Here is a 61,013-nt window from a genome sequence, read left to right on the forward strand (position 1 = left end):
TGCTGCACAGAGATTAGAGCGTCTCCTCCTGCAGGCAGGATGTCTGTGAGCGCTGCAAGGCAGCGACCTCCAAACCCCGGTCTTCCTCAGAACCATCTGGTTCATATGATAAAAATACTGATGCCTGCACCCCAAGCCCAGATACCTTGCTTCAGTTGGTTTAGGGTGGGAACTGAAACCAGCCTCATCAATCAGATGATTCTGTCTGGTTTTCTTGCATATAAGAGGTGACATCAGGTTTGAAAACTTGGTCCCCATCTGATCCAGTAAAAGCCAGTGCTTTGAACACACAGTTAATATATGTATCTGTCATCCAGAGGATAAAACATGGTGTTCTACAGTTGGTGAGTATAAAATATTTTAGTTATCAGAATAGGGAACATTGCATAGAAATGACAATGAGGAAAGGTCTTTTGTTTTTCTTGCCTGCAAAACAGGTACTAAATCGTGATGGCAAGCTCATTTGCAAAACAGCTCTCAGAGGATTTGTCAACAGATACAAAAAAACAATAGTTTTAAATGCTGATTTAAAAAATGTGTTCACATACCTTTTCTAAACAGGACTTTTTTCAGGCTTATATTCATATACTGTGATGACTCTGTGAGCCTCCCAAGTGGCTCAGTGGTAAAGAATCTGCCTGCCAATGCAGAAGATGCAGATTTAATCTCTGAATCAAGAAGATCCGCGCCCTGGAAAAGGATATGGCAACCCACAGCATTCTTACCTGGGAGATCCAATGGAAAGAGGAGTCTGATAGGCTACAGTCCGTGGAGTTGCTAAGTCTGATGTGACTTAGCAACTAAATGACACTGTGATGACTCTATAGGCCAAGATTTCTCAACCTCAGCATTATTGACAGTTGGGGTTGGGATGTTCTTTGAGGATCCATCCTGTGCACTGTCAGATGCTTATCACCATCCCTGGCCTCTACCCCTAGAGTAAGACTCCTATAGTAGTGACATTCAAAAATGTCTCTAGACATTGCCGGAAGCTTCCTTGGGAGATGAAATCACTCCCCTCTGAGAAGAATTGCTCTAGGAAAATCATGTTAAGCTTAGAAGATTCAGGATTTTGTGATATAAGCTGAAAGAGTAAAGGTGGCTTTCATAGTAGTGGAATCAGAAAAGACTATATGATCGTTGATACTGGTTAAATTAAATAGCTATTTAGAAAGAAAAAATAATACACATTAAATACCTACTTATACTGAAAAATAAATTTCAAATGGTTCAGAGTTCTAAGAAAAAAATATTGAAAAGCATATGAAGTGTATTTGTATAACCTCAGTAAAGAAAAACTGTCTTAAGATTCAGAAAATCCAGAAACCCAAGGTGAAAACCTCAAGAGACTTAACTCGTAATATCTTAGCACTTCTGCATGATGAATTAATAACTAAAGAAAGGCACTGCAATTGAAAAATTTTAAAGAGAAAATATATGTAATATATATAGCAAACTGATGACAAATATCCATAGAAAATTAAAAGCCCAGACAAATTGAAAAACACAGAGAAAACAAGCTAATAATTCGCAAAAGCAATTCATAAAAGAAAATCAAATAGCCAAAACATTTTAAAAGTCTCATTTTCATGGAAGATTGGAATTGATATATATATATATACATACTACTGCTGCTGCTAAGTCACTTCAGTCGTGTCCGACTCTGTGTGACCCCATAGATGGCAGCCCACCAGGCTCCCCCGTCCCTGGGATTCTCCAGGCAAGAATACTGGAGTGGGTTGCCATTTCCTTCTCCAATGCATGAAAGTGAAAAGTCAAAGTGAAGTCGCTCAGTCGTGTCTGACTCTTAGCGACCTCATGGACTGCAGCCCACCAGGCTCCTCCGTCCATGGGATTTTCCAGGCAAGAGTACTGGAGTGGGGTGCCATTGCCTTCTCTGATATATACATACTACTATATATAAAATAGATAACAAGTAATAGCACAGAGAACTCTACTCAATATGCTGTAATAGCCTATATGGAAAAAGAATATAAAAAAAAAAAGAATGGCTATTTGTATATGTGTAACTGATTCATGTTGCTGTACACCTGAAACTAACATAACACTGTAAGTCAACTATACTCCAATAAAAAACTTTTTAATTTATACACATGATACTGTATTACGGACAAAAAAGATAGCATTTATTATTTTCACCCAAAAAAAGAACAAGTATATTAATTGTGTTCAAAAATTTTATATCCATACTAAATTTTCTCTCCTTAATTATAGATGCATTAACTCTACCATGATGATAGGAAAAAAAAGGTCTCAATTTCATTATAACTTAAGCCAATGGAGGAATTCCCTGGTGGTGGCCCAGTGATTAGGACTCGGTTCTTTCAGTGCAAAGGGTCTGGGCTCAATCCCTGGTCAGGGAACCAAGATCCCATAAACTGTGTAATGTTGCCCAAAAAAAGAAAGAAAGAAAAAATTGCAAACTAAAATTACAATGAGATGTCTTGATCCCATCATACTGGCAAAATTTAAAAGATTTACAAAGTGCAGAATGAATGAAGGAAGATGTGAAGAAACAAGCATGTTCATGCCCTGTTAGGAGAACTTACATTAATTTGGTCTCTTGAAGGCAACTAAACAGTAGCTGTGGAAATGTAGATGGTATACTCTGACCCAGTATTTACATCTATAAATCTTTTCTATAAAAATACTCTCATATGTGCTCACTATAGATATATATATACACATACATATAACAAGGGTAATTGCATGGTACTATTTATAATAACAAAACTTTACAAACAAGCTGTAAGCCATCAACAAGAAATATTTGGCACAACACTCTATCTTGATACATACAGTGTCAGTCAGATCAGTCGCTCGGTCATGTCCACCTCTTTGCGACCCCATTGACTGCAGCATGCCAGGCGTCCCTGTCCATCACCAATTTCCGGAGCTTGCTCAAATTCATGTCCATCTAGTTGGCGATGCCATCCAACCATACACTGTAGCTTTATGCAATGTTTACATTGAATGAGATAATTTAAAATGTTGAAGTGAAAAAACCTTTTATATGACAGAGACTCCCAGAGCTGTATATAAACATGTAAATATACACATGTATGTAAATAAATTTATTTATTCATGTAAATAATGTCATGTGTATGTATAATTATCAACATAATTATGCATATAGGTAAACTTATAAAAAGTGTCTTAAAATATACACATCAAACAATCAGTAGGAATTAATTCCAGGAAGAAAAGCAGGATATACATCTCATCCTATGTGTTTCGTAGTGTTTTAGGTTTCACCACAAATATTGTATAATTTTTAAATTAAAGTGATAAGATTGAACTAAATGATTTCAGAAATGTGTAATTTTGGCTCTAACAACCTATGCCTTAATTCTGATTTAGAAATTAATTTGAAAACAAGCCACGAAGCTTGAGTCCATATCACAGAATCCTTCAAGGAAAAGAAAAAGAGAAAGGAAAGACAGTTCTCTAAGCAGACACTTCATGCTTATTCCATTTGCATACATTTCCCCATTTATCCTGCTAGCATCTCACTTCTACTGAGACTCTGAGAGGCTGAGAGGTTTAACAAAAATCACAGGGCCATGTGATTTCCCTGGTGGTTCATTGGTTAAGATTCCCAGCTTTCACTGAAGGAGGTGAAGCTTCAATCCCTGTTCAGGGAACACGTTTGTCCCACATGACAAATGGATGAATGGTGTGGCCGAAAAAATAAAAAATATCACAGGACCAGGACAGGATGGAGTTGGGATTTACACTTGGACCAGTCTGTGGGGAATACAATTGTTGCTTTCTATATCAGATATCTCATAGTTTCACTGGTTGATGAAGAAACTCTGGTTTACCTTACAAATATCAAATCAGAGCACAGAGGGCCACAGCTCCAGGGGAGAAGCACTGTGTGCCCCTGATGGGGCCGGCTCTTGCTGCCTCCCTAGCTCCCAGCTCTACCTGGGTGTCTGCGATCAGTCCCAGCCACGACACAGGCCCCCGCAGCCGATCCCCACAGCCGGCCCCCACAGCCGACTGTGTGCTCAGCCTCACCTCCAGACACCACCGTTGCCTGTCTCGGTCCGTAACGGCTGGCCCTGCAGGCACTCCAGGCACTGGACCTTTTGAGGGCCCCGAAAGCCCCTGTAGTCACAGAGGAGTGCAACACTGCAGCACTCACCAAGGATCACACAGTTGTCAATGCTATGGGTCCTAGCAACCAGAGCCCAAGAGACATCATTCCTCACTGGGACCCAGAGCCGCCACACACTCCTGCGCTTGGTGCCCTACACAACTAGCTCTGAGGTCACGGCACACTTCAGCATGCCACCACTCACAGGTCAAAGTCATCCTTTACCAAAATCAGATCATGAAGTCTGGAAGAGATGACTGTCTCCAAATACAGACACCAATACAAGGCTTTAGGGATCGTGAAGAATGAGGAATACACTAAACCTCCAGTAACTCCCCCAAAGAAATGGAGACCCAGGAATTGCCCAACAAAAATTATAAATAATTGTTCTAAGGATGCTCAGCCAAAGGAGAACACAAATAAATAATTGGATGGTATTGAGAAAACAATATGGGACCTCCCAGATGCTCCAGTGTTTAAGAATCTACCTTCCAATGCAGGGGACTCAGATTTGATCCCTCACCAAGGAACTAAGATCTTGCATGTTGCAAGGCAACTGAGCCCACATCACAGCTAGAGAACCCCTTGCACTGCAGTGAAGACTCAGTACAGCCAAAAAGAGAATAAAGAAAGAGAGAAAACAAGAATAAAATGAGAACTTCAACAAGGAGATAGAAAACATTAAAAAAGCAAACAGAAATTTTGGAGCTGAAACAGAAACCGTGTACACATCACTGGAGTCCTGGAAAAGAAAGAGAAATTCTCAAACCTGGGGACAAATTTGGAGGCATCCAAGTTCATGAAGCTAGTAGGTCAACTCAAAATTTTTATTCAAAATGACCTTCTCGAAGACACTTTATAACAAAACTAACAAGAAAACAATAGAAAAGATTGATAAAGCAATGAATTAATTTTTTGAGTAGGAAATCAAAATTGACCAACTTTTAGCTAGGCTAAAAAAAAAAAGGAGAGATAAATAAATCTAGAAATTTAAAAAGGCAACACTCTAGCTGGTACCACAGAAATACAAAGGATCCAATGAAACCATATGAACAATTACATGTCAACAAATTGGATAACCTAGAAGAAAGGGATAAATTCCAAGAAACATGATGTTAACAGACTAGTACTGTATATTCTCAAATTCTCTGGAACTTCATCAGGTGATAAGTTTAGGGTATGAATATTTATGAACTCACCTAAACAGATTATACCTTCTATAATACGAACAACCTCAATATAGTACCATGGTTATTTTTAAACCTTCTAATTTTCCTTGTGCATAAATATCAATATAAGTACATTCTGCTGTTTAAATAATGTTTAAAATATTTTCCCCAAAATTAAAAAAAAAATTTTTTTTAGATGTTTATTTATTGGTGGTGCCAGGTCTTCGTTGCAGCCCTCAAAATCTTCTACCTTCTTTGAGGCATGTGGGATCTTCATTTATAGCATGCAGGATCTAGTTCCCTGACCAGGGCTCAAACCCAGCCTCCCAGCATTTGGAGTGTGGAGTCAGCCACTGGACCAACAGGGAAGTCCCCCTAAATTTTAAAAAATTAACTACAACTAATTTTAGAGTTTAATAGCTTTATTTTAAGATAAAACCATTCATAAGAAAACAATCATCACATATTGATTAATGCAGCTAAGTGATACTTGGATCTTGTGCATGCTCAGTCATGTCCGACTCTTTATGACCCAGGAACTCCTCTGTCCATGGGATTCTCCAGGCAAGAACACTGGAGTGGGTTGCCATGCCCTTCTCCAGGGGGATCTTCCCAACCCAGGAATCAAACCCTCATCTCTGGTGTCTCCTGCATTGGCAGGTGGATTCTTTACCATTGTGCCACCTGGGATTAATGCAGCTGAGAGACAGTGATTGATCTCAAAATGAGAATTATACATTTTCAGGTATGTCTGACAAATGGGAGGGCAGATAAACCAAAAGAGCATTTGCCAGGTGGCCCAGAGTCTCTTGTGAGGTAACTCACGTTGAGAGAAGGAATAGGGCCTCTGTTTGTACAAGAGCTTTGGTCATTTGATCATAGTGTGATCCTAACAAGAGCACTGACTTGGGCCTTCAGGCACATTTCATGGTATAACCTTCACTGGATGTGGGGTTTTGGATTATAGAACCTGAATGAATTTTTTAATAAAACTCTATTTAACTTTGGGGGAAAGCAGCGCTTGAGAGCCCTTTAAACTGCAACGCAAATAGAAGAAAGACATTCACTCCTGGTGGTGTGTTTTTTACACTCTTATGTTACTGGCATGTGTGTGTGTGTTTGTGGGGTGTAAGGGGATTCTGTTTTGTTTAACTGATAAATGTAACATTTATTTATTTTGCAAAATAAAATTTTGGTGATCCATGGGGTCACTAAGAGTCACAACTGAGCAACTTCACTTTCACTTTTCACTGATCATTTTCATAATTTTTACACATAGAACATCTATAGATAATCACCTTCTATTCGCTTTTTTCTTAGTTTTTCCTTAACCTGTCTCCTATTTGACCTGTTGCTTTTTATATAATTTTGATATTTAATTGATTTATGGGTTGTATACACTAGGGGAGATGTATTTTCTTAGTTTCAAGGTGTCAGGGTACTTCAAATCATCCTTCTTTATGTGTTGAGATTGTACATATATATATATATTTAAAAAGATCAGAGTTCCTTGATAGAAACCTCTAAAGATAAACCTCTCAAAATAAACAGTTCCAAGTGCAAGGTCACACTGGCTCATTTTGTGATGCTGCTGATGCTTTCCATGAGCGGTGGGTTGCTCAGGTGTTAAGGGCATTCTTAAAATTCTGCAGTGGAGAAGAACTATAATTATTTCACATTTGTTCAAGATGTAGCTCTTTGAGCTGGACTTTGCCTGTCACTTTCTTGCTTCCAAAATGACAGTTGTGAGTTCATAACGTCACCCAAGAATTTGATAAGCTGAATTGAACTCTATTTTCTCTACATTGAAGTGAAGTGAGGTGAAGTGAAGTCCCTCAGTCATGTCTGACTCTTTGCAGCCCCGTGGACTGTAGCCTACTGGGCTCCTCCATCCATGGGATTTTCCATGCAAGAGTACCGGAGTGGGTTGCATTTCCTTCTCCAGGGGATCTTCCCGACCCAGGGATCAAAACCAGGTCCCCCTCATTGTAGGCAGACTCTTTACCGTCTAAGCCACAGGGTAAGCCAAAGGGGAGAACAGTTTCTAAAGGCTGAAAAAGAGGTAGTGTTGGGGGAAAGTGGCCCCACTACCAAAAACATAGGGTTTTCTTCCAAAACTAATCAGTTTTTGGTATCAAGTCTTTCATACAGTATTCACATGTAAATTATGTGAGAGTTGATCTTCCCTGAATATACTGGAACAATGGGAGATTGGTCCCAAATTTATAATGAAGTTATTGGGAGTCATTTTGAGTTTTAAATCTAGAGAGAACTTTTAAAGAGACAATTCATAGAGTTTGATATAATTGCTTTTGATAGTAGATGCAATTTTGTCCCAGAGAAAGCAATGGCACCCCACTCCAGTACTCGTGCCTGGAAAATCCCATGGGTGGAGGAGCCTGGTAGGCTGCAGTCCGTGGGGTCGCTAAGAGCCGGACATGACTGAGCGACTTCACTTTCACTTTTCACTTTCACGCCTTGCAGAAGGAAATGGCAACCCACTCCAGTGTTCTTGCCTGGAGAATCCCAGGGACGGGGGAGCCTGGTGGGCTGCTGTCTATGGGGTCACACAGAGTCGGACACGACTGAAGCGACTTAGCAGCAACAGCAGCAACTTTGCCCTTGAATGTGGAACACTGAAATGTTACATTTTCTTCCCATGTATTAATAATCCTCAATGATGAATTAAAACACCTGAATTTTATTTCTGGCCTTGCCACAGTCTAGCTAGGTAATGTTGGGCAAGGCTTTTTAACATATTTTCCCAAATGAAAATGACAGGGCTGAATGAGAGTTTCTTTCCTTCTGACTGTATAACTTTTTGAAAACTAATTTACTGTGTTAGTTTCGAGTGTACAGTAAAGTGGACTGTCCGAATGGACATTCAGCAAAGTGGATTCAGATTTTTCTATTCTTTTCCAGATTCTTTTCCATTATAGATAATTACAAGATAGTGAAGGAGGCATTCTGTGCTAGACAGTAGGTCCTTGTTGTTTTCCTACTTCACATACAGTACTGTGTATATGCAGAAGGCGATGGCACCCCATTCCAGTACTCTTGCCTGGAAAATCCCATGGACAGAGGAGCCTGGTGGGCTGCAGTCCATGGGGTCGCTAAAAGTCAGACAGGACTGAGCGACTTCACTTTCACTTTTCACTTTCACACATTGGAGAAGGAAACAGCAATCCACTCCAGTGTTCTTGCCTGGAGAATCCCAGGGACGTGGGAGCCTGATGGGCTGCCGTCTCTGGGGTCGCACAGAGTCAGACACGACTGCAGCGACTTAGCAGCAGCAGCAGTGTGTATATGGGGCTTCCCCAGTGCCTCAGTAAAAAATCCGCCTGCAATACAGGAGACAAGAGTTCAATCCTTGGGGTGGGGAGATCCCCAGGAGGAGGGCATGGTTACCCACTCCAATATTCTTGCCTGGAGAATCCCATGGACAGAGGAGCCTGGTGAGCTACAGTCCATAGGGTCGCAGAGTCGGATACAACTGAAGCGACTTAGCATGCACACAGTGTGTATAAATCTGTCTGAATGACATTTTAAAATCCTAAAGTGTCGACAGTGGGAACCCAAGTTCTTTTCCAAAATTTTATTTTGCAGAACTTCAGCGTGAGCTGAGTGGGCACCAAGGACTTGGGCTCTGCAGCACTGGGCACCCACTCCTCTTCTCTCTTCAGTTCAGTTCAGTCACTCAGTTGTGTCCGACTCTTTGCAACCCCATGGACCACAGCACGCCAGGCTTCCCTGTCCATTACCAACTCCCGGAGCTCACCCAAACTCATGTCCGTTGAGTCGGTGATGCCATCCAACCATCTCATCCTCTGTCGTCCCCTTCTCCTCCAGGGTTCAGTCTTTCCCAACATCAGGGTCTTTTCAAATGAGTCAGTTCTTCACATCAGGTAGCCAAAGTATTGGAGTTTCAGCTTCAGCATCAAGTCCTTCCAATGAACATTCAGCACTGATCTCCTTTAGGATGGACTGGTTGGATCTCCTTGCAGTCCAAGGGACTCCCAAGAGTCTTCTCCAACACCACAGTTCAAAAGCATCAATTCTTCGGCACTCAGCTTTCTTTATAGTCCAAGTCTCGCATCCATACATGACCACAGGAAAAACCATAGCCTTAACTAGATGGACCTTTGTTGGCAAAGTAATGTCTCTGCTTTTTAATATGCTGTCTAGGTTGGTCATAACTTTCCTTCCAAGGAGTAAGTGTCTTTTAATTTCATGGCTGCAATCACCATCTGCAGTGATTTTGGAACCCCAAAAATAAAGTCTCTCACTGTTTCCACTATTTCCCCATCTATTTGCTCTCTTAAATTAGGTCAAAGCTTACTCTTAGCACACATCAGATCTTTAGTGGCGGAGATGTTGAGACTGGTCCAAATAAGAGCTGCAAGCTCACCTCCTCACGTCTGAGCCAGGCAGCCCAGTGGGTGAGGCTGAAAGTGTGGGTGGGTATTTACTCACAGACTCACCATTCCTGTTTTAGCTTTAGTTCCTTCACCAACCACATTCCAAAAGTCTCTCATTTAGTGTGGCTGCTGGTACCTCAGTTCTGAAGCTTTGATGTAAAAGCAAACGAATATTTTACTTTAAATAGTATTTTTTCTTAAATTCTAACACATTCTTTACTTACAATGACAGTAAGACTATTCTCCTGCTTTGCTTAAATATTAGTTGGTTAAGGCATTGCTCAAACAGTTGGTTGAACTGGGACATTTAGTTCATGAGAATAACTAGGCTGCAACTCACTTTAGTTATTGCAGATGATTTAATTACCAGATATCCGTCAAATTAATCTCTCAGCTACTAACTAGTGATTACAACCCCAAATAAAACTCATCATCTATTTAGCTGAGCTAGTTAGAAATGATCTAAACATGGAGGATTCAGTCTTCCAATCAATGTTTTTACTCATCACTGAAAATAGAAAATATCTTAAAATTTTTTCCACATTTTAAGTAAAAATGCTTATCACTACATTGACCTTCAACCAAAGGACAGTGATCACTAAAGCCCTAGAATGTGACTGTAAAGTTTTCTGCAGACTTCATATCTTTCTACTTAACAAAATAAAGGTAAGATAAGAAATAGGAAAAAGTTCGTTTGTACCTTTGTTTCAGTTTCCACATATAAGTGATATCATACACTTGTCTTATCTATGAAACAGAAATAGACTTACAGATGTAGAAAATAAACCTATGGTTACAAAGGGGTAAAGGGAGAGAAATCGGAATACTGGTATTAACATATACACATTACTATACATAAATATAAAATAGATAATAAGGGCCTGCTGTATAACACAGGGAATTCTACTCAATACTCTGTGATGACTAATATGGGGGAAAAAATCTAAAAAAGAGGGGATATACGTATATGTATAACAGATACACTTTGCTGTACATCTAAAACTAACACACTATAAATCAAGTTTATTCCAATAAAAAAATTTTTTGAAGAACTAGGTAAAAAGAAAATGATGCTTCCTTCCTATGTTCATATTGGGCTTCCCTGATGGCTCAGTGGTAAAGAATCTGCCTGCAATGCAGGAGACCCGGGTTCAGTCCCTGGGTTGGGAAGATCCCCTGGAGGAGGGCATGACAACCCACTCCAGTATTCTTGCCTGGAGAATCCCTATGGACAGAGGAGCTTGGCGGGCTACAGTCCATGGGGTCAAAAAGAGTCAGACACGGCTGAGTGGCTAAGCACAACCAGGTTCATATTACCTGATGGTGAACAGAGATTTTTATGGGTTGTATCAGATGCACTTAATTGCAGGTTGCATCAGAGAAAGTTCTTTCTACACACCAATTCATGTGATGGAATGGGAGGAGCCAGATAGTATTGGGACGCTCTGGATGGTGTTTCCATTCTACTTTATGTTCCTTCATTCCTATCAACCAAGCTTATTTAATATGCTTTGGAATTTGGAGAAGAAATTATAGCTGGCAAACATGTGAAAAAGTTTTTAAACCTAGAGGTTCTTCTGACTTTAGAATCAGTTGTTATATGACCAGGAAGAGATAAATGCAGGTGTTGAAACATGCCAAAAATCTTGTCAAGAGAATGGATTGTTTCATACAGAAACGAGATGTGGCTTCTGATCCTGGTGGCCCATTTGTTCCAGAGAAATGTGAATTCAGGACATATGCGAACTACCACTGTGGACCCAGAAGCATTCATGAATATTGTAAGTCGGGATTTTCCATGTTTGGGGGAAAGGAAGTACCTTACGTGCTTATTGCTTACAACTGTATATTATCTGCACTATGTATCATATTTATATGTGGTGGTGATTTTTGCTAGTAGAGCATAGTTGTAAATTAACATATTGTCCTGAAAAGAACACTAAGCTGGGTGTGAGTGGATATGGGCTCACCTCGAACAGTTTTGGTAAATTCAGGCAAATAATTAAATCCCTTTGAGCTTCAAATGCAATTTAACTTTTTCTTGAATTCTTAGGTTCATCCTATGAACTGTTAAATCATTGCAGTGTCTTGGGTCAAGCTCAGAGCTATGATTATTTCCATATCATCTGTGCTAATTATATTCCTCTTCTACTTTTTCCAATATTAGAAAGATGTTAGACCTCCTTTCTTACTCTCAGGACAGCCCTTTTTAGTAACATTTTGTGCCATTCTAATCTATTTAATCCTAGTTTGAACTGGTAACTCTGTTGACTGGCAATAAAAGGACCCTTATGAATGATAGAGAGGTCTTCCTGTCAGTAAAATTCATGAATGATGTGACCTCTCTAGGCATCCCACAGAATTTTTTTTGGCTTCTGCTCACATTCTTAGCTGAATTTTAATAACATTCATGGTATAGTAATACTTATCCCACAGCAGACATTGTGATGAAAGCTGAAAAGATATTATTTCATCTTCACTGTCCTATGCTATAGATATGACCATCCTCATTTTCGCAATCAAAGAACTGAGATGAAAGAAGTTAAGCAACTCAAATCAGCCCCATCCCTGGTAGGTGGTAGAACTAGAATTCAAATCTAGGCCTGCCTGAACACACAACTCATGATTGTAACCACTCTGCAACAAATCCTCCCAGGGAAGAAGAGGCTGCCTCCAGCTGAGTAAGGTCACTCTCTGTAATGTTCATGCTCCACAGCTTTATCATAGACTTAATATACCTTTATACAGATTTAAGATGCTTTTTACAGAAACTTCCTTGAATGAATTCTAAAACTCTAAATAGGCTATTGAAATATTCTGAATCTACACACATACAAATACTAGGAATGGGTTGCCATTTCCTTCTCCGGGGATCTTCCCCACCTAGGGATCAAACTCTCGATTCCTACATTGCAGGTGGATTCTTTACCACGAGCCATCGGAGAAGCCACATAAATTAGTACTCTGAAGTACTTCTATTCTACTTCATTTAATTTATATGAGAGATTATAAGAATTTTCTATCTTAATTTGCCTCTCCATGTACAATTCTCCATGCCAAGTCCAATTGAATGGATTTTAGTCTTCGGGCTCCTGAAGCCCGAGCGTTGTGTAGGTGCTAGGCACACCCAGTAGGTGAGGCCCAGGGAGATTAGCTATATCTACAACTAAAGAGATTCTCTTCACTCAACAACCCAGAAGAATCTGTATAGGAACTTCTAAGGGCCAGAAGGATGTCTCCTAAAGATCTGGCTCAGTGATAAAGAATATGCCTGCCAATGCAGAAGACACAGTAACACGGGTTCAATTCCTGTATTGGAAAGATCCCCTGGAGAAGGAAATGGCTACCCACTCCAGTATTCTTGCCTGGAAAATGTCGTGGACAGAAGAGCCTGGCAGGCTACAGTTCATGGGGTTGTAAATAATGGGACATGACTAAGTGTCTGAGCATATACACACAACAAATTCATATGGATATAATTTATCCTATATTTTGGTATACAGCTTGCCTCACTCAAGTATTCTTCCAGCTAGTGTTAATTGAGCACCTGTTAGGCCTCAATACTGGGCTAAGCACCAAAGTTAAATCTAAGCATATCAAAGCCCTGAGTTCATGGAGTTAACAATCCAGCAGAGAAGACAGACACTCAATTATTAACCACAAGAGCAGTGACATCAAAAAAGAAAATGTAAAATAGAGAATTTAAGAACGTTTTTCTGAAGAAAGATTTCTTAACCTGAATTCTGAAAGATGAATAGGAGTTACTTGAAGGGGTAGGGGTGATTTTTAATTACAGTAGCAGCTAATGCTCTTTAAGTCCCTACTATGAACCAGTCAATCTTGTTGGTGTCACATGTGAATTATCTTTTTACATTCTTTGCAATAATCCCACAGAATGCAAACTATTGTACGTGCACGTCTGGGTGCTCAGTTGTCTTTGAGATCCCACAGGCTGTAGCCTTCCTCTGTCCATGGGATTGTCCCAGCAAGAAAATGGAGTGGATTGCCATTTCCTCCACTAGGGGATATCTTCCTGACTCAGGGATCAAATCTGCATCTCCTGAATAAACTATTGGTGTAGCTAATTTGTGAACAAATAAACTGAGCAATAGGGGCAGGTTAACTAAATTTCCTAAGATCACACAGTTTATATATTAGTCCAAGAGTCAGGATTTAAAAACTCAAGTGGTGGGACCCCACAGCCTTTCCCTTAACTACTATGCCCTTTTATCCTGTATACTACACTGGCCACTTTGCACCTGGCTTTCTCCTCTCCTGTTCCTTTAAAACCAGCAGCTAATAGGAATAATTCCCTCCTCCTCTAAGTAACGACAATGGGCAGAAACTGAGGATACTTAGGAGATTTGGCAGCTTTATATTCTACAAATGCATTGGAATTACCTGATTCCTAACCTGAAGTGAGTCAGTAATATTTAAGTGCCCTGAACGTTTCTGACACATGCTCAGGTTTTGGAATAAATGTTCTTGTCCAGTGGTTCTCAAATGTTAGAGTGCATCAGAATTTCCTAAGAGACTTGTTAAGACCCAAATTGCTGCACCCTATCCTCAGAGTTTCCAATTCAATAGGTTTGAGTGGAAACTGATCATTTTGTGTTTCTACCAATTGTCTAAGTGATGCTATGCTCTTGGCTCAGGGCTACACTTTAAAAACTATCCTTCTAGTTCAATCTCCACATTAAAGATAAAGAAAATGAGAACTGGAAAAGGTTTACTTTTTTTAAAAAAACAATAATCTAATTAGCTAGTGAGAAGCAAGGAATTTCTTGTCTATTTCTTCCATGCTCAAGAAATCTACTTTTTACTTTATAATCATTGAGAACATAACCATACAGAACTGAACTAAAAAAAATTTTTTTTTGCTTTTTCTGTAGAGTGAAATCATCCAACATAAACGTTATCCTTGTGAGGAGTATGAAGTCTTAACAGAAGATGGATATATCCTTTCTGTTAACAGGATTCCTCAAGGCCTCGTGCAACTTAAGAAGACAGGTATGATTTCCCCTATATTATCCCAACATCGCAGTCTTCCCTACAGTAAAGAATTCCTTGTGATTTGAGTATGTAGAAAGAAACATGGATTTTTGGTACAGACTGGGCCCATTATTCCAGCCAAAAAGTGGCTTCAGCTCCTTCTTAATTCCCATCACCACTGCCCCACTCCCAATTATCTCAAATAAACAGTGAGGTACGGTTTTTTGTGTTTTGTTTTGGCTGTGCTGAGCACACAGGCTTTCTCTACTTGCAGCACACAGGTTTAGTTGCCCCTCAGCATGTGGGATCTTAGTGCCCTGACCAGGGATTGAAACCACATCCCGTGCATTGAAAGGAGAATTCTTAACCACTGGACCACCAGGGAAGTATCTAAACACAGAATTTGCTTTTCAAAAAACACCTTCAAGAAAAGTTTATTTTTTATCCCTTCTAGTAGTTAATTCATTCCCCCCAATCCCTCCTATATAAATATTCTAGAATATCCCCTGATGATCTCTTAAACCAGATCGGATCGGATCAGATCAGTCATTCAGTCGTGTCCGACTCTTTGCGACCCCATGAATCGCAGCACGCCAGGCCCCCCTGTCCATTGCCAACTCCCGGAGTTCACTGAGACTCACGTCCATCGAGTCAGTGATGCCATCCAGCCATCTCATCCTCTATCGTCCCCTTCTCCTGCCCCCAATCCCTCCCAGCATCAGAGTCTTTTCCAATGAGTCAACTCTTCGCATGAGGTGGCCAAAGTACTGGAGTTTCAGCTTTAGCATCATTCCCTCCAAAGAAATCCCAGGGCTGATCTCCTTCAGAATGGACTGGTTGGATCTCCTTGCAATCCAAGGGACTCTCAAGAGTCTTCTCCAACACCACAGTTCAAAAGCATCAATTCTTCGGTGCTCAGCCTTCTTCACAGTCCAACTCTCACATCCATACATGACCACAGGAAAAACCATAGCCTTGACTAGACGGACCTTTGTTGGCAAAGTAATGTCTCTGCTTTTGAATACGCTATCTAGTTGGTCATAACTTTCCTTCCAAGGAGTAAGCATCTTTTAATTTCATGGCTGCAGTCACCATCTGTAGTGATTTTGGAGCCCAGAAAAATAAAGTCTGACACTGTTTCCACTGTTTCCCCATCTACTTCCCATGAAAATAGATCACAGCAAACTTTGCTCACAAAGAATATAAACTCCAACATGGCATCTGATATCCACCCTAGCACACTATATTCCCCATCCAGATAGTCTTATAAATATCCTGTAAATATTTAAGATGTTGCTTAGCTTTTCAGTAAAGTCTTTTAAAGAATTGAGCACTATATGTATATTTTAAGGTTTTGGTACATGTTTCCATTGCTCTTACAATCCCTTTTTTTAAATAATGATTTTCAGCCACTGTTGGCTTTTAAGAAGTTCACCTTCATTACTAATTAAAGTATACCCATCCTTCAGCTACATTTGGCTCTATTCCTTTTAAAAGGCGAGAGCTACGTTTACAGCAGCCACTATGTTATCAGTCATGAGTACAGATAATGTAATTTCTTACTGTCTTCTTTCCATATACCAGGTACAATGCTAAATTCCTTTACATTAATCCCATTTAGCTTTCATAATAATCTGAAGAAACTGCCACTCACAGAGGTTAAATTACCCAGAGAATCTCTGCTAGTACTTGCTAGTATGTTGCAAAACCTGCACTCAAATTAAGATTTCTGTCTTAACTAGGACCAGAAAATGCTGAATGAATGCTATTTGGCTTTGGTATAAAGAAGCTTCAGGGTTCTATTTTACTCTAATTTACATTTGTACGGCTTTTTCAAATAATATATCTTCATTTTATTTTTTTCTTTGGAGTATAATTATTTTATAATGTTGTTACTTTCTGCTGTACAAGGAAGTCAATCAGCTAGATGTATACATACATCCCCACCCTCTCGGACTTCCCTTCCTCCCTACCCCAATCCCACCCCTCCTAGGTCATCAAGGAGCACCAAGCTGAGCTCCCTGTACTATAAAGCAGGTTCCCACTAGCTATCTGTTTTACACATGGTGGGAACCTGGCGAGCTAAGTCCATGGGGTTGCACCGAGTCGAACACGACTGAGCAACTCAGAACAGCACACAGCACAGTGTATATATATCAAGCCTCATCTCAAAATTCACCCCACCCTTTCCTTCCCCCTCCCCCATGTCCACATATCAATTCTCTAGGTCTGTGTCCCTATTCTTGACCTGCAAATAGATATATCTGTACCATCTTTCTAGATTCCACATATATACATTGTGAAGTGAAAATCTCTCAGTCGTGTCTGACTCTTTGTGACCCCATGGACTATACAGTCCATGGAATTCTCCAGGCCAGAATACTGGAGTGGGTAGCCTTTCCCTTCTCCAGGGGATCTTTCCAACACAGAGACTGAACCCAGGTCTCCTATATTGCAGATTCTTTACCAGCTGAGCCACAAGGGAAGCCCACATATATATATTAATATATGATATTTGATTTTCTCTGACTTACTTCACACTGCATGACAGACTCTAGGTCCATCCACATCTCAACAAATGACCCAATTTTGTTTCTTTTTATGATTAATATTCTATTATGTATATATACCACACCATCTCTATCCATTTCTCTCATGATGGACATTTAGGTTGCTTCCACATCCTGGCTATTGTAAATAGTACTTCAATGAACTTTGGGATACACGTGTCTTTTTAAATTATGGTTTTCTACTGGAGAGGGTGTGGAGAAAAGGGCACTCTTTTGCACTGTTGGGGGGAATGTGCAGCTTTCTTTCACACCAGCTAAATAGCTATGCTTTATATATGTCCAGCATGCCCTTATGTCAGTGCTTTTGAACTTACAGTTCTCTCTCTGGAACACAGTTTCATCAGATATCCATGCAGTTTGCTCTGGCCTCTCTTTCAGGTCTTCTGCCATGTTCTTCCCTAACCAGTCTGTTCAAAATAACAAACCCTTCCCAACTATGGATATCTGGCCCTTTATCCTGATTACTTTTCCTTATAGCCCTTAACACCATTGATATGATAGATATTTTCTCGTTTGTTTATTAACTGTCTCTCCCAACCAGGATGTAAACTCAGCAAGAAACTTTATCAGTTTTGTTCAAGGGTATAACCAGTGCCTAAAATAGTGCCAAGCACATGGCAGGTGCCAAAAATATGTGGAATGAATGAATGAATTTTTTATAAATAAATGAATGGCCTGGAGATGGAAAGAACTTTTTCACTAAGCCCCATGAATCCTAGAGGGAAAGCAAGCCACAGTTCTTCCAAGCAGTCAGGAGACTGCGGCCTTTCACAAGCTTAGGGGGTTACCTGCAGCACCTATTCATGGATGGAGTTTGTTTTCTTCAATACTGTTTATTCAGACTGTTTCCTCATTGCCCAGGCAATTGGAGTTCAAGGTGAGTGAAAGTCACTCGGTCATGTCCGACTCTTTGAGACTCCATGGACTATACAGTCCATGGAATTCTCCAGGCCAGAATACTGGGGTAGGCGGCCGTTTCCTTCTCCAGGGGATCTTCCCAACCCAGAGATCGAATCCAGGTCTCCCGCGTTGCAGGCGGATTCCTTACCAACTGAGCTGCCGGGTGCAGAATACTCCCCTCTAGTGGCTGATGTTGTTCCTGCAGCTCCCATTGGCCTCTTCAAGGAAGAAATCCCCCACCAGTGATGGAAAAGGATTTCTCACCGTCTCTTCAAAAAGAGGGCCGATAAAATTCATACTGAAACAACTGAAAGATGTCTATAAGTTTGTGACAAAAGCCTTTTTTAAAATTTATTTTCTCAAGTAATCGTTGTTAGCTTCAAATATTTACATCAAGAGGTGAAATAGGCTGGGCCATCTTCAGAAACGATAGATCTTTAAGCAGCCCTTACACACTCACCTGCTAGCTGTAATTTAAATGAAAGCCCATGACTCAAGGGGAAATCTGAAATGAAATAAATCATTTCTAAGCCAATTCATTCACTAGGTGAACCATAAGTACAAAGCGTACTGCTAAGGAGGACCAAGCTGGCCCCAATTAGGGGAAACGTCCTTAGGGCTCCAAAGAGGAGCACTGATTCGCCTTGATTTGATCACCTCATGTTAAGGTCATCTCCATGAGGGTTAAGAGGATGAACTCAAGGACCAGACATAAAGGAAAACCTAAACTAACTCTGAGTTCCTTTATCCTGGCCTTGCAGTAGCAGCCCTCGAGTTCTCTCTCCAGAAGGACAAAATGAGGCAAACAGCATTCATGAAGATTGCCCAGATGCTGAATGAGTTTGCTATAGAAAGGCCTTTGTCTTATATGGAGGCTCTGAGTATGGACTGAGTATGGACTCAGTTCACTGATAAGAACTGTTTACTGAATGACAAGAGCTACTAACTTTTAAGAGGTCAGGCATTTCCATTTTGGCAATATTTAGCAATGATCACTTTGCTAAGGTGGTGTCTGCTGTTTTTCTACCATAAAGTTCATATTCTTCACTCTGGAATTCATAATTTCTGAGGAGATATTTTCAAGATATGTAAATATCCTATACCTATTCAAACTTTTACCCACTAATTTTAGCATCCATGGATGAATTTAAACACCATCCAAGTTTCCATATTCCCTGGTGGCTCACACAGTAAAGAATCTGCCTGCAATGCGGGAAACCTGGGCTCGATCCCTGGGTCAGGAAGATCCCTGGAGAAAGGAATGGCAACCCACTCCAGTATTCTTGCCTGGAGTATTCCATGGACAGATGAGCCTGGCAGGCTACAGTCCAGAGAGTCACAAAGGTCAGACACAAATGAATGACACTTTCACACAGATGCTGTAACTAAGAGTTTTTTCCTCCCATAATTACTTGTTTATTTTTTTCTTGGTGTCAATATTAACTCATACATTTTTAATTTATTCAATGGGATGTAATTTATATCATCATTATTTATTCTGATGTTAAAACTTTCACATGTTTAACAGTTGGAATTCCTTCAAGCTGGCTTGCCAGTCCTCTTGATTTGAAAGATCTATAATAATTAAGCCATTAAGTATATGGTGTGTGTGTGTATATATATGTGTGTGTGTGTGTGTGTGTAAATATCATATTTATAATTACACAAGTGTATGTTTATATATTATTAATATAGTAAATATATAATATATTAAATATATTTGTATATATTTATATGTGTGTATATTAATAGTATGTCAATAATTATATATACTTTAGAATCCTAATTTTAAATTGTATATTAATTTTATTGCTCAGTCACTAAGTTGTGTCTGACTCTTTACAGCCCATAGTATACATTATTGATATTATGATATTAATATACACATATATTTATATATAATTTTATAATATAGCTTATTAAAATATAATAACATTATTTTCTTATTTGTATATGATAGTTATAATTATATATAATTAAATTAATTCTATACGTTCTTCCTGGGGCACTTCCAGTATCCTCTGACCCCAGACAAGTCTAACGATAATGGTAACTACACAAAAGCAACAATAGAAGGCAAACGTTATTGATTCTTTCTCTGTGCCAGACATTCTGCCATCTGCTTCTTGTGCACTATTTTACTTAATCATAACAAAAATACTATTTTCTTCATGAGGAAATCAAGGCACAGAAAGGTTAAGTAACTGCCCAAGGTAATCAAGTTAGCAAGCAGCTGAATCGAGGTTTGAACACAGGTCTGTCTAACTTTAAACCTTCAAACACATTAAGGGATAAGGCAGGTGCAGAACATTACACGCTGTTGAAATTCACTTTTCTGTAGGTCCCAGACCTGTGGTGTTACTGCAGCATGGCCTGTTGGGAGATGCTAGCAACTGGATTTCCAACCTGCCCAACAACAGCCTGGGCTTCATTCTGGCAGATGCTGGTTTTGACGTGTGGCTGGGAAACAGCAGAGGAAACACTTGGTCTCGGAAGCACAAGACCCTCTCCATAGACCAAGATGAGTTCTGGGCTTTCAGGTATATGTAAATCTTGAGAGTGGAGGTGAACATGGATATCTTTGGGAGAACTGAGTAAAGAATTAGAGCTCTTGGTATTAGGATAATTTACTTTGGTTGGCCCATCAATATCCCAACACTATGTCCCCTAATTGTCATAGTTGACTAGTGATTCTCTGGGGGCAGTAAATTGAGTTCCTCAAGTAGAAGGTTGGTATGGCCGGTGGGATAAGAATGCTGGTTAGTGTCAGGTGATGGAGACTGGAATGGGAGAAATGTAGGTCCATTTCCTTGTAGATGGATATCCTGGGACTGACTCTTCCCTAAGTGAGAACTCCCACCCCCAGAAGATGATGAGGACAGGCAGTGTTAAAGATATACGGGGAATGAATAAGCCTTAGGGGCCATCAACTTGGTTACTATATCTCTCACACTCTTACAAAAGTTTTTTTAATGTTTTTATTTGAATGATCTATTGATATTCAACTTGCTGTTTATCCATTTCACCAGAGAAGGGACCCTGCAGCATCTTTAATACATTTCATATAAAGAATCTGCATAGGAATTCTCTGGCAGTCCAATCATTCAGACTTCATGCTTCCACTGCAGGCAGTATGGGTCTAATCCCTGGTGGGGAACTAAGATCCTGCAGGTCACCTGGCATGGCCTCAAAAACAAACAATCTGGTTGGCCTTGTTCTATTCTGCTAGTCGAATAACAAGGACACCCCCACCAGGAGGTGGAGCTTGTGCTCACTGAATGTTGATTAAGATGGTTATTTCTCTTTGATAATTTCTAGAGAAAACAGCAGTTTGCTAACAGCCCATGCTCCCAGAGGCACCCACGTATCATGGGTTTGAAACAAGTCCATCCTGAGTGTTGTGAGGAACACAGTAACAAGCTGATGGATAGGACTGACAACTCAAGGGTGTTTGTAAACCCTGGGGGGCTGATTTTGTTTGTTTCTGGTTATAATTTTTCATATAACTTTGTCTTTTCCCCTTGTAGCTATGATGAGATGGCTAGGTTTGACCTTCCTGCAGTCATAAACTTTATTTTGCAGAAAACGGGCCAAGAAAAGATTTATTATGTCGGCTATTCACAGGGCACCACCATGGGTAGGTTCCAAAAAAAATCAGGTTTGTATATTCAGGAGAAATGTGAGCGTATATGACCACAGCCAGGCCAGGCATCACACACTTCTCTCAGATCTGGCTTCTTCAGGGCCATGAGATTCTGGTTTCTCCCTGCCCACCCTCCTGCCCCACAACATGCAAATATCAGCTTAGACAGAGAGTATGCAGGTGCTTTTGAAATAGACACATAGTATTTCAAATATAATGGCCATGCCCTGGCTGTCTACAATAGTATTTTCCTCCCAAAGGCTCTAGAAAGATTGTCCCTTTGCAATCTGGGGTATTAGTCTCTAGGAAACTGAGGCACAGACTGACTTTACCAATATCCCATACCTAGTCTATGGGCAGAAATAAGAACTGGAATCCAGTTCACTGGACGACTTTTCTACTAGTGTGTGTGAAAGTTGCTCAGTCGTGTCTGACTCTTTGCAACCCCATGGACTATACAATCCATGGAATTCTCTGGGCCAGAATATTGGAGTGGGTGGCTGTTCCCTTCTCTAGGAGATCCTCCCAACCCAGGGACTGAAACCAGGTCTCCCACATTGCAGGCAGATTCTTTAGCAGCTGAGCCACAGGGAAGCCCAAGAATACTGGAGTGGGTAACCTATCCCTTCTCCAGCAAATCTTCCCAATCCAGGAATCGAACCAGGGTCTCCTGCATTGCAGATGGATTCTTTCCCACCTGAGCTACTGTGTTCCAATTTGGGCTCCAGAAAAGCTGGAGATCCAAGAAAACCAGCAAAACTCTGTTATCTCAATACCCATTATGTTAGAGAACATACTTTTTATCAATAAACAAGAAAATGTCTCTCAGCCTTGATGTCTCTCACTATAAAGATTTATGAAAAATACCTCACAAGCATCTGAGAATTAAGTAAGATCCATGAAACTCTCCTCAAAGTGTCTAACATATAGTTACCTCTCAAAATACATATTTTCTCAAAATCCATATTATTGGATTCAATAATTTAATAATTCACTGAAAACCTAGTAATGGGCAGCAAGTATCCTATACGTCAGAGGAAGCTCAGAGATGCGGTTGCGGCTGTTGTTTTTGCCTGTCAAGGAGCTTATAATTTCTCAAGAGAGTTAGAACACACATAATTACTTAGCTGCTGCTGCTAAGTCGCTTCGGTTGTGTCCGACTCTGTGCGACCCCATAGACAGCAGCCCACCAGGCTCCCCCGTCCCTGGGATTCTCCAGGCAAGAACACTGGAGTGGGTTGCCATTTCCTCCTCCAATGCATGAAAGTGAAAAGTGAAAGTGAAGTCGCTCAGTCGTGTCCGACCCTCAGCGACTCCATGGACTTCAGCCTTCCAGGCTCCTCCATCCGTGGGATTTTCCAGGCAAGAGTACTGAAGTGGGGTGCCATTGCCTTCTCCAATTACTTAGCTACTAAAGAACAAAACAATTACTGAAACATCTTGATAGAAGTAAAATAAGCATTTTATTCGCTCTAGGATATTCAATATCCATGTTGACATATTTCTTTTTTGCAGGCTTTATTGCATTTTCCACCATGCCAGAGCTGGCTCAGAAAATAAAAATGTATTTTGCTTTAGCACCCATAGCTACTATTAAATATGCAAAAAGCCCTGGGACCAAATTTTTGCTGCTGCCAGATATGATGATCAAGGTATGTGATTCCTCAGAAAATTCCTTGCCTATGCACAAGAGTTTTCCAGTCCATTGGCTAGGAAATATGCTTTTACACTAGAGACACTTCTTTTTTACTATAATTACTATTTCATTTCATGTTTTTACAGGGATTGTTTGGCAAAAGAGAATTTCTCTACCAGACCCGATTTCTTAGACAGTTTGTTGTGTACCTTTGCAGCCAGGTGATTATGGATCAGATTTGTAGCAACATCATGTTACTCCTGGGAGGATTTAATCCAAAGAATATGAACATGGTAAGTGGCAGCCTCGTCAATTCTCAGTGTCCCAGAACAAAGCAAACAATTATTAGTCTCTCTCCTTGAGGGTGAGCTAATGCCAGGGAAGATTTAGGGAAGTGATGCTCCAAGAAACTCAGTTTTCTTCAAATCATAATACTGTGCAGAAAATACTTCAGCATGGGCTGAGTCAAGTTTAACATAACAGCATGACTACGCATTAACTCCATAGATTCAAGATTGAAGAGGTCTGAAAACAGCTTTCCTACAGTGAATTAACATCTGCAAAAATATGTGATTAGAACCCATAAGTCAAAAGAGAAAACTGCTGTGCACCATCCATGTCTTCTTTTTACTCAGACCTTTCCAGTTTGTAGTTTAAGTCCTGTGATAGGCTGTCTGGGAGTTTCAGTTTGGCTAAGATAGCTTCCCAGTTCTTCCCAGGTGGTGTTAGTGGTAAAGAACTTGCCTGCCAATGCAGGAGATGTAAGAGACACAGGTTTGGTCCCTGGGTTGGGAAGATCCCCTGGAGGAGGGCATGGCAACCCACTCCAGTATTCATGCTTGGAGAATCCCATAAACAGAGAAGCCTGGCAGTTTATGGCCCATAGGATTGCAAAGAGTCAGACACAACTGAAGCAACTTAGCACACACAAGGCATAGCTTCCATTTGGCAAGCATGACAGTGGGTTCCCCAGGAAGCGTACTCTGAGATAGAGATTCGTGTGCAGAATGATTCAGGCTATGGCCTTGGGATAACACATAGGAAAGGGAAGGCAACAGGACTTGGTAGATCAAAAAAGTCCAGCTGGGATGTAGCCTCAGTGGGAACCTCAGTTGACCCTCTAGGGATCTGTAAAGATGGGATGATCCTTCAGAATTGTCCCAAGTTAGCATGAGAGGGCTGGGTCTTTATAACCCCCACAGACAGCACCAGTCATGGGGAGATGGGCAGTGCAGCTCTCTGCAGAGGGGACAGTTCCCCAAGGACACCAGACAGTGGAGGGCTATATGTCAACAGCTGGAGGAACATGGTTTTAATTCCTGAAGATTTTTTTGCCTTTTTTTAAATCAAAAATATGATGAACAGCTATCATTTGATAAGCATTTCATTGCATGCCAGGCTATTATTCCCTATAACAACCCTATGAAACAGGTATTATCAATATTCCCACTTTGCAGATTAATAACCTCACATTTAGTGAATTAAGCTATGCTCTCAATTTCTCCTAAAAATAAACAGCAGAAGTGAGATTTGAATGCAGTCTCAGTTAATTACTTTAGGAAAGCTTTCTAAAAGATAAAGTCAGATGTCTAATGAGAAGCTTTTCTCAGATGAAAAATTCAGGTGCTTGGGATAGGTTTAGGGGCATTTTTTAATTATGTGCATGTGTAGTTTTCTATTTCATGGATAAATGCTGGGACTTTAATGATGTTCCCATTTCTGCATTTGACACCCTGAAGATTTGCTCTTCAGTTCAGTTCAGTCACTCAGTCGTGTCCGACACTTTGCAACCCCATGAATAGCAGCACGCCAGGCTTCCCTGTCCATCACCATCTCCCGGAGTTCACTCAAACTCACGTCCATTGAGTCGGTGATGCCCCAGCCATCTCATCCTCTGTCGTCCCCTTCTCCTCCTGCCCCCAATCCCTCCCAGCATCAGGGTCTTTTCCAATGAGTCAACTCTCTGCATGAGGTAGCCAAAGTACTGGAGTTTCAGCTTTAGCATCATTCCTTCCAAAGAAATCCCAGGGCTGATCTCCTTCAGAATGCACTGGTTGGATCTCCTTGCAGTCCAAGGGACTCTCAAGAGTCTTCTCCAACACCACAGTTCAAAAGCACCAATTCTTCAGCGCTCAGCTTTCTTCATAGTCCAACTGTCGCATCTGTACATGACCACTGGAAAAACCACAGCCTTGACTAGACGGACCTTTGTTGGCAAAGTAATGTCTCTGCTTTTCAATACGCTATCTAGGTTGGTCATAACTTTCCTTCCAAGGAGTAAGTGTCTTTTAATTTCATGGCTACAGTCACCATCTGCAGTGATTTTGGAGCCCAAAAAATTAAGTCTGACACTGTTTCCACTGTTTCCCCACCTATTTGCCATGAAGTGATGGGACCAGATGCCATGATCTTCATTTTCTGAACGTTGAGCTTTAAGCCAACTTTTTCAATCTCCTCTTTCACTTTCATCAAGAGGCTTTTTAGTTCCTCTTCACTTTCTGTCATAAGGGTGGCATCATCTGCATATCTGAGGTTATTGATATTTCTCCCGGCAATCTTGATTCCAGCTTGTACTTCTTCCAGCCCAGCGTTTCTCATGATGTACTCTGCATAAAAGTTAAATAAACAGGGTGACAATATACAGCCTTGACGTACTCCTTTTCCTATTTGGAACCAGTCTGTTGTTCCATGTCCAGTTCTAACTGTTGCTTCCTGACCTGCATACAGGTTTCTCAAGAGGCAGGTCAGGTGGTCTGGTATTCCCATCTCTTTCAGAATTTTCCACAGTTTATTGTGATCCACACAGTCAAAGGCTTTGGCATAGTCAATAAAGCAGAAATAGATGTTTTTCTGGAACTCTTTTGCTTTTTCGATGATCCAGCGGATGTTGGCAATTTGATCTCTGGTTCCTCTGCCTTTTCTAAAACCAGCTTGAACATCTGGAAGTTCGCAGTTCACACATTGCTGAAGCCTGGCTTGGAGAATTTTGAGCATTACTTTACTAGCGTGTGAGATGAGTGCAGTTGTGCGGTAGTTTGAGCATTCTTTGGCATTGCCTTTCTTTGGCATTGGAATGAAGACTTCCATTCATGTCCCACAAACTACTCATGCTTTTTTACAGAGCCGAGTAAATGTGTATGTCGCTCATACTCCTTCAGGAACGTCTGTGCAAAACATCCTGCACTGGAGCCAGGTAAGGGCGCTGAATTTGTACTCTTTGTTGAAGGTGTTTGTGCAGTTTGTCTGGAAAAGTCAGTGCTCTTCGGACAGCCCAGGAGTTGTTTCACCTTTATTCCAAGATGACATGTGATTCTGTCAACACTATTTCAACTGTGAGTTTGATCTAGAAAATTGAAACTTTTCAAGATATGGGAGGAAAGGACTGGCCCTACGACATCTTTAGTAGACTCCTCAAAATGTGAATTCAGACGGTTCAGGTGAGACCTTCTCAGTCTCTAGCCACCTCAAAGATAAGACCGGAGATAGGCTTTTCCAGCAGGATGGCATGGTCAAGTAGAAATAAAAATGCAAATGCAGGTCTAATTCCCCAGAGAGGCTTCCACGGAAGTCCTCTGTGCTGAAGATTGCACCTGGAGCCGAGGAAGGAATGTCCTGATGAACAGTCATGGAAACCATCTCTAGGCACAGTGTGGTGAGTTTGTTCTGCCATCGGTTCAAGGAACAATGTGACTGCTCGTTATTCTTTCACATGTGAAGAAGCAACAAAACTAATATTGCTCATTATAGATGATACTATAGAGTGACCCCAATCGGCTGTGGGAATGACAATGCACACAGTACAGAGAGTTAGAACCTCACTAACCTTAGATTCTCACCTATTAAAAATGCCCCCGGAGAAGGGAATGGCCACCCACTCCAGTATTCTTGCCTGGGAACTCCATGGAAGAGGAGCCTGGTGGACTTTAAAGTCCAAGGGGCTGCAAAAGAGTCAGACATGACTGAGTGACTAATGTATATACATATGTACTAAAAATACTACTTTGTTTTTGAAAATGAGAGACTTTTAACTCAACAAAAAGTTGTAATAGTGATGATGGCATTAATAAATCATAAATATTGGTAGTGTCCATTTTTCTAATTTAGAACCTAGTCGAATTGTTCTTCAAAGGTCATTGTTATATTTTGGTAGATGTGTGTGAGAGCAAGAGAGAGAGAGAGAGATAGAGAAGAGTGGGGAGAGGCATTTTATCATTAAAATTAAAGAATTCTAAACTGGATTAAGCATTGGTCATCTTCGTCCAGAGTCACTACATTGCACAACTGTAGGGGGTACTCTCCCACTGTAGATGTGTGCAGGATACCCACCTACATAGACTATGATGGGGATACACTTTCTGGGGTTATATAATATGGTGGTCAAGTTCTGTAGCACATTTTTCTTCCTGAAGGACCTTATTCTTGTCTTTACACTCTCCTGAAGATTATCCTGAAGTTGAATGGAAAGCAGCTTCAGGCTTTGTCCTCTGCTTCCCTCATAACTGCAGACTTGGCAGCATGTTTTCACCCCTCTTCCCACCTTTATCCCTTAACACATTTGAATGCCATCTAAATTGTTGTTTCCTTTTAGGCAGCGAATTCTGGGGAACTCCGGGCATTTGACTGGGGTAGTGAGACCAAAAATCTGGAAAAAGGCAGTCAGGTAAGAAAATCAAATACCATCTGCTGAAAATATATCCTTTTGAAATGCATGAGAGAAAAGTTATACTGGCAGTTTATTCTAGAAATGGAAATAAAGTATAAGAAATCAAGTAGAATAGAATACTACTCAGCCATAAAAAAAGAGTGAAATAATGCCATTTGCAACAATATGGATGGACCCAGAGATTATCATACTAAGTGAAGTATGTCAGAGAAAGAAAGGAAAATACCGCATGTTATCACTTATATGTGGCATCTAAAATACGACACAGATGAACTTATCTACAAAAGAGACTTACAGACGAATAGAACAGCAGACTTGTGGTTGCCAGGGCAGAGGGGTTAGGAGACGGACTGACTTGAAGTTTGGGATTAGCAAATGCAAACTATTATATATAGGATGGATAAACAGCAGGGTCCTACTGTATAGCACAGAGAACTCTATTCAATATCTGGTGCATATAATTGAAAAGAAAATGAAAAAGAATATATATCTGAATCATTTTGCTGTACAGCAGAAATTAACACGACATTGTCAGTCAACTATGTGCATGGCATAAAATAAATTCTTACAAAAGAATTCAAGTAGAAAGTAATTAGTTCTGGTTCAACTTCATTTAAGGATATGAGAAAGTTTAAAGCTTTGACAAGAGACTTTTAGAAGTTAAAAAAAAGACTGTTATAATGCTTAGGAGAACTTTTCTGATGATGCTGCCTCTGTGAGCAAGGGACTGGGCCCCCTAGGAGCAAGACTGGGTAGACAGTGAAGGGAAGGGTGTAGTCTGGTGGCTGCTAGAAAGATCTTTAAGACTTAAAAACAACAATGACAACAGAAAAAAAAATGAAGGTGGCAGGAGTGAGGTTGGTTCATGGTACAGTAAAAGGAGTATTAATAACAAGTGAGAATTACTGCATTAGTTATGCCTCTGCCCTACAAAGTTGTGTAATGATGGCCAGACTGCTTTGATTCTTCAGGCCTCAATCTGTTTCTCTTTAAAATGAAAATTATTGGATGAGATAACTTGTAAGAATTCTCCCTGGTTACACTTTTAATGAATCTGTAATCTGCAAGTGAAAAATATGAAAACATATTACCCAAGAAAATGTGTGTGTGATCAATGCTATGGACTAAAATTTAAAGTAAAAGTAATGGGCATCAAACTTTTCTGAGCATAAAATCTTCATTGAAGTTTATTGGTTAGCTTGTATATGAATGTAAACAGATATTGACCACACAAACATAAAGCTGGAAGGAGCAAAATACACACACAGGTGGATCTTTGAGAGTCTCACATCATACTTAGCATCCACTTTTCTATAACAGTCTAGATATAAAAGTCTAGGAAACTGGAGAGACCACTGCAGTGCCACTGAAGAGCAAACTCTCAATCACGAGTATCAGCTATATATTTTTAGATCCTTCTCGTTTCCTAAAAGATAGCTTTAGAGAAAGCATACCAGTTCCAAGGTAGATTTAACTAATCAATATTTAAGGTCATGAATTAGAAAGTGAAGCATGCAAAACAGGTGTCAAAAAATGTCATGGAAAGAAAAACACACATACCAAAAAGCATTATTACACAAAAAGATATCATAGAGGCACACAGCCTTAGAGCCAGTCCTGATATTCAGGCCAATATTTCACCTGTTAGATGAGAAAAACATAGGTTCCATAGACTATTCCAACCTTCCATATCTAAAGTGAAAGTGAAGTCGCTCAGTCGTGTCCGACTCTTTGCGACCCCATGGACTGGAGCCTACCAGGCTCCTCTGTCCATGGGATTTTCCAGGCAATAGTCCTGGAGTGGATTGCCATTCTCTTCTCCAGGGGATCTTCCTGACCCAGGGATCGAACCCAGGTCTCCCACATTGTAGACAGACGCTTTACCGTGTGAGCCACCAGGGAAGTCCTTTCCACATTTAGTTACTCTATAAAAGTGGATCTGACCACAAACTTGGATGAAGACCATATATATATGTCTTATTATAACTCACAGTATCAGATGCTATTCCTTCAAATTCTTAAAAGCCACAAAGAGAAATAAAGACTCCCAGGATTGGAGTCCTGGGTCCAGGGTGGATTTTCTGAGAAGTGGGCCTGGACATTTCTGTTGAGAGTTCTTGGTGTTTATTAACATCAAGGGCTCTCAGCCAGCCAAACTGATCTGGTAGTTCTGTTTGAATAAGAGAAGATCTCAAGAACTAGGAATCCTAGATATCCTTTCTCTGGGTGATGGGCGACTAGAGCAAGGATCTAATTCTTACCACTTCTAGGTTCAAACTCCCTAAGTTTCAGTGCCATTGGCTTCCCCATGTTTCTTGAGACACAGGACAGAAAACCCCTGTGAACAGCCAAGTCCTTCTCAGTAGATTCCATCCTCTCGCCTTTCTCTGTAGAATCTTTTCAATCTGACCTCATGAAATGTTGTGAAATTATCTTTGAAAAAAACAGGAGTATTATCTTTTAAAGGCAATTTTTATATTAAACATTTACTAATAGGAAGGGAAAGAATTGAACATGCAATGCCAAAGGCGCCAGGCAATTGAGATGTTTTCTCATTTAACTTGGTAAATTATTCCAGGCATCATCCACATTTTGCAGATGAAGAAAACGAGGTTAAATGAGGTTGAGCAGGAGTTGGCGTAGAAACTCTCAATGCAGTTTTGTACGGCTCCAGTGCCCATGCACTTTTCATCACAACACAGAGCACATTTACTGAGTTTATTAGAAAAGTAAATTATGAGTTTGGATGTCCAAATGTTATACAGTTAAAAACTATTTATTTTCTCTAGCCAACTCCTGTAAGGTACAAAGTTAGAGACATGACAGTCCCTACAGCAATCTGGACTGGGGGTCAGGACTGGCTTTCAAATCCGGATGATGTGAGAACACTGCTCTCCGAGGTGACCAATCTCATCTACCATAAGAACATTCCTGAATGGGCTCACGTGGATTTCATCTGGGGTCTGGATGCTCCTCACCGTATGTACAATGAAATCATACATCTGATGAAACAGGAAGATACCAGCCTTTCCCAGGGAACTATCAGTGTGAGCTTGTGAAGCACCTGATACTAACTAGTCTTAGAAAAAACCTCAAGAATGATGGGGCCAAGAATGAAAGATATTAAAGATTTTCAGCATTGGAAACCCACCATATTAGTAAAAGGGAGGGCAGAGATTAGGGTTAAGATTGTATTCATTCCTTCAGATTTTTTGCATTTTTGAGGCTAAAACTGACATTTAATTTTTTCAGTTAATTGAACTACTCATTGGGTGAACACAGTTTTCATGTACTATTGTGTATTCTGCCATCTTGAAAGGTAGGTGTTAGCTGACAGCTAGGAATTATCTAGTCATTCTTTAAGTCATTCAAATAAACTTCCCTAAAACTTTTATTCTTGTCTATGAGCCATATTTTTGGAGCAATAAAGTAAAATGATGAATTGGAGTCAGAGGTCTTGAATCTCCAGATGGTTGCTGAATTTGAAAAAATAAGCTAGATGTTTTTACCTTATTGCTACAGAGACATAACACTATCTCAGGAAGCCAAGTTGCTTTAACCAAAAAAGAAAAATCAATGTACAGTATAGATGAAAAGGCCAAGATTCATAGCTGAGAGTCAAAGAAGATATCTTCTAGGATATTTATGAGTTTTTCCAATAAAGCGTGTGTGTGTGTTTCAGTACCTAGGTTCTAGCTCAAGCTTCTTTGATAATTTACAGGTTGTTGCTAGGAGACCTACTGGCTACAAATGTCTAGCCCAGTTTTCTGCCTTCAAAAATTAAACACCAGGAATAAAGTTTTAAAAATATCATGAACATAATACAACATTGTGCTTTGATCTTAACAAAGGTACTGTTATTAGACAATCATACCCAGTTCAGTTCAGTTCAGTTGCTCATTCATGTCCTGTTCTTTGTGACCACATGGACTGCAGCACACCAGGCTTCCCTGTCCATTGCCAATTCCTGGAGTTTACTCAAACTCATGTCCATTGAGTCAGTGATGCCATCCAACCATCTCATCCTCTGTTGTCCCCTTCTCCTCCTGCCCTCAATCTTTCCCAGCATCAGAGTCTTTTCAAGTGAGTCAGTTCTTCACATGAGGTGGCCAAAGTAGGAGTTTCACCTTCAACATCAGTCCTTCCAATGAATATTCAGGACTGATTTCCTTTAGGATGGACTTGTTGGATCTCCTTGCAGTTCAAGGGACTCTCAAGAGTTTTCTCCAACACCACAGTTCAAAAGCATCAATTCTTCTGCACTCAGCTTTCTTTATAGTCCAACTCTCACATCCATACATGATCACTGGAAAAACCATAGCCTTGACTAGACAGACCTTTGTTGGCAAAGTAACTCGTTTATAAATCTGGATTTATTTCTTTAGAAAATTGTTCAATTTTCACACAAAGACAACAGTTATGAATTACATGGTATGGTGATTTTGCAGAACACTGACACCAAACTGAAGGCATACTGGCAATTTGTTGGAAGTTTCACTTTATTTTTTTTTTTAAATCTTCAGAGTCACCTTATAACTCAGTTCAACGTGAATGGATCTTAGATAATGTAGTAAGAGACATTTAAGGTCTTCAGAATCTATATCTACACACAACTACTTCCCTCAAAAAGTATGTGCTTAAGGTACTGTGCAGAGTTCAATGAATTTTCCTGGATTTTATTTTTTTATTAGACCTTTGTTCTGTTTGGAGATGGTAAATCTTTCATTCTTAGACTGCATTTGTTACTACATACTGTGTAGTCCATGGCTAAAAATAATCAAGATGCAGTCTTGCTTTGTAAAAATTCAATCATTTTTAAATACGCTTATTTCTGTTCTGTCTCACTGACAAAGAACTTGAGACAGATCTTTCAATGTTCACTCTCTCTCCTCTAGAAGTTTAATCCAGACGCCACCTCATCATGTAGTTCTTTCTTGTAAAGAATTATTTATTCAAATAATTTACAATATTTTAATTTTATCAATAAAAAATGCACTAACAAGATTAGTAACTGCCCTGCATTCACAAGAGAATCATAAAAATATTTTTGAACAAACAACTTGATAGTCATATAATCATGTTTGAAATCAAGACGGCTCTAATTTGTAAACTGATAGCAAAACATCTCGAGATGCTGATACAGTGGCTGTTTGTAAGGGAAAAAAAAAAGCTGACTTGAAGCATTTGCCAATATTTGTTGTTGACAACTGATACATGATTTTGTTGAAGATGGAATATTTACATATTAATCTCTAAACCTACACACATACATATACCATTCTGTACGAATATATCTGCTTGATTCTTCGTCTTATTACTCAAAGGAGCCTCAGAGGAACAGTTTGTCTTTTGGGGCAGGATATGGACGGGACAGCCTCTTTATAAGAGCAGTGCAACTGAAAAGACAGAACACTGATCCTTTCCTTCAGGAGAGATTGACTTTGAAACATCACCTTTTTTTGACTGATGTGGAGAGTCCAACATCTTTAGTGTCTCCCCCAGAAGGATTGTGACCACAATGAACTCCACTGAGCAAAAAACATTGGAAATACAAAGCTCTTCGAAAATGTTACCCATGGCAACCAACCTTATCCCCGTACCACGGGTGTCCCCAGAGTGAATGGTCTGCAGACCCATAGTCCAAGATTGAGACACAATCCAGGCCTTTTACTACTTCTTCATATGAGATCGCAAAGATTATGATGCTTTCCTTAGCATTAGTTCAATCTGGGAAAATTTTAATCTCTGTGCAATATCCAGGGAAGTCTCACCATCCTGAGAAGAAAAAGAAACTGTAGTTATCACCAAGAAAGTCAAATGTCAATGCAAAGGATCTAGTAAATAGTTTAGTGTGATTGACTCAGGCTTGGCAAGGGCTTTGAATGTCACTGGGTTCTAACTTTAATGGGATAACTTGATTCCTTAATAATTTGCTATTAACAACTTCAGGGGCAATTTATTTATGTCAACACAAGGCCAACGTTAGAAGGTGATGCTGCTGGAAGGACCTCAGACCGTGGTCCACAGATCCTTACCTTATTCTTTATTGTGGGGTTTGCACGGGCTTCAAGGAGCAGAGGAATGAGCGTTTGGTTTTTCATTTCACAGGCATAGTGTAGTGCAGTGCAGCCATACTGAAACACAAAAGACCAACAATACAACGGCTCCATCGGAACCTTACACACCGTACGTGTGGCTTCTTCAGCAAGTACTTTTCATATTTTGTCTTACACAGCTAAGCCAAACCAACAGTCTGCAAACCATCCACGTGCAATTGCATTTCTTGTGCTCAAAAAGCCTGTTCTGCCTCAGTGTGTATATTATCAACATCCTGTAAGTCATCCATATCGTCCCTTCTTGCTTTCTGTTCCAGACTAAACAAATTCCGCTTATAAAAGGCTGATGCTGAACTATCCCAGGGTTTCTTTCTACAATTCTGGACAATCACCACCTTGATTATGTTACCATCTTTTCTCTTAAAGAGTTCACAAGTTTTTACAAATATCATCCTTTATGGTTCATAATCAAAATGCCTCCAGTCTGAAGAAGGTTGCTGGTGCTCAGATGTTATAGCATACCTACGAGATCAGTGCTGGTCCACATGGTCATTGCTCATCCTTGCTTTGTTGTAGCTTATATTATGTTATAAGCTTATATTATTATATTATATTATAGCTTATATTATGCTATACAATAGCAGATCTACTGCTGCTGCTGCTGCGTGGGTCTAATTTAAAACACTGACAGTCAAAGGAAATTTATAGCTGAGATATTCATGCCCCAAATTTTGTCTTTTAAAAAGCAGCCAAATAACTATGATTTTGAATAATAATATTCAAGAAGTGAAGAAATAGTATGCTTGACTGTCAAGACTAATAAAATTGACTCTGGATCTTATTCCCCAGAAATTCCTCTAAGATCATAGGAAATAATGCTGCAAACACTTATTTTTTATTAAATGATAACATGTTAAATGAAGATCTGGATCTGAGTTTTTCCATGTGAAATAAATAGGATCTAATTACCTAAAAATGCAATATACTACATTATTTAGATTTGGAAAATGGACCTTAATATTTAGATGGTTTTTGAAAAATAGTGGGGAAAGAGTGTGTCTGCATGTATGTGCTTGTGTGTATGCAGAAATGTGATTTTTCTATCAGAGATGGAGAGAGACATAGTGAGAAAAATGTCCTAGGGAAATTTCAGTCATAGGCAAAGTTGTAAACCTTTTTTAAGGGAAATTAAGTTTGCAATTATTATTACAAACACATTTTTTAAAATAGATACATTCTCTGTTGACTCATTTATATGCATCCTTGGTGTAGCAAGTTGAAAATCATCAACTACTAAGTTAGAAACTAAGAAGCTCTGGATGAAATGATCTTTCAAAACATTACACGTGTTTTACATATTTTAGTTGTACAAATAACACTAAATAAGCAGAATCTTGAATTAGACAAGACATCAGAAGTCATCCAATACAGTCTCTAACCACAAATGGTTAGACAATACTTAAAGCAAACACTATTAAAAAAAGAGAAAAAAAGAAATACACCTTTTGAATTTAAATAAGAAGACCAAGCAATACCTGCAACAAACCTTTTAGGTTTTTTAAACATCTTACTTAATACATTTTAAAGTTATCTAAGAAAATGATGATGCACAGTCTATCTAAATTAATCCAAAAATTCTACCTTAAATAAAAGGGAAAACATTAATTTCACAAATGTATTCTCTTGGGCATTCTCCTCCTGTATCTCTCTCTCTCTCTCTCTCTCTCACACACACACACACACAGAGTGTGTTACCTCCATTTAAACATACAGTCTCTAACCACAAATGGCTAGACAATACTTAAAGCAAAAACTATTAAAAAAAAAGAAAAAATAAATAAATATACCTTTTGAATTTAAATAAGAAAACCAAGCAATACCTGCAACAAACCTTTTAGGTTTTTTAAATATCTTACTTAATACATTTTAAAGTTATCTAAGAAAATGATGATGCACAGTCTATCCAAATTAATCCAAAAATTCTACCCTAAATAAAAGGGAAAACATTAATTTCATAAATGTATTCTCTTGGGCATTCTCCTCCTGTATCTCTCTCTCTCTCTGTCTCTCTCTCTCCCTGTCTCTGTCTCTTTCTCTCACACACACACACACACAGAGTGTGTTACCTCCATTTAAACAATACCGATATAACCAAAACTAAAACTACAATAATGCAAACATGGGTAGGGACATTTTTTCATCACACAAAAATGGTAATAAACATGCACACACACAGATGTACACAGCATAAAATACACAGCATGGATGTACACAGCATGGATCGTAAAGAAAACCTAAGAATATTGGTTTTCTTAGGATCAAATTTCAACTTGCGTGCCCTTTCAATAAAGAACTGGGAATCAAAGTTTCATTTTACTAATATAAGCAAAATTTCATGCCAGTAAACTTCTGATCCCTATATTATCATGTAAGAGAAGATGAGTACATGGGTATGGAGCAAAAGGTGAAAACAAAATCTTATATTTAAACAGGAAGAAAGTAGCTTACACTGCTTCTGTTATCACTGTTTTTACTGTCATTTGGATTTCTCTTTGACCTTTGCCCTTATTTTTCCTTGGTTTGCAGTTGGGGACCTTCTCACCAGTGGGTTGGGGTTTTGGCTGCAACAGCTGTTAGGATTCATTGAGCACTTACTGTGTGCCAGTTACTCTGCTCAGTGCATCACATGATGAGCCTTGTAGGAACTAGTGATGTCCCCATCTTACAGATAAGGAAACCCAAGAGTCAGGTAAGTTTAAAACTTGCCACAACTCGCATACGTAACAACCGGCAAGGTTTACGCACAGGCATTGGGGTTCCAGCTTAACTACTGAGAATGCACTTTTGTAATCAGAGCCTCCATTTTTATTACCTTCCCACTACTGGTGGAGCAGTTCTCTTAAAAATGTCCTATATTCAATAAAAGTATTAATCCCATGAGATCAGTGGCAATCTCAAGGTTGCCTGACATAGTAAAAATGAAGAAGAAAAAAGAGGGCAGGAGGGAGTGAGGCAAAGGAGGGAGGGAAGAAGAAAGGCAAGAAAGGAGGAAGGAGCAACTAACTGTTCAAGTGTTTCACAAAATAAAAAACAAGCAACTTTATAGATGACAAGTATTGTTGTTCAGTTGCTAAGTCATGTCTGACTCTTTTGAGACAAGTATACTACCCATAAATACCATTTTGAATGTTATTTCAAAGTGACTAAAAATGTAAGCTTACACAGTCTATGGCATTAACGTCAACACCAGCATTAAGCAGCATTCGTACAAGAGCCTCATTCTGCTTTGTCTTTGACACCTGTTACAACAGCAAGCACAAGAAGAACAAGAGAGGGTTATTTACAAACATTGTCTCCATCTAATATCTGGAATATTCCCATCAATAGGCTTTATTTTAATCCCAACATCCCCCTGCATCTATGCATCATTCTTAAATTCTCCCCACCTCCCCCCTGCCCTCCCATAACAACTAGGGAAAGCCATAGTTGTCAGAGTGTAATCCTGGAGTAGCAGCATCAGCATCTGGGGACCTAGAAATGCAAAATCTAGGGCACCATCCCAGACCTGCCAAATGCTACTGAGGCTGGAGTCCAGTGACCTGTCTTTCCTTTCCTCACTCAAAACCTTTCTATAACATCCCGTTGCTCTGGGGACAAAAGCAAAATCTTCAGCCTGTGGCAATCCCCATATATTCTACCCTCCGCTTATGGCCTCAGCCATCTCAACCACACCCCCTGGCTCACCTTGCTCCAGCCACATTGGCCTCTGTTAGTCTTTCATCCGGAGAAGGCAATGGCACTCCACTCCAGTACTCTTGCCTGGAAAATCCCAAGGACAGAGGAGCCTGGTAGGCTGCAGTCCATGGGGTCGCTAAGAGTCAGACATGACTGAGCGACTTCACTTTCACTTTTCACTTTCATGCACTGGAGAAGGAAATGGCAACCCACTCCAGTGTTCTTGCCTGGAGAATACCAGGGACGGGGCAGCCTGATGGGCTGCCGTCTATGGGGTCGCACAGAGTCGGACACGACTGCAGCGACTTAGCAGCAGCAGCAGCTGTCTTTCATCCCCACAGGCTGCCCTGTGCCATAGAAGAGTTGCACTGAATGTTTCTTCTGCCTAGAAGCCTCCTCTCTTTCTTCTTTGCCTGGTAAATATCTCACCCTATGCCCCTCTTCCTCCAGCAGGCTTTTTCTGACCTACCTGTCCAGGCAACATCCCTCTCCATTGACCACCTCTGTGTACCAACTACCTCATGAGAATTTCGTAAGTTTCTTTCACTGTTTGATTGAGTGACTCATTCTTCACTACCATCTAACTCTCATGAGGACAAGGACCAAACCTGTTTGGTGCATCATTGTATTCCTAATACCCAGCACAGTGTCTGGCACATAAAGGGTTCAGGATGGGGAACACATGTATACCTGTGGTGGATTCATTTGGATATTTGGCAAAACTAATACAATTTGTAAAGTTTAAAAATAAAATAAAATTAAAAAAAAATAAGTATGTGGTGAATGATTGAAAACATGAATGAAATTAACTAGGGTCCTCGGAAATCCACTTTTTCTGCCTAGTCCTCTGAGATTCTCATCACAGGACACTTTGAGCATCCCCCACCATTCCACTGTGTAGGGAGCATGGCTGTCCCTATTCAAGTGGGTATGTCCTGGAGTTAAGCACCTTTATCATTTAGGAAGCTCCTTAGAGCTGACTGTGGCTCAGACCATGAACTCCTTATTGCCAAATTCAGACTAAAATTGAAGAAAGTAGGGAAAACCACTAGACCATTCAGGTATGACCTAAATCAAATCCCTTATGATTATACAGTGGAAGTGAGAAATAGATGTAAGGGCCTAGATCTGATCGATAGAGTGCCTGATGAACTATGGAATGAGGTTCATGACATTGTACAGGAGACAGGGATCAAGACCATTCCTGTGGAAAAGAAATGCAAAAAAGCAAAATGGCTGTCTGGGGAGGGCTTACAAATAGCTGTGAAAAGAAGAGAAGTGAAAAGCAAAGGAGAAAAGGAAAGATATAAACATCTGAATTCAGAGTTCCAAAGAATAGCAAGAAGAGATAAGAAAGCCTTCTTCAATGATCAATGCAAAGAAATAGAGGAAAACAACAGAATGGGAAAGACTAGGGATCTCTTCAAGAAAATCAGAGATACCAAAGGAACATTTCATGCAAAGATGAGCTCGATAAAGGACAGAAATGGTATGGACCTAACAGAAGCAGAAGATATTAAGAAGAGATGGCAAGAATACACAGAAGAACTGTACAAAAAAAAGATCTTCACGACCCAGATAATCATGATGGTGTGATAACTGACCTAGAGCCAGACATCCCGGAATGTGAAGTCAAGTGGGCCTTAGAAAGCATCACTATGAACAAAGCTAGTGGAGGTGATGGAATTCCAGTTGAGCTATTCCAAATCCTGAAAGATGATGCTGTGAAAATGCTGCACTCAATATGCCAGCAAATTTGGAAAACTCGGCAGTGGCCACAGGACTGGAAGAGGTCAGTTTTCGTTCCAATCCCAAAGAAAGGCAATGCCAAAGAGTGCTCAAACTACCACACAATTGCACTCATCTCACACAGGAGTAAAGTGATGCTCAAAATTCTCCAAGCCAGGCTTCAGCAATATGTGAACCGTGAACTTCCTGATGTTCAAGCTGGTTTTAGAAAAGGCAGAGGAACCAGAGATCAAATTGCCAACATCCGCTGGATCATGGAAAAAGCAAGAGAGTTCCAGAAAAACATCTATTTCTGCTTTATTGACTATGCCAAAGCCTTTGACTGTGTGGATCATAATAAACTGTGGAAAATTCTGAAAGAGATGGGAATACCAGACCAGCTGACCTGCCTCTTGAGAAATCTGTATGCAGGTCAGAAAGCAACAGTTAGAACTGGACATGGAACAACAGACTGGTTCCAAATAGGAAAAGGAGTACATCAAGGCTGTATATTGTCACCCTGTTTAGTTAACTTATATGCAGAGTACATCATGAGAAACACTGGACTGATCTGATCTGATTTAATCCAGCTGTCTTCTCTTTGCAGTTCCCTCCCACCTCAATATCTGCCTTTCTCCTCCTGTCCTCTCATGTAATACAGTCCTTTCTGATCCCTTCCCAGATTATTTCCTCTCATGTCATTTATTCCTTATGCATCACAAATTTACAACTTCAGTTCAGTCGCTCAGTCATGTCCAATTCTTTGCGACCCCATGAATTGCAGCACGCCAGGCCTCCCTGTCCATCACCAACTCCCGGAGTTCACTCAAACTCATGTCCATCGAGTCAGTGATGCCATCCAGCCATATCATCCTCTGTAGTCCCCTTCTCCCCCTGCCCCCAATCCCTCCCAGCATCAGGGTCTTTTCCAACGAATCAACTCTTCGTATGAGGTAGCCAAAGTATTGGAGTTTCAGCTTCAGCATCAGTCCTTCCAATGAACACCCAGGACTGATCTCCTTTAGGATGGACTGGTTGGATCTCCTTGCAGTCCAAGGGACTCTCAAGAGTCTTCTCCAACACCACAGTTCAAAACATCAATTCTTCAGTGCTCAGCTTTCTTTACAGTCCAACTCTCACATCCCAACATGACCACTGGAAAAACCATAGCCTTGACCAGAAGGACCTTTGTTAGCAAAGTAATATCTCTGCTTTTCAATATGCATCAGAGGGCAGACATACTGAAACCATAATCACAGAAAACTAGCCAATCTGATCACATGGACCACAGCCTTGTCTAACTCAATGAAACTAAGCCATGCCATGTGGGCCACCCAAGACAGGAGAGTCATGGTGGAGAGGTCTGACAGAATGTGGTCCACTGGAGAAGGGAATGGCAAACCACTGCAGTTTTCTTGCCTTGAGAACCCCATGAACAGTATGAAATGGCAAAATGATAGGATACTGAAAGGGGAACTCCCCAGGTTGGTAGGTGTCCAATATGCTACTGGAGATCAGTGAAGAAATAACTCCAGAAAGAATGAAGGGATGGAGCCAAAGCAAACACAATATCCAGTTGTGGATGTGACTGGTAATAGAAGCAAGGTCCGATGCTGCAAAGAGCAATATTGCACAGGAACCTGGAATGTAAGGTCCATGAATCAAGGCAAATTGGAAGTGGTCAAACAGGAGATGGCAAGAGTGAACGTCGACATTCTAGGAATTGGTGAACTGAAATGGACTGGAATGGGTGAATTTAACTCAGATGACCATTATATCTACAACTTCAGTTCCCATGAATTAATATAATACATGTACAATCAGAGTTGACTCATTCACTGTAATTCATCTTTTTTGCCCAGGCTCCAGCTTTAAACACTGTACTGTTTTAGAGAGCAAGTTTGTGTGTCAACAAATTCTGAAACAGCCTGACCAATCATGGTTGAGACTTTTTCCTCAAAATCTCTGAAAAGGCTTGGAAGTGAAGGCAGATTCCGCCCCCCCCCCACACACACACCAAAACTACAAACATTCAAATGCTGTGGACTAAATATACATTTTTAAGAACTTTTTGAGAGTATAAACAGATTATATGTTTGTCAGTGAATTATAGTTTTCCCTCTCTCTCATAAATCCAAGCCTCAGAATCAATGTTGCCAATTTAATTATAGTTCTTCAAAATTTATAACATTTAACTACTCAAGGAGATAATCACATTGCCTAGTGGCAGAGTTTGTTCTGGAGCTTATGTTGACAAGAATAACTAACACCTATAGTCTATTAGCCAGAAGGGAAGGGAGTTGGTCACTTAACTGAAATAAATTGCATATATGTTGAGTCATCTCTCAAACGTGGAGCTTGCCAAAAGAAGAACCAGATGGGAAAAACTGAATGAGTCAGTGCAAACCTGTCACTCTATTTGGGGAAAAAAACCTCAAGCTTAATTTTCTATTCATAATATGACTATATTCATATACCAACTGCATCTTTCTTTATGCAAGCAGATTACTGCACTCCAAAGATTCCTGCAAGCATGAATAAATCTACCAAGGGGAAAGGTGGGCTTCAAATTCTCCGTAAAGATCTCTTATGTTTTTCAGCTTCTGGTGCATATCTCCTGGGATCTGTTTTTTAATTCACACCAGGGTGGGTCCTAAAAGTCAGAAACTCAGAAAGATATGTACAGACTTACACTCTCCTTATAAAAAAAAAAAAAAGAGAGAGAGAGAGAGAGAAAATAAACAGTAGGGAGGGGATTTTTTTAATATTTAGAATTTTTGCTTTTCCTTCAGAAGATTCGTAATCAAAATTAATTTATTTTTCCGAATAAACATTGCATAGATTATTTTATCATTGATTGATTGACCTGGGTTCCTTTCTTCTTGCTTTACTTCAATCATAGTATTGCATATATGTTGGTAATGCGATTTATAGAATACAAACCAAGAGCTTATTTTTGTTACCATTTATTTACATCTCACCAGTGTAGCAAAAATGACTCATGCTGACGATCTCTTACTCACTTATCTCATGAGTATTGTACTCACCATGAGGAAATACCCAATAAGCAGGACAGGCATTAAGAGGATAATGAGTAGATAATCAAAGAAGGTAAATCTTTTCTTCACGGCATAATGCAAGCAGGTTCTCTGTTTCTAAAAAATCCATAAAAGGACTCTTTATTAATGAAACACTTTTTCAAAAGTCAGATTTTTAAATTATAATATCAAACAATTTAGTCTGTGATTTTTATTTTTGTGATACCCATGGCACCCTTTTCTGAAGAGTACATCTAATGAGTAAACCCTGCTTTCATTGACCAGAATGTTGAACACAGTACAGTCGAAAGGAAAAGTTGGGCCACAGAAGAAGACAGTAAATAAAATGTACATTTTACGAATTATCAAAAGATGGATTATCACACTCAGTTTGGGGGAAAAATACATTGAGATATAAACAAAGGACTGAATTTAGTATGAAAATCTATAGTTAGTCCTTAATCTGGGCTTCCCTGGTGGCTCAGCAATAAAGAATTCAACTACAATGCGGGAAGTGCAGGTTGGAGACTTGGGTTTGATCCCTGAGTCAGGAAGATTCCCTGGAGGAGGGCATGGCAACCCACTCTTGCATTCTTGTCTGGAGAATCCCCAAGGACAGAGAAGCCTGGCAAGCCACAGTCCATGGGATCACAAGAGTCAGACACGACTTAGCAACTAAGCTACCACCACCACCCCTCTTTAATCATCAACGGTACACACCAGAGCTTTTTGTTTGTTTGTTTTTAAGGACTCCGGTTAGGAGTCCTTACTCCTAACTCCTAGGTTAGGAGAACTTCCTGAAGGCAGTTCCTAGACCCAAGAAATGAGAAAGCATCAGTTCAAATTATTAATGTATAAGAATTAATAATAGGGGAAAATGTAACAGATTAAACCTTTTAAAAAAACATTAAAAATATTTTTTAAATTGCAGACCAAATACCACTTCTCATAAAATCTCTACTTAAGTATCCACTGAAGTCCTTTCCATCATCTCCATGAGCAGGCTGGCTCAGGTTCTCTGCCAAACAGAGCTAAGCTGCCTCCTCAGCCCGTCTTGGTGTTGACAAACATCTCCCTCTCTCAGCTTCCTAACCACCAAGTCTCCTGAGAGGGCATGAACCCAGACACATCTGTCTTGGCTGCCCGCTCTCACCACAAGGCCACCCACCTGGTTCCTCAGCTGGGTGCTGGGGCAATCATGTCACACTCCACTAAACTGCCTATCTGTTAGACTCAGCCCAGCCGTGACTTGCTTTTAAACCCAACAACACAGAGAATAGGAAGCACAAATAAGAAAGTCCAGCAGTGATCCATTTTCTGATAATATATTATTACTCCAAATGTGGAGTTTGAAGTGACTTGGAAGGGGCAGGTGGGGCCTTATGGGCTATTTTCTGCCATTGAATGTACTCGAGTTGGTACTGGGCATTCACAATTATTACAAAGAGTGACTTTTAATATTTATTCAGTGTGCTTTAAATGTCAGCTTTACTGTGATGCCAGAATTGGACATTCCCATCGGGTTCTGAAAGGATGTTCACAGCATCTCCTGTCTGGTTTCAGGTAGCTTCATATTTATTCTTTGCAAATGTCTTACTGAAATTCTTTTATTCCATAAGCAAATTATAGAATCTTCTGGAGATCAGAACATTGACATAGTAGACAAAAGTCTAACTAATGAAATAGCAGCACCAGGTCAATACTTGTTTTCCAGGGACTCTTGCCAATTACTTTTGTAATAGTGAGGAAGATGAGCAGGGAAAGAAGAAGGGCAAAGAGAAGCCTGGGGAGGAGGAGAAGGAGGAAAAGAAAGGAAGTTACTCTTTGCAGACAAATGAGTGAACCATTCCTGTTTTGTTTTGTTTTTTTCCATAAATGCAAGGACATAATCGCTATAAAACCAACAAAATACGCCTGCTCATGGAACTATACCTACCCATGGAATTAGGCTTTATTTTGCTTTTTAGGCCAATAACATGGCCTCAATAAGTGTCAGTCTCTCTAAAGTAAGGCCAAAAAAAATTTTGTTTGTATTAAGAACTGCGAACAACAAGCAAATGCCGCCCACTGCTTCCACTGCGCCAAGGGGGAAAGGCATCACCGCGGTCACAGCCTCACCTGGTTTTTGAGATTCACATCAGCATTCCTTCTCAGAAGGAAGGAAACAATTCTCATGTGCCCCCGCCTGCAAGCACAGATCAAAGGGGTGTCTCCATTAAAGCCGTCTTGGATGTTGATATAGCTGCCGTCTTCCCTCACCCACCGCCACACTTGACCCAGGTCATTCTGATAGGCCGCCTGGCAGATGGGCTGAGGAGAGGAAAACAAAAGCAGGCTTTGAAACAGGAATAATTAAACTACAGCCAAAAAAAAAAAAAATCACCTGATACCTTGAAATTCAGTGTTTTGGAACACTTGTCCTCTGCTTTGTAGATGAGATCTTGGGTCTCCATTATGCCTAGTCTTAAGTCTAGGACAAGCATAAGGACACAAGGAACCTGTTATGATTTCCTAAATTGCTTGGCACACAGGCATGTTCATCTAAGACCAGCGAGTGAAAGAATGGCTACGATATTACCAACTCAGTAAGGAAATCATGTTTTGGGTTCATGGATTAATGTCTGTCAGGAAAGCAGGATTTTACTTAAAATGAAATCAGCCTATGGGAGGAGTTCAGGGCAGCACCAAACAATGAGTTAAAGACATATGACCACCTGCTCCCTTCCAGCACACCCCACCAAGGAGCTCTGCACAGTGGGAAAGACCTATTTCAGACAAATAATATACAAATAATGAATTATATAATTAGTTGCAATTAGATGCTTTTTATTTTATAAAGCATTATAAGGAACTTTGCAAAACACAGTGGGAGGTTCTGAGCCTACCTAATCTTGCCTAATTTTCCCTCTTCGCTCTCCCTCTGAACTTCTCTCTTTTTTTCAATTTGTTGTTGTTTAGTCGCTAAGTCATGTCAGACTCTTTTGCAACCCCATGGACTGTAACCTGCCAAGCTCTTCTGTCCATGAGATTTCCCAGCCAAGAATACTGGGGTGGATTGCCATTTCCTTCACCAGAGGGTCTTCCCAGGGATCGAACCCACATCTCCTACACTGGCAGATGGATTCTTTATCACTGGGTCACCAGGGAAGCCCATGTTTAATTTTCCCATCAGGGCCTCTGCCCTTACTACCCCTTCTACAAAATAAACAAGCTAAACAAAACACTTTTCACCTCTCTCCTTACCTGGCTAACTTCTAGCTTATCCTTCATGTCATAAATTATTTTCATATTATCTAAGTCTTTGCTGACTGCAGCATTCCTTTACAGCAACTGGCATAATTATACCTCTTTTCTTACTTATAATTGTGTGTTTCACACCAGTGTGAATCAGGAGGTGTTGAGGCCACGGTGACTGAGGGGAAGCACTGAAGCTCAGGCTAGAAATTCCACTTGAATAGAGACTACTTAATTCCATTCACCACCACAGCCCCAGAAAAGATTGCTGAATTTGATCATTAATGACCATTCAGAGATCAGTTTCATGCAGTGTTGGGCAGCACTGGGAAGAGAGTAGAAAAACATTAAATATTTTCAGATTTATTTTAATTAGTATTTAAAGAACACTAAAAATACCTAGCACATGAATCATACTTAGTTGGTGGAAGTTATTATTATCACTTCTGGGTTTCCCGGGTGACATTAGTGGTAAAGAACCCACGTGTCAATGCAGGAGACATAAGAGACACAGGTTCGATCCCTGGGTCAAGAAGATCCCCTGGAGGAGGAAATGGCAACCCACTCCAGTATTCTTACCTGGAGAATCCCATAGACAGAGGAGCCTGGTGGACTGCAGTCCATGGAGTTGCGGAGAGCTGGACATAATTTAGTGACTAAAACAAGTATTAATTAAATTAATCAGTAGTATCGGCCAAGAGGAAAAGAAATAGTGGGCAGAGAGGTTGCAAGAGAAGCCAGAAAAAGACATGGCCCAAACGCAAATGAGGCAAAGCTTCTTTTAATTATAAAATTAAATTGTTATGAATGTTCAAACTACCGCACAATTGCACTCATCTCACACGCTAGTAAAGTAATGCTCAAAATTCTCCAAGCCAGGCTTCAGCAATATATGAACCGTGAACTTGCAGATGTTCAAGTTGGTTTTAGAAAAGGCAGAGGAACCGGAGATCAAATCGCCAACATCTGCTGGATCATGGAAAAAGCAAAAGAGTTCCAGAAAAACATCTCTTTCTGCTTTATTGACTATGCCAAAGCCTTTGACTGTGTGGATCACAATAAACTGTGGAAAATTCTGAAAGAGATGGGAATACCAGACCACCTGACCTGCCTCTTGAGAAACCTGTATGCAGGTCAGGAAGCAACAGTTAGAACTGGACATGGAACAACAGACTGGTTCCAAATAAGAAAAGGAATACATCAAGGCTGTATATTGTCACCCTGCTTATTTAACTTATATGCTGAGTACATCATGAGAAATGCTGGGCTGGAAGAAGCACAAGCTGGAATCAAGATTGCTGGGAGAAATATCAATAACCTCAGATATGCAGATGACACCACCTTTATGGCAGAAAGTGAAGAGGAACTAAAAAGCCTCTTGATGAAAGTGAAAGAGGAGAGTGGAAAAGTTGGCTTAAAATTCAGCATTCAGAAAATGAAGATCATGGCATCCGGTCCCATCACTTCATGGCAAACAGATGGGGGAACAGGGGAAGCAGTGTCAGACTTTATTTTTTTGGGCTCCAAAATCACTGCAGATGGTGATTTCAGCCATGAAATTAAAAGACGCTTACTCCTTGGAAGGAACGTTATGACCAACCTAGATAGCATATTCAAAAGCAGAGACATTACTTTGCCAACAAAGGTCTGTCTAGTCAAGGTTATGGTTTTTCCACTGGTCATGTATGGATGTGAGAGTTGGACTGTGAAGAAAACTGAGCACAAAGAATTGATGCTTTTCAACTATGGTGTTGGAGAAGACTCTTGAGAGTCCCTTGGACTGCAAGGAGATCCAGCCAGTCCATTCCAAAGGAGACCAGTCCTGGGTGTTCTTTGGAAGGACTGATGCTAAAGCTGAAACTCCAATACTTTGGCCACCTAATGCGAAGAGTTGACTCATTGGAAAAGACCCTGATGCTGGGAGGGATTGGGGGCAGGAGGAGAAGGGGACAACAGAGGATGAGATGGCTGGATGGCATTACCAACTCGATGGACATGAGTTTGAGTGAACTCCGGGAGTTGGTGATGGACAGGGAGGCCTGGCGTGCTGCAATTCATGGGGTCGCAAAAAGTCGGACACAACTGAGAGACTGAACTGACAGTAAAGAGCCTGCCCGCAATTCAGGAGGCGTGAGTTCCATCCCTGGGTCCGGAAGATCCCCTGGAGAAGGAAATGGCAACACACTCCAGTATTCTTGCCTGGAAAATCCCAAGGACGGAGGAGCCTGGCGGCTACATACAGCCAATAGGATTTCAAAGAGTTGAATACGACTGAGCGACTACACTGTCACTCTCAACTTTTATTTAGACATCACACAATGATTTGGTGGATGACTTGCACAAGCAAATGAGAAAATTCCATGCTGTTATGCATGCTATCTCCACTAGGGAGCAGTTCGGAGTCATAAAAGCACTGACAACAGACATCAGTCTGTAATCAGAAGGAAAAAACAGTCTGTCATATTAGCTAGATTAAGCTGTTTGGAAAAACCCATTTCATTTTTAAAAATTTAACCATAGACCTGTGAAACTTTGCCTCTGATCACTACTACTCACGGACTAGCTTTTGGGAAATGATGGTCTCCAAAACTTAAAAACAGGTGGTTCTAGAGTTAATTTTTCTGTTAAAAAGTAAAGTGTCTTCCTGGTTTGGTTAGACATCCTATACGAATTGTTAATTTTTCTTTTTCTAAAATTTTTGTTGAAAATATTTAAAAAGGTGGAGTCTTTCATGTAGTAATCTGGCTTTCCAGATCAAATATTTTAAGAGCCCACAATTCACACAGGACTCCACACAAAGCTCCCTCTACTTAGGCTGTTCAAAATTTCATTGAGAGTTAAATATTAGGAGGAAAGGAAAAGTGGACAGTTTTCCTGCAAGAGTTGCCCAGTGCCTTGGCGTGTTTTCTCAATCCCATTTGAGCAACATTATTTACAGTATTAACCTGACCTTATTTTTCCATCATTCCTAGGCTTCTTATATCCTAGACACACAGTTTCTGTATTTAGCAATATCTGCTAAAAAAAAAAAGAAAAGTTTAAAAGTTTCAAGAAGGAAGATAGAGTTAAGAAAGTCAAGTGCAAGAAAAGATTGTTGGATCTGATCATTAATAACCATTCAGAGGTCAATTTCATACAGGCTTGGACTTCCCTGGTGGCTCAGACGGTAAAGCGTCTGTCTACAATGCGGGAGACCTGGGTTCGATCCGTGGGTCAGGAAGATCCCCTGGAGAAGGAAATGGCAGACCACTGCGGTACTACTGCCTGGAAAATCCCAGGGACAGAGAAGCCTGGTAGGCTACAGTCCATGGGGTCAAAAGAGTCGGACACGACTGAGTCACACACCAGACTTGCCACAAATTCCTCTCTGATCACACTCTGTGGAATTTCCCAGAAAAGAATACTGGAGTGGGTTGTAAGTTTGGTAGTGAAAGCTAAGAGGGAGCCAGTGGGTACCCAGAGGGGAGCAGCAGGGTCCGGCCAAAGTTCTACCCCTCTTACAGACAGGATGGTGGTTTCAAGTGGTTATAAATACAGGCACTGGAGGCAGAGTTTCTAGGCTCTGATCTCAGCTCTGCCATTTAACAACTGTGCTGTTTGGACACTTAAGCAATTTGTGTTCACTTTGTGTCTTCATTTAATAATCACATCTTCTTTATTAGGTTACAAAAAGGGTTAAGTGTGACCGTATAGATAAAGCACATAGCTCAGATCTGACTCATAATAAACCCTCAATTAGTATAAACTATACCCTTACAATTATTTTTTAAAAACATAGGAGCCAATGAAGAGGAGCAGAGATGGTTATCAGATAAATAATTACTGAGAGAGTAATGATGGGATAGAAAACAGAAGTCAAAGCATTAACCTTACCAAAGAGAATGACAATTTGGTGCTAAGGAAATTTGAACAGAACTTTATATTAGCTGAATTTTTTGCCAGAAAATCTGAGGTTTGACCTTCATGCTTTATGCTAACATGTTTTTATCATAAATAAATATAGACACAGTTACTCAATAAATAGCAATTATGTTTAAATAGATGAATGGGTTAATGATGTAGGGGAGAAAAATTTGATACCCCAAAATGTGTCTCTTTGGCATGAGGATTAATTTAGGCTGGTTATTTTTAAGAAACTGAAGACTCAGAATGTCTTTCTTTTTACCTCCCACTTAGCTACCTGAAGAATTTAGATAAAAGGGCCTATTACGATTCTTTGCCATGTGTATGAAAGTCACTCAGCTCTATCTGACTCTTTGCAACACAATAAACTGTACAGACCACGGAATTCTCCAGGCCAGAATACTGGAGTGGGTAGCCTTTCCCTTCTCCAGGGAATCTTCCCAACCCAGAGATTGAACCCAGATCTCCTGCATTGCAGGCAGATTCTTTACCAGCTGAGCCACAAGGAAAGCCCAAGAATACTGGAGTGGGTAGTCTGTCCCTTCTCCAGGATATCTTCCCAACCCAGGAATCAAACCAGGGTCTCCTGCATTGTAGGTGGGTTCTTTACCAACTGATGTTAGGCATTTCTGCAAAGAAGACATATAGATGGTCAGTAGGAACAAAAAAAGATGCTCAACATAACTAATTATTGTGCATGCTAAGTTACTTCAGTCATGTCCAACTCTTTGCAACCTGCTGTCCATGGGATTCTCTAGGCAAGAATACTGGAGTGGGTTGCCATTCCCTACTCCAGGGGATCTTCCTGACCCAGGGATCAAACCCAAGTCTCCTGCGTCTCCTGAATTGCAAGTGGATTCTTTACTGCTGGGAAGCCCCATCGCTAAATATTGGAGGAGGGGTAAACCGGGGAATTGAAACTGACATATACACACTACTATATATAAAATAGATAACTAGAAAGGGCCCATTGTATAGCACAAGGAGCTCTACTCAATGCCCGGTAATGACCTATATAGAAATAGAATCTAATGCCATTTGCAGCAATATGGATGCAACTAGAGATCATTGTACTAAGTGAAGTAAGTCAGAACGAGAAAGACAAATACCATGTGATACCACTTACATGTGGAATCTAAAATACAGCACAAATGAACCTATCTATGAAATAGCAATAGACTCATACACTATTGGTTGAGATCAGACTTGTGGTTGCCAAGGGGCTGAGGAGAGGGAGAGGGATGGACTGGGAGTTTGGGGTTGGTAGATGTAAACTATTACATTTAGAATGGATAAACAACTATATCCAGTCTCCTGGGATAAACCATAATAAACAAAATATTTAAAAATAAGAATGTATGTATATGGAAAACCGAATCACTTTGCTATATAGCAGAGATTGGCACAACATTCTAAATCAACTATAATTAAAAAAAAAAAAAAAGGCCCGTTCCAGAATAGAGCTATCACCAGAGATCTCTGCAAGGAGTATGGGGAAAACTCACCAAAGCCTGAAGACCAGGGTCCACTTTGTGTCCCACTGTTTCTGCAGGCCCAGCAAACATCCATCTACCAAATGTTTGCTTTTTCATCTTCTTAAAGAAAAAGGTTCATTTTTGGTTTTTTGGCTGCACCGGGTCTTAGCTGTGGCATGTGGATCTAGTTTCCCGATCAGGGATCAAGTCTGAGTCCCCTGCATTGGGAGCATGGAGTTTTAGCCACCTGCCCACCAGGGAAGTTCTCTGCTTTTTCATCTTTACATGAATTGCCTTCCTCCCCTTTGAAGTCTCAAATCACTACCCCGACATCCTCTTCATATTTAGCTTAAGATGGTATTTAACGTGAGGGTTTCAGCCATTTTGGCGAGCTACTCAGTCTTCCTGGGTCTCTCCCATGTAAACATGTCCTCAAACTTTTGATTGATTTTCTCCTGTGTATCTTCCTCATGCCCATCTAATTCGCAGACCAGCCAGAAGAAGAGGAAGTGTACGTGTCTGGCCTTAAAAATAGTCAAGAGCTGGGTGCTAGAAGCCCACCTCCGTCCACTTTGTATCTCACCTTTTCAGGTTTCCTTGGTGGCTTAGAGGGTAAAGAATCCACCTGCCAGTACAGGAGACCCAGATTCAATCCCTGGGTTGGGAAGATCCCTTGGAGAGGGGAATGGCAAATCCATTCCAGTATTCTTGCCTGGAGAATTCCATGGACAGAGGAGCCTGGTGGGTTACAGTCCACGGGTTTACATTTTTAGTAACATGGAAGAATCTGAGCTGCCTGCACCATTATAGATTCTCTAAAAGCAAAGTTTCTCCCACCACTCCCATTCTCAGTATTGCTTCCCTTTAAGTGTAGAGGATCTTCCTTAACTGTCAGTCTAAAGAAAGATGATGTGGAACTCTGCCTTGATAAGTTGCTTATTAACCATCTGCATGCTGAAGATCCACTCATTTAAAATGTTCCCTGGGACTCCCCTGGTGGTCCAGCAGTTAAGACTCTGTGCTCCCAATGCAGGGCACACAGGTTTGATCCCTGGCTGGGGAACTAAGATCCTGCATGCTCCATGGCATGGCAAAAAGGTGTGTGGGGGAATTAAAATGTTCCCTAACAACTTCTGAGAAGGATGAGTGGCTTTTGATGCAACACGGTTCACGTAAAGAGCCTTGTATATTAACAAAATGTCTTCCCAGAAAAGTCGAGAAAGCATTTTCTTCCTCTTCAATTCAGGAAATCTTAGGGAACAATCAGGAAGGTTTAATTTTATTTGTACAATAAATCTCAAGCCTTTCCTTCTGATGACTTCTTTCTTTACATACTATGACTTAAATTTCCTAATAAATTCTTTCTTTCAGACAAATTTTAAAAAAAGGCACAAGGTGTATTTGTTGTTGTTGTTGTTTTGTTTGTTTGTTTGTTTGTTGTCTTTAAGTCCACTATCCTTTATGTTACATGAAGGATAGTCTTAGCAATGGTTGGGTTATAAGGAGTAGTAGCAGTGAAGGGGAAATCAAGGCAAGGCACACATTTATCTATTTTCTGTTCTTTCTCCAACAAAGATCCTCTTGAGAACGTGATGTTGTCTTCACTGCCAGAAAGTTAAAGAAGCATCATGACCACACTTGAGACTGAGAAGCCCTGCAGTCAGTGATGAGGACGAGGAGAAGGCAAAAGCTTGTTTGAGGAGAAGGGGCAAAGGAAGCATGGGTTCTAACTGCTAGATTTAGCACCTCAGAAGCCCTGTATCTCCCCACCAGCTCAGAGCACAAAAGAAGCAAGTGCAGAGCTTTGAGGAGGAAGTAGTGTTGAGGCAGGAGATAGATGGGCCCCAATCTGAACAACTGGAGTTTCTTCCCTGTGGACAGATACTCCAAAATAGCTGGAGGAAGAGAGGAGCTGAGCCCTACCCAGGTAAGAGATAAAAGATCACATATTCCTCATTCTCGAAGACAAGGAGACCTTCCAGATGACACCTGTGCAGAAAGACTCCTTGAAGGTCAGAGGGGGAGGCAGCATCACCTCATAGTAAGTGATGTCAACTTCCCATAGGCCTCTTTGCTAGAATCCATCTTGGCTGAGAGACACATATGCATACTTAGGAGGCTCCTGGGATGCACCAAATATATCAGAACCCAGCAAAGCAAGGTGAATGGCCAAAGGAAACCCAGAAGAAACGTCCCATAAAAGTAATTCAAACTACCCCAAGGACAGCACGCTCTCTCTCTGAGCCTGCCTGTGTGTCTTTCCATACGGACTCTTTTCCCTCCTTATAAACACTGTACTTGCTTCACAACTTTCCATCTCTACGTAGAAATTCATTTCCACACAGCTGTGGGGCCAGGGCCTTGTCATCGATCCCTGGTCCCTGGTGGTCTGGTGGCCAGGATTTGACACTCTCACTGCCATGGCCCGACATCAGTCTCTGCCAGGAGCTAAAACTCTGCTTCAAGCTGCTACAGGTCAAGACCACCAGAGATCAGTGTCACACTTCCTGCTTCCTGTACTCCGGGACTTTCTGCCAAACAATGACTGCCCAAGGGTGGGGAGGACCATGTTAAACTGACATTATTTAGAATCACTGGAGCAGTGATGACAAAAAGCAAATCAATCCTGAGTCAGATTCATTAATCTCTAAATTCCAGGCTTCCCTGGTGGCACAGCTAACGCAGGAGATACAAGAGATGTGGGTTCAGTCCCCGGGTCAGAAAGATCCCCTGGAAAAGAAAATGGCAACCCACTCCAGTATTCTTGCCTGGAAAATGCTATGGATAGAGAAGTCTGATGGGCTACAGTCCATAGGGTCACAAAGGGTCAGACACAACTTGAGCACAAGAAAGCACAAATTCTGAATAGACAATAAAACTTCTTATTGCCTGCACCTGGATGAACTGCTCTCACCTGCATGCCTTGCATGTGCTGCTCAGTTATTCCAATTGGCCCAACTTCCCATGCTTCACATTCTCCACACATACATCTTCTGTCCAGGACCCTATCCCCAAGACTAGATTCTAAGACTGATTCATTTTCCCCAGAGTTTAGCTCGAATGTCACTATCTCAGAGAAGCCTTTCAGGTCAAATCTAATTCCATATATACACCCCTCTTAGATACTCTTTCTTTATCCTGTTGCTTCCTTGCTTCCTCTTTTCACTACATATAATTCTCTTTTTTTCAGTTTGTATATTCATTTCACACTGGTAGCTCCAAGAGGTCCAGATCCACTTTGATTTTTTTTATCACTATGTACCAGGAACTAGCACGTGCCTGGAATGTAGTATGTGATCAGTAAATATTGTTGATTAAACAAATAGGTAACTGAATGCATGAATAAATATTTATTAGCACTTAGTTCTGGTTTCCGCTCATACACTGAAGTTATCATTTCCTCTTTGAAAAGTGATTTAGTGCCTTCTTATCATTTGTAAAATACTTAAAATATACAAGGAAGGAATCAAGACATCAACTGGATGCTCTTTGGTGCTCTTTTTAAATACATAATGCCAACATTTTGCAAAGGGAGCAATAAACAAACAAAGAAGATACCGCTTGTAAAATTAGGAGGGAGGATTTTTTTTTTCAACTGCCTTTGCTTCTCCTTTTCCCTCCTCTGGAATGACACAGTGTTTCATGCTGAACTGGATCTCACCCAGCCCTCTTGTTTTATGTGGTATCAAAACTGTGACCTGGAGAGGTTAAATGATTTCCTGTAAGGGCCAAGAGTTTCTGGCACAATGGGGACTAAATTCCAGGTCTTCTGGATTTCCATTCCAATGGCCTTTCCACTCATTACATCTCTCTTTCTCTCCCCACTGAGCTCTCCTCCTCAGGAGTACCAGCTCTCCCCAAAAAGCCCTGTTCAGCTGAAATTGCTTTCTCTAGACGCTGTTTATTTCAATATGATCTCACTTTTCTCTAAACCATATGCTCTTTTTCTATGGCATCATCTTCCTATCTGAAAAATAGATTCATTTCTAAAACATTAATACCAAGAGTGTGTGTGTGTGTGTGTGTGTGTGTGTGTGTAAGCACCTCTGTTCATAGGTAATTTTAACATTCAACTTTCCTAAAGTTTAAAGGGCTACATCATTTATCATATGATCCTCTAGACATTCCTCTTAGGGCCTGATTCCCCAGCTGACAAGTATAAGAGCTTAGAGAAGATTCTATAGGTCTCCTAAGCACAAATCCTTGAGCTCTTTAAGTTTTTATACATATTCCTGCTTTCTAACTTTTGTTTTGCAACAATACTTCCCAGTGCAACACTTCTCTACAGCTGAGAGTAAGGTGTACCTCACTGGCACCTGGATTTAGTACCCTATTCTTCTAACTAAGGGAAAGGGCCATAGTGTGTCTTCGTGGGGAGCAGAGTGGTTAAGACCAGCCTCTTTATGGAGGGTGACATGCCTGTTTAGAGAGCTTTAGGGAAAGAGTTTAGCAGATTCACCAGCAGGTAAGCAGGATTTCCCTGAGTATACACAGGTCTCTAGCCAGTAAGTATTCTTTAGTTGCATAACTCTGAACAGGTTCCTGAAACTGTCTTTGCCTCATGTGTGCATGCGTGCTAAGCCACTTCAGTCGTATCCAACTCTGTACAACTGTGTGGACTGTAGCCCGCCAGGCTCCTCTGTCCATGGGATTATCCAGGCAAGAATACTGGAGTGGGTTGCCATGCCCTCCTCCAGGGGATCTTCCCAACCCAGGGAAGGAACTTGAATCTCTTATGTGTCCTGCATTGGTAGGCACAGCCAGACACATAATAAGTCCAAAGTACATGTTATTATTGTAAATAGTATGAACAGATATGTGTGATAAGAGTTTAAATGAATCAGCCATGTTTAAAAGTTCAGCTTGTGTAACTGGGGGTGATCACTCCAAGCTAGGTTCTCTCACTGAGCTCTGAGCATATCCCCTACTGTAGGCATTAGGAATGACTCTGGGATGCCCCCTCATTCCCTCCTATTTAAAAAAAAAAATTATTGGAGTATAATTGATTTACAATGTTGTGTTAGTTTCTTCTTCTTTCTTAAAAATATATTAGAAACAATTTAAATGTCCATCAGTGAATACATGGATAAAGAAAATGTGGTACATCTATATCTACAATGGAATATTATTCAGACATAAAAAGGAGAAAATTTCTTTTACCATTTGTAACAACATAGATGGAGGAGGAAATGGCAACCGACTCCAGTATTCTTGCCTGGAGAATCCCATGGACAGAGGTGTCTGGCGGGCTTGCATGTCCATGGGGTTGCAAAGAGTCAGACATGACTGAAGCAACTTAACAGGGGCTCATAACAAAGATGGACCTTCAGGACATTATACTAAGTGAAGTATGTCACACGGAAAAAGATAAATACCAGATGCTCTAACTTTTGTGCTGTGATTAGTGGCTCAGTCATGTCTGACTCTCCGCGGAATCAAATAACAACAATGAAAAACAACAAACAAGCACACACTCACACACATGCACACATGAATATTGAGAATAGATGGTGGTTGCCTGAGACAGAGGGAAGGAAGTGGAAGGTGGGGGGAATGGGTAAAGGAAGTCAAAAGGTGCAAATTTCTAGTTATAAAATGAGTAAGTCATTGGGATGCAATGTAAGCTTGGTAACTATAGTTAATAACAGTACAGTTCTTGCTTGAAAGCAACTAGGGGAGTGGATCCTAAAAGTTATCATCAAAAATTTTCTCTAGGAACTTCCCTGGTGATCCAGTGGTAAAGACTCCAAGCTTGCAGTGCAGGGATGTGGGTTCAAACCCTGATCAGGGAGCTAAGATTCCACATGTCACATGGCCAAAAAAAAATTTTTTTTAATTCTAACTACATATGGTGATGGATGTTAACTGGACTTATTGTGGTGATCATTTTGCAATATATGCAAATATTGAATCATAACTTTATACACCTGAAACTAATATAATGTTACGTCAGTTATATCTCAATAAATATACATATGCTAGGTATTAATATAAATAGATATTAATATAAAATAGCATAACTATTAGCAATGCACGACTCTAAAGAGTAGCAGAATATGCACCCCAATTTTCACTTATTAATGTAACAGTTATTTTGAGGTAAAAGCAATTGAGAAAAAGTAGATACAAAGATTGTTCTCTACCCTCCTATTTAACTAAAACAGGATATAAGTTTGTGAAGGTGTCTCCCTTCCTTCTCTACCAGCAAACACAAAATTACCTTTGTCCGCCCAGAGAAGGCAACAAAGCAATCCACAGAAACTAGCTCTCATCTTCCCTTAGCTATCTTAAGTATTTGCCTTCCCTCAATTTTCTGCCTTAGGAACTCAAAGTTCTTTTCCTTCCATCTTGCCTCTGATCTACAAACTTGTTGTTCTTTTGTTAAGATGCTGTGTGAGCCCAGGTTGTAAGTACCTCTTTGAGTTATCCAGAGTAGTATCATTTGATACTGAGTTGCATGGAAATACCTTTTATCCCATATCAGTAAACAAAGGATGTCAAAGTCATCAAAGACTGCAGCCACCTCTGACCATCAAAGGTGACCCGGTGAGCCCTGAGGGAACTCAGGAAGAAAACAAAGAACAACCTGCCATCTAGAAGCCAGCAGACTGCGGCCACTCCCTACAGTGAGCCCTGAGAACACTCAGGAAGTGGAAACCAGGATATAGGCCCCAGATAGCTGAGATGCATATCAAAGAAATGATTTCAGTGAGCCCAGACTCTGGTGTCTTTCCATACATGGAAAAGCACTAAATTTTTAACTTGAGATATCTAGCTTTTTTTTGTTAACAGTAATCTTTTGTTCCTACTCCTGCCCTTGCTTGCAAAGCTCCTATATATCCTGGCTTCCCCTTCACCTCCTTGGAGCAGTTTTCTCAGGGTTACTTGAGATGTTGCCTTCTGGGCTTAAGATCCTCAGAGTGTCTGCTGAATAAAACGTAACTCTCAACTTTTAGGTTGGGCATATGTTTTTCAGTCAATACTACCCATGATTCAATATTAATTATGAGCTTTGAAAAATGACCTATGAGTTTCTGGGTAAGTTAAAGTCTTTTAGGGATGTGTGTAAGCATATGATGTTTGTGTATGCATGTGGTTGTATTTGCTTTCAAATATCACAGTAAATTCCACATTGCTTTGTCCTCAATATATCTGAAAAGTGAACCATTCAGTCTGCTTCTGAGGATATTCTTATTGATACTGCTAAATAACTCATTATGTCTTGCCTTGCCTTGACTCAACCACCTGCCACATCAGCAGACCATTAACAATTACACTGCTCACACAGAGATTTCTGTAAGTAATTATTCCTGGGGCCTAAACTACAGTCTGGTCTTCCCTGTTGGTTCAGTTAGTAAAGAATTCGCCTGCAATGCAGGAGACCTGGGCTCGATCCCTGGGTTGGGAAGATCCCTTGGAGAAGGGAACGGCTAAAACTATAGTCTGGCTTCTCACAGCTGTGGTCCTGGCCCAGCAGCATTATCTTAGGCCCAGCCAGACCTACAGAATAATAATCTATATTTGCACAAGATGTTTGAGTGACCTGTATGCACATTAAAATTTGAAAAGCACTAGCCTAAAGCAGGGTTTCTCTCCCAAGAGGTGGTAAGCTGATCACCTACATCAGGATCACTTGAGAGGCTCCTCTACAAAGCAGGTTTCTGGACCCTACCCTAAACTGAGTGAAATAGACTCTCTGGGGTGGGAGGCCCTTAAAATTGCATTTTCAACAAGTTCCTCTCCCCGGCACTTAGGCAATCTAGGGTTTAAGAAAAGCCAGAGTAGCATTTTAGAATATTATACGTGTTGACACTTTCATCTATGAGAGTTTTTCACCAGCTTAAAGTTGCTGGTCAAGACATACCTAGAAATATAAACTAATTAAAGAACAAGTTGACTACAGAAACACACACCCACAACTGGCATTAGACAAAACTGCCAACACTGAGAAACAGCTTTTAGTAATAGACGAACGACCCAAAGAGGTTCTACTGAGCATCTGCAATGAAATGCAGACAGACAGGCTATTTGTGTCAGAGAGGAGAGGGAGCAAACCGTGAATAATAACATCATTTGCTTTCGTGGACTCTTGTTTAAACATCATTCTCTTGTTCTCCTTTAAAACATTAGTAAAAATCTATTTGATTTTAACTGGTTACTCTCAATATAGGAAAAAGTATTTCTGTATCCATCAGATATGAAAAGAAAAATATCGAAATGCATTCTGTTTTTATCTGTCTTCTATATAGGTACAGGCTTTATTAGTAATGCTAATATTTGAATTTCCTTCTATATAGGTACAGGCTTTATTAGTAATTGCTAATATTTGAATTTCCTTTCAAATAGCAAGAAGAAAGGTGTTACTCTGTATTATATAAATGGTTCTATAAAAGAACCAGGCTATCTTTTGTCTGTTTAGAAAATTCAGCTGAGGACAAGTTTTACTTATCCCCTGGATATTTAACATCAGAAAACAACAACTCCATTAACTCCATCTTCATAAACTTCATTTTATGAATCTAAATTACCCCCATAAACATCTGGACATCATGACTTGTTCACACTATGGCTCTGTCTAGCTAAAGTTTTAGAGCTGCAAAATAATATTGCCTTTAAAATATTAAACATATCAAAAAGACTAGCACACAGGACCTTGTTTCGACTTAAAGCTCTTACAGAAAGTTAGGCAGAAGAAAAGGAGACATATTAACAGGGATAGGAAGTTCCATTTGAAAAGCAGGAGCCAGTTTTAACACCCTGGAAATCTTATTTCCAGAGAACTTACGTACCTCAGAGTATAGGATTCCCATACTGGTCCTTCACGGGTTTACTTCACCTCTACAGCTTCTTGAATCTTCTTGAGGTATTTCCAGTTAATATCCAAGTCCTTCCCAGTCCAGAGAAAGGTCTCTAGAAGCCCAGGTCGGTCAGTGGCAGGTCGTTTCTTCCCACGCCGGTGAGTGTTCTTCCAGCAGCCCAGGCAGCAGCACACCTTCCAGAGAGCCCAGCCCAGTGAAACAAGGGCATTGGTTTACCATGTAATGAATGACCCAAGTCCTGCGTCATCTAATGTTACAACCCCGAGGAACCGGTTTCTGAGTCATACCTACTCTGCCAATGGTGACATGTGAAAAGAAGGAAGCAGAGCTGAAGAGGGAAGGAAAGTTCTCACAGGGGCAGGAAGGACTCAGGGCTCAAAACGGGGTACTGTGTTTGGGACATTTCCTATTGAAATCTGGGTTACAGTGGCTATTAAGAAAGGCTAAGTGCAAACAAACTCACTTGTTAGAACCATATATGTCTTTGTGAAAAATCAACTTTAAAACTAATGGATTATTGCTATCTTTATTCACAGATAAGTTCATTTAATATTCCTTGATGTTTTAATATAAACTAAAATAATAAAGCCAATTTGTGAGCTATATTATTTTATATACATAAATATACTCATAATGACTTTCAAGGGCATCTCTGAGTAAAGTTTGAGCAACTCAAAAAGAAACTGAATTTTGGAAAAATTAGTCCCATTTACATTCTAGTCAATTCAATTACCTTGAAAGGTTTAAATTATACTTATAGTACTACCATATTTGATTTTCCTTTATAAGTACTGTAATTCTGAGCATAACAAGTAATACTTTCACAGCTAAACAACCTTGTAAATCTAATAAACTAAACTCACTCTAATAAAACAAATATTAAATTATCTTAAACATTCTTTTTTCAAATT

At 40.3% G+C, this 61,013-nt stretch overlaps 2 protein-coding genes across 4 annotated transcripts; one reads left to right on the top strand and one right to left on the bottom strand.

Annotated features, from left to right (window-relative positions):
- The first annotated feature begins 11,331 nt into the window (after window positions 1–11,331).
- On the top strand, window positions 11,332–31,173 carry LIPM (lipase family member M). The gene is made up of 9 exons (XM_061402635.1): window positions 11,332–11,491; window positions 14,603–14,720; window positions 20,514–20,712; window positions 21,700–21,809; window positions 23,331–23,467; window positions 23,598–23,744; window positions 26,573–26,644; window positions 28,040–28,111; window positions 30,904–31,173. The coding sequence occupies exons 1-9, from the start codon at window positions 11,345–11,347 to the stop codon at window positions 31,171–31,173; spliced, it is 1,272 nt and encodes a 423-aa protein (XP_061258619.1). The 5' UTR covers window positions 11,332–11,344.
- A 735-nt stretch (window positions 31,174–31,908) lies between these two features.
- On the bottom strand, window positions 31,909–60,339 carry ANKRD22 (ankyrin repeat domain 22). 3 transcript variants are annotated; one of them, XM_061402730.1, is made up of 7 exons: window positions 60,073–60,339; window positions 44,790–44,981; window positions 42,681–42,788; window positions 41,947–42,048; window positions 37,392–37,469; window positions 34,150–34,248; window positions 31,909–33,889 (listed from the first exon to the last, which is right to left on the bottom strand). In XM_061402730.1, exons 1-7 carry the CDS (start codon window positions 60,091–60,093, stop codon window positions 33,812–33,814), a joined length of 678 nt encoding a protein of 225 aa, XP_061258714.1. In that variant the 5' UTR covers window positions 60,094–60,339; the 3' UTR covers window positions 31,909–33,811. The 3 variants fall into 3 exon arrangements, with proteins under 3 accessions (XP_061258714.1, XP_061258715.1, XP_061258716.1); XM_061402731.1 differs by lacking the exon at window positions 41,947–42,048 and having other exon boundaries at window positions 60,073–60,335; XM_061402732.1 differs by lacking the exons at window positions 37,392–37,469; window positions 41,947–42,048 and having other exon boundaries at window positions 60,073–60,338.
- Window positions 60,340–61,013: the final 674 nt, after the last annotated feature.

This window comes from Bos javanicus, chromosome 26 (genome assembly GCF_032452875.1).
Source record: "Bos javanicus breed banteng chromosome 26, ARS-OSU_banteng_1.0, whole genome shotgun sequence".
NCBI lineage: Eukaryota > Metazoa > Chordata > Mammalia > Artiodactyla > Bovidae > Bos > Bos javanicus.

Excerpts from the sequence above, each read along its gene's own strand:
- LIPM (XM_061402635.1), top strand. The coding sequence starts at position 11,345 with ATGCCAAAAATCTTGTCAAGAGAATGGATTGTTTCATACAGAAACGAG. Across the intron at positions 14,721-20,513 it reads CGTGCAACTTAAGAAGACAG|GTCCCAGACCTGTGGTGTTA; the intron begins GTATGATTTCCC and ends ACTTTTCTGTAG. Across the intron at positions 26,645-28,039 it reads ACATCCTGCACTGGAGCCAG|GCAGCGAATTCTGGGGAACT; the intron begins GTAAGGGCGCTG and ends GTTTCCTTTTAG.
- ANKRD22 (XM_061402730.1), bottom strand. The coding sequence starts at position 60,093 with ATGGGAATCCTATACTCTGAG. Across the intron at positions 44,982-60,072 it reads TGGGAATCCTATACTCTGAG|CCCATCTGCCAGGCGGCCTA; the intron begins GTACGTAAGTTC and ends TCCTCTCCTCAG. Across the intron at positions 42,049-42,680 it reads TTATTGGGTATTTCCTCATG|AGTGACAGGTTTGCACTGAC; the intron begins GTGAGTACAATA and ends TTCCCCAAATAG.